This window comes from Lottia gigantea (genome assembly GCF_000327385.1).
Source record: "Lottia gigantea unplaced genomic scaffold LOTGIsca_12, whole genome shotgun sequence".
Taxonomy (NCBI): Eukaryota; Metazoa; Mollusca; class Gastropoda; family Lottiidae; genus Lottia; species Lottia gigantea.
In genome coordinates, this window is record NW_008707225.1 from 3,449,644 (window position 1) to 3,516,663 (window position 67,020).

Here is a 67,020-nt window from a genome sequence, read left to right on the forward strand (position 1 = left end):
ATACTTTTCTATTACAGTTTGAGCTACTGAAGATTGACTATTCCATACAGTGTACAATGTGAGAAAACAGTTTGTTATGATATATGACTTAAATCTAAAGTTATAGCTAGTTCTTGTCAAGTTAAATAATTGAAATGTAGAGCTTTAATTTCCAAACCAGCTGTCTTAATTAAGGATATCAAACACAAAACATGTCAACAGAACAAAATAATCAATAATATCGATCCATACCAAATAAATCTCGAATTTTTCGTGCTCCAGAACCAGCAAAGATTTCATCAAATTCTGCTCCGGAAGCTTGGAAATATGGAACTCCTGCTTCACCTGTAAATATAACAAGTGGTTACATAGAGATACGGCCAGGCACAAATTACATAGTAATTTGAAATTTTGGGGAGCAATTTCTTCTGTAATTTGAAAAGACAATAGAAATATGAGTAGAGTAGATACACACCCATTTCCAGCCATTAATTCTAATATTACTTATATTTTGAGATAAAATTATTATAAGAGAGGTGTAAATTATAATATCTAAGTGACATTTAGAAGTAGATAGAACATTACATAAGAAAAAGAGGTCTAAATTGTATGCTACTCTATCTATTAAAATTTTTTTTGAATGACAATAGCAGATTTAATGACCAATGAGGTTGACAGACCCTAGGCCATGACAATATACACCCACATTACAATGTTAGCCAATAAAAATAAATGTACCTGCTACTGCTCTAGCTAGTAATGTTTTGCCAACCCCAGGTGGTCCAACTAGTAACACTCCTGAAACAACCAGAAAATAAGAACCCTAGAAATATTGTTTTTTAAAAGATTAAGGCACAGTTTGTGTGATTTGTCTTAAAATATCTTCAAAGGCTTTGTCAGAAGTTTACCCTTTCGCATGTACAGTATCAATCTATTGTAAAATTGTGATCAGACAGGACGAGAAATACAACATAATCTTCGAACCTGAAACTTGCAATGATTTCTGGATATGGTTAATAAAAAAATTTTATTTTGGAATAGCAGCCTCAAAATAGTACTGTTAGACTAAGAATGTCTTTGAGTTGATAAAAATATAAATATTACCACACATTGTCTTCAAAATTTCGACAATTTTCAGCTAAAACTTTTGGTTGAAATTTCTAGTGTTTCTTTTCAATTTCAACATATAAAAAACTTTTTTAATATTAACAGTACTATTTTCAAGCTGATATTCAAATTCTCTTAAAGTCAAGAACCTTTTTACTTTGATCAGGTAATAGTTTAAGCTAAAAATTCTTTATTATATATTTCTTACCTTTTGGTAATTTAGCTCCCAAACTGGTATATTTATCTGGATCAGATAAATAATCTACTACCTGTTCAAGCTCTTCTTTGGCTTCATCAGACTAAAATATAAAATACACTTTTTTAAATATCATTGAACTAGTCTAGTGAGGTAATTAGGATTATGGGCTTTAAATAGTGCTGGTGCTGATCATGAAATGATACAAATCATATTACTATAAAAGGGCAACAATATCATACGTAATGTAGTTAAGGGGGTAAAATTCACTTGTATGTATCTATTTGATTCTTGGGTAAAACATTATTGTTTTAACTTAGTAAATACACATGGTGTATCAAAATATAGAAAATTTGTAATAATGATAATTTGGTACCGACACAAGAATTATTATTATTCCTGACACTTACCCCTTTGACATCTTTAAATGTAGTCTTCACAAATTCTGGCTGTACCATAAACTTATTGACACCAAACAATTTTTTAAATTCTGGGGATTGAATTGCTGTTATATAGTAAACAACAATTATCAACAAATACAAACAAATATTGTACATTGTGGCAAACTGTCCAAATTTTGCAAACAACTTTTAATTTTGTAAAAGTGTACAGTTGTCATAAACTACTCAGTTTACTACTTTACAGATTTGTTATTAATTTTATTTGAATATTCATTACTAACTAAAAGGGATTTCTATATACATCAAATTGAACAGTGACTTGCGAAATAGCGAACCTCGAATGTTACTTATCCTCATTTGTATACCAGAAAAACTGACAGTGAGCACTATATGTTAAATTTTAGCACAATGACTAGCTATTTTGTGATATTTTATATGTCAACCATATTGCTTTGTTTTCATTTCTATATATAACGTGCAGCATAATCTCGCATCTCTACATGCCTAAACTAGCAATTTGGGATAAAAATGATGTCAAAAGACACTTTGTTCAATTCGCTGGGTACAAAATTCTTATTTATCATTTTTATCTTGGAAATGGATGTTCATCATTTAGTTTACACTTCCTTTAAAGGAGAAATGTAAATATATTGATGAAAGGACAGCTAGATAGACATGGATGACAACATGCATGACTATGATATAATAGAGTTTCTACTTACCAAGACGAAGTTTAGTATAAAGTAGCACACCACTAACTACTATGAATAGTATGACAAAATTCCTTAAGTTCTTTGATTTTTTTCCATTTGTATTGCTTTTAAGCCCACTCATATATCCCTCAGAGAAAGCCACTTTAATTTTATCAGAAAGCTCTTTAGATGTTTTGTCACTTTCAAGTACACTCGGAACTTCAAGAGAACTTTTCTTCATAGCAGGAAACTGAAATGTTTTTGATTGTAAAGAAAGGTCTTATGTGATACAAGCAAATTTTGCGGGGATTAAATCATAAAACACTTATTTTTAGTGGAATTGCGGGAACCACAGACGTCTGATTGAAAATTGAAATGGTGCAAATTGATGCTATAAGTGTTCCCGATAAGCATAAAAATTTAAGAAATCCTCTGTATAATCCATTTAACTCTCTTAAGTCTCAATCTTGGTCTTTCAGAAAATACATTTATCAGTGAACTTGTTTGGTGTCATTTCTAAACAACACTATATGACTAGTAGAAAATATTTAGTGTGGTTCAATGAATATAGGTCACACTACTGTATTTTTGTTTCAATCATTGTTTTTACCTACATGTTGACCAGAAATAGTTATATGACTTACAATTGGATTATTCATATCAAAAATATTTCCTAAAGATATCCTGGAATTGCCTTCTTTAGAACTTCCCACTGCTTCTTTTTCATGTGTTCTTGTTTTAAAACCTCTGGTTTGATTCACCACTACAAAAAAAACACATCAAGTTGGTAACAATGATTTATAGAGAAATACATGTATATGACCCAGTTAAAAAATGGACTGTTTAAATGGGTAGTTGCACCAATCATACCTTAGTCTCAGAAATTCACAATTTGAGCCTTCAAATGCATGTGTGTACAGAATTACCCACGTTTGAATGTTAAAATGATGACTCGCCTTTTTAACTTTTTCTATCATAAATAGAAAAGACATCTATGGAAATAGAACCATAAGTAAGGTATTTTTGAAGGAATTATAAAATTTTCGTACATTTATAGTACTTGCAATGATTATTTACATATATTCAAGACCTAATCAACCCCTGAAAATGGCGCACTTGGTTCTGTAACAGATCGCTTAATGTTGAATGTCACTGAATGACATTAAGAATCTGTGGCATCATAAGCGAAATCAGTTTGTCAACTGTAAAAAGTATAAAATCTGAAGTATTTGGGTGACAATAAATATATTGTCCTTTTGAGTGGGAGGATTGAATCATATTGATTTCATATGAATGCAGCCCTCTCCTCCCCCTCCCTTTATTGTAAGATACTTACATGGTAAACATAAATGTTGGAGAGATTTATCATTCATCAGCTTACTAGCTGCTAATCCATGAACAAAGGTACCAGTATTGTGAAAACAGGCCTGTGCAAATCCTAAAAAGTACATATTCAGTCATTAGATCTCTAGAAATATTATATTATTTTCAAGAATGAACTCGATTATTAAATATTAGAATTAACAATACTGACTGTCAAAGGCCTTGGTGAGGCATCAAATCACAGCCCCTAATTTCCAAGCAGATGCCAGTCTAATATGCTTGCTACTACGCTATGCCTTATTGAGATACATGCAGGGATAAAATAAGTGGTTTGCGATATAATTTTTGGCAAATAGCGATGTAGAGCAGAGCCCATAAAGCAAAATACTGCTATACAATTAAAAAAAAGCAATTTCTCCCCTGACATGTAAGAAAGTAGTAGTGCTCTTGCAAAGAATTTTTGTCCCAAACTCGCAGATTTTCAATAAGGAAAAAAACTTTGATAAAATTGTTGAACTCCTAACATCCTCTATAATACATCAAAAACTTATAAACTAAATGACCAGGGAATAAGACTGTCTGTCCGTCTATATAAACTTCCATGTTATTTGTCTCTATGATTACTGGTATTAAAAGTTAAAAAATTCTTGAACCTACCTGTCTTGTTTTGAAAAAATGTTGGAGAAGATACAAAAGATTCCTTCCATCTTGTAGAGGGTTCAATTAAGTGTACTACTTCATCTACAGTAATATCATTTGGTAAACAATCTAAACACAGTAGTTTGTACACATCTTGAGACTAAAAGGATAGTACAGGTATGACAAAAAAAATATCAAAATTTTATAAACTGCTTGGAATCAACTACAGGCCAATCAAATTTCAATTCTGATAATTCATTAATTGATACTTGAAATTGAGCTTTTACAACTGATCACACAAACTATAAACCTAAACTTGAGATAAAATACATAAATAATTCCAAACATTATCATATGCTTCATTGCTGGATAAAATCATTTGATTAACATAGATATGGCAGAGAAAAATTCAGATGGGAAACAAAATTAAACTTACAATATTTACTGGCACTTCATTCTTTAATTCTGATGAATTTCTTCCTGTATTTTTTAATCGTCTACCATTATTTACTTGTGTTGTTTGTAAAACTGATCTTAATCCATTGGCAATGGCTGCCAACTGAGACAGACAAACCTTTAAAATTTAAACATAATTAGTAACATTTACTTGAACAAACTAAGAAGTCTAGTTTTGAATTTAAAAAAACAAAACAATTATCACTACCGAGTATCATCAAAATCATCTCATTACAAATTGAAACCCTTTCAGGATTTGATAGTTAGATAAAAAAAATAAATCTTCAAAATTATGCTTGATTCAGAGGCATGAAGGTAAAAACATATAAACTTTTTTTTAAATATAAAGAACCAGGGAAGAAGTCTCTCTGTCTATCTTCATAAGCTAACCTTTTCATATCATAAAAAATAGATTGGAAATATCTTTATACATGACTTCAGTTGTGAGTGATCATTCAATTAACGGAGATCAGCCACAAATAAAAATAATAACAAACAAATCATCAAGGTACCAATGAAAACACAACACGATTTGAATTTTTCACCCTTCACATTAGTAAGAATAGGCCTAGAATTTTACCATTTTGATCCGAAATCAGATGAAAATTGCATCTTTTCAATATATTTTGTCTGCTATGCAATTTTGCTTTCGTCAGCATAAAGAACACCTGCTATGATACTATTTATCTATAGTAACATAACCTCCTTTTTTTTCAATATAGAATATTAGTAATCAAATGAGTGACAAATTAACATTATCTTATTGTTTTCTTTAGTCCCCTAATCTCTTAAATAGTGACAGTGAAACGTTGGGTGTAAATTTATTTAGTATTTTTATTGAACAATAGTTAGATTAGTATGAGGAGGAACACTGAGGGAGATATAAAATAGGTCTTGTGTGAAGGGAAAATATTCTATGAAACAATTCATATAAGGTTGGGATTAAGTTTCATCACAGTAAATGGCAGAAAATCGTCTGAAGTGGAGATGGTCGTAACAAGCATTAGCCACCTTCTTCTATATATATACAATTAGAGAGAGTCGACTGTTGATAGAAACAGATGCCTGTGTCAAAAACTTTCGGTAGTATTTTGTAATTGAAATTTCAGTTCATATGAAAATGATTGCCAAAATTCAAATCAGAAAGCAGTGTAGACTAGTAGTGTAGTCAGAGAGAGTAGCTAGAAATCCAGATTGGCATATTAAAAATCGTATGATAAATAATCTAACCTGGGATTGGGCAGAAGTTTGTGAAAACACTGAATACATAATTGATTCTCTCCAAAATTAAAGTCTGCACTAGACCTGTTAAGTAGAACTAAATCTATTTATATTTTCATTTTATATAACATGTTTGTCTCTCCTCCGCCATTGCCGGAAACAGGAAGTGCGTCTAATTGTTAGACTCAGACCACAACATCTAAACACCTGTTGCAAAACGTCTCCTGTGTTGTGACAGTGACAACGGTCCGAAAAAAATTCGATCAAAAACATAGAAATACTTTGAATAGAATCGCATCATATTTTTCTAAAAAAAAAACTTAGTTAGACTATGATCAATGATGGGAATAGCCAATCAGAATTGAGTTTGGGAATGATGCAATTTTGTTTACAAAACTCAACTTTCTGACAAAACGATTGCACCAATATCTATGGAACAGAATCGCCCAACTAAAAACGCATAACAGAGAAAACAACCAAGTCTTTCTCTATTTCGCTGTCCTATTCACCCTCAACTGTTTTGAATTATGATAGCCTTTTCTTGAAACACTGTCATAAATATAGTCTGAAAAAAACATATTTTGGTTAATCTGGATTACTTCCCTTCAACTATTTCTTACCAGTAGCCTAACAGAACCACACAGCGAACACGCAAAACAGAACGACCCAGTAATTCTTTATTCTGCATTTCTCCCTTTTGCTATCCTATTCACCCTCAAAAGTTTTTATGATAGCTTACCAAACAATGAAAAACGCACAATTATGCATCAGATCAACTTATACAAACGTATCAGTTTAATGCTTCACTTTCCGCTCCTAATAAACCGACTGATCAAGACACTCACAAAAATAAACTTCATTATGACTCTATAATTCAATAATACGTGTTCTTTAAGATTCATCAAAATCCGTATTCAAATCAAGTGGTGGGCAGACTTGTCTGCAGCTCATGAGAAATTAACTATATAGGCAATAATATTACGGTAATGAAAACTCTATCAAGCTTGAATTTGGTAATTAATAGAATGAACAGTTTTGGAGTTATGTCCAAATTTGGCTCGTAGGCACGACAGAGGCTAGTTTACTTTCTTGATGAAACTTGTTAGCATATTGATGAGAGCAAGGTCAAGTTTGAATATGTGTATTGGGATGTGATCCCTGGACCGATGTATTCTTTAGAAGGGTAGTTTCAACTCAAGTTGATCATCAATATTCTTTATTGTTAAACAATCTTCAATCGTAATAAAAAACTTAGTAAAACCTTAAATAAACAAATAAGGTTTTTTTAACACATGAAACATATATAAAAGGTATTCAAAAGTTTAAACTTAAATCGTAACTATTCTCTACTGTAAGTAACCTACACTATCTAACAATAAAAAGTCTTACTTACATCTAGACACATGGACTATACTAAAAGACTAATGCAATGAAACAAGGGGGAACAAAGAAAATAAAACACTATTTTGTTTTACAAAGGGCTAATTATGGCTTAGACTTACATCTGGATAATACATGAACTAAACAATAAGGTTAATCATATGCAAACTAAACAATAAGGCTAATGCACTGAAACAGGGGAGAAAATATATACATATACTAGCAATGTCCAAATACAAACAAAGGAAATATAACATTATTTGCCATAAAAAGAATAAAACATTGTGAATAAGACAATAAATGCAAAAGATAAAAAAGTGACACATTCTACAATAGTTCCATTACATATTAAAATACAAAAACTTACTTTTCCTTTTGAATACGGTCCTAAACTGACTACTATATTTTAAAACAGCACATGTTTGAAAACTGACTATGGAACTGACTATGGCATCATTCCTCTTAAACAAGGTCAAACTTTCCTTATTTCTGATTGGTGGAACATAAATAGAAACACTAATGCCAATAAGAAAACTGGAGTTGTGCACCTTGCATTTAAAGGTACTACAGAAGTAAAACATATAAAATGATAAATAATGTTTTGTTGAGAAAAATAATTGATGTGGCAAATATAATTAACAATAACTGTTTCATTGTTTACAGTAATGTCCCATATTAATCCAATACAATATGGTTTATAACAAAACACTAATATATAAACTTTATTTGGCACTAGGGGACTACACAATGTGAATATGAAATTACATGGAAGGGTGAAACCCTTGATAAATTGTGAAGGATGATCAAAGCAGAAAAGAGCATCTCATTAATAAACTAAAATTTAAACCCCTACTACTTTGGGGTAGAATAGTAGAATGAAATTATACTATAAAAGGCCAAAATAAACAAATGTAAGCATTTGTGTAGTCCCCAAAGTAGTTAAAGTGGATGGTTGTAGGATTTGAATTTGATTATTCAGGAAATGAGATGAAGAGCATTCCTGACTGATTGTAAATCTGGTCTAATGTAACGTCTGTAACAATCAGATGGCCATCTTCCTAAAAGTTTGATCATATGATCTTGAACTTGACTACGAGCAGCAGACGTAGCGGCTCCTATTCTGAAAGAATGGCCAATATATAAATAATGATTAAAACCTAAATATTCCAAAAGAGAATGCAAATGATTAATGAAATAAATTCGAGTAACAGCCTTGCCATCCTCAGTGAGAAATAATGGATCTAAATTGTAGAAATATCCATTACGGACAGAAATGTGATTAATAAGTTGAGAAACCGGACAAATTGATGAATTATTAGGGAACAATGTTATATAAACTCCTTTATGAAAATAGTCTGATTTAGAATTCTTTAAACGTAATGTTATATATTCTGGATATAACAATATATCTGAAATAGATAAGTGCTTTTGACTATTATAAGAATCTGTAACAGTCAACTCACCACATCTCAAAAAACCATAAAAAGGCAGTTGAGAACATTCTAACAACAAACAATCAGCATATCTGTTGAAAAATCCTGTTCTTAAGACTGAACAAAGATTACAAAGAATATCAAAAGTTATAGGCAATCGTGGCCGTGTTATATTACATTGCACCTTTTTAACTGCCTGTAATACACTAAAAATACGAATATTTCTGTCAGGAGCCTCAAAATACTCTGCTTTACCTGACTCTAAATAAAAGAATCTGATTCCATTTAAATATAGCTTGATAGTGTCATGCTTAATCTGTAATGTAGTGCAATAAGCTATAAAATATCTCTGTAAACGAGACAAAAAATCAGCTAAAGTATTGTTAATTCCAGGTATATGCTCACTGTAAACTGCAAAATTATTAGATGCAGCACACAATGTTAAAGTTCGCATTAAGGCAGAAATGTATAAATTAGGAGACCTGCCTTTCCTAATAATTTGAACAACTGCCTGGTTATCACAGCGAAATATAATACGTAAACCACGCCATTTACTTCCCCATAACACACAGGCAGTTCCTTAAATGCAATTGAAAGATTAGTGATAGGTAAATTGGGTAAATCAGCAGGCCAAGGTTCTGAAAACCAATTACCTTGGAAATAGCAGCCAAATCCTATAGAGCCAGAAGGTGTCTTTCATAGAACATATAGAAACACCATTCCACTTTGATAAAAATAAATGCCACATCTTAATATCTTCTTGACAATTTCTTGTAAAATGAACAATGTGATGCAGTTTTTTAACTGTTGTACTGAGGTGAATCAAATGAGAGGTAAATGCATGACCTGGTAAAATCACTCTGGCAAATCAAAGGGACACATGGCAGAACTGTGTTCAGTAGAATGACATGCCTCACAGGACAAAACCTTAGCCCCGGCTACTACTTTCCTCAACAAATCTGGGTCTCCTTTTGCCCAGTTAATTAATATGTGATTCCTTGCCAATGCATTGACACATTTTGCTGAGAATAATTTGTGATATTCGTAAAACTTATCTGGCCAAATACTGGCAGTCTCAATAATATGATTTAAGTAAATATCCATTTCATCAGACCTTCATGGAAAAGCAGTTGGATCACATAAAATTCTTTTGAACCTATTAAAAGCTATGATAAATTCACTTAATGATAAATTACGAGTTAGTCTGGAATCAGTTCGCCCATTATCTACCTTGTCAGAGATGCAGGAATCAAGAAAATCTGTATGAGACAACAAGAGCTTGTTTAAATTAACATTTTCTCCCTTCAGTATTCTTCGGCGAATATCGGGAGAAACCATGTCCACATAAGCTAAATCTTGTGCATTTGCACGTTGCATATTCCTAAAATCTACAAAAGGTAAATCAGAATAATTATGAAAATTCATACCGTTAGGTGGAACAGAACTTTGATTTGTGGGTTGAATGGATACTAGTCCATGATGTTGAGATGGAAAAGTAGTGGCACTCTGTATTGATCCCAAATGTGATGCTACATGAGGTCGACGATTTGGCACCACTGAAATATGTGGAAATAAATGATTATTAATTGTATGACTTGTATCAGGTAAACTAGAATGAGTGCCATCATTCTGAATCTGCGAAGCTTGCTGCTGTAATAATGAATTATAAGATGTATTAGGAAATTGTACATTGTGGGTACAATCTTGAAAATAAAATGTCTGATCTTGCACATTTTGGGTGCAAGTTGGAACAAAATAATTTTGAGCTTGTACATTTTGCACATTTTGGGTGCAAGTTGGAACAGAATAATTTTGAGCTTGTACATTTTGGGTACAAGTTGGCATATAATATACAGGAACAGGATGATTATGAGCTTGTACATTTTGGGTACAAGTTGGCATGGAATATACATGAGCTTGTACATTTTGGGTACAAGGTGCAACAGAGTGAGCTTGTACATTTTGGGTACAAGGAATAACAGAGTGAGATTGTACATTTTGGGTACAGGCTGTATAGGTTGGGTACAAGGTGAAACAGAGTGAGCTTGTACATTTTGGGTACAAGGTGCAACAGAGTGAGCTTGTACAGGTTGAGTACAAGGTGCAACAGACTGAGCTTGTATAGTTTGGGTACTAATAGTAGGATGTTAATAGTGAGAAGCATCATTGATATCAAGAGCAAGACTTGGTCCAGAATTAGGCACAGTTAAATGATGCATAACAGAGTCTCTATAGTTTGATCAAAAACAGTTCTGACACTTTGGTTCTGTAACAGGGAAGTTCTGTGGAGAGGGTCTGCAGACAGCATACTAAAAGTTGTTGGAGTCTGTATAATATTTGATTGAGTATCCTGCTGTATAGAAGTAGAAGATATCATGGATGGAGTTGTCAAATTTCCACTAGTAATACCAATTGAAAGAGAGTTACCAGACGGGTGAGCCGAATTCAATGTAGATTGATAAGAAGTGATATTTTGAACAAGTTGTAAATCACTTGGAACTGAATGATCATATGGTTGTGTAAGAGTAGCCTGAGCAATAGAGCCTGGTAACAGAATCTGTGACACTGAAGAAGGTACAAGTGTCTGTGGTGTTCTGGAATCAGTTGTATTAGTGGTAGGTGTATTACTAGTACTGTGAATTGTTACTGGTGTGGTTACATGCAATAAGTTAGCTTCTAAAAGCAGTCGTAATTCTGTTCTTGAAAATGAAGAGGGGGCACTGATGCCCAGCTTGTTTAACTCAGATTTAAGATTGTCAACAGTCCAGTATCTGTATAGATCCACACCAGTTGTACGCTTAGGTCGTTGACCGGAGCTCATAATGAATACCAACACACAGACACGAGTAAAGTCGAGTCTTGCCTTAGGATATATTCTGCACCCTTAATAACTACAACGCAGACGCCATATTGGATTCCAGAATCTGTAAATCATATCACAGTTGAAGTTTCTGCAGTTTAAAAGTTAATAACTTCAACCGAAAGAGTTAACAACACCAAATTAAAATTCTATAACTGCCGGAAAACTGTCATAAGGTAAATGGAGGTGAATTATAAAGAAGAATACTTGAAAATTCTTAGAAAAACGGGTTTTTGAGTTATTGCCGGTTTTTTTCTGTTCGATCACACGATTAAAGTCGTCGGCAATTTATTACACGTAGTGAATTTTTAAGAGTGAAAGCGGAGGCAGCCATTTTGAACATTATATATCAACAGCACGTCCGATTTGTTTCAACAGCAGGCCTATCGATCGCCCGGTTCAATACGCCAGACACGGGCAGGCGTACCAGCGAATAGAATCGCCGGCGTAATAATTGGCCGAAAATATGTTCAAAAATTATATGCCGGAAAATCGTGTGAGCGTCGACATGAGGGGCAAATTTGTTTAAGAAATATGGCCACGACACACACAGTACAGCCCATTACCACATTCTTCAACTTATTACCAAAAGGACTTTGATTTATTAATTTAAGTACTTTATGAAATATATATTTGTATATGTCTAAATTTTCGCTAAGGGAGACATATTCGAATATCTGTATCGCTTATATATATTTTGTACTTTGTAATAAAGAAATACTGTTTACAAAAAAAAGATAATGCTCGGAGTTTTTGCTAAGTTCAAAAGAAATGTGGGATTCTTACCTCTGTCTTCACTTTTATACGCCTACATGAAATTCAGGGCGTATATTTGCGTCCGTCGCTCCGGCAGTTCGGTTGGTTCGGTTAACATTATTTCATAAGACGGATGCAGAGTAAGAGAAATCTCGTTTGGTGATTTCGAGGTTAACAGATGGTATGCTTAAAGATGGGTTCTCTTATTTTCATTTATAAAAGTGAAAATGCTAATACTTATATGAATAGGTAGTAGAAGTATTCTAATGACTTTGAAAAATATCAGTTTGTCTCACATGTCCATAATTGATTCATAATTAGCTAAAGTAGAAGAGAATGAGCTGGAGAATTCCAATGAGTGACCGATAAAGAAAGGTTTTTTGTTCTTCCAGAAAGTACATATATGATTGGTTAAAGCTCTTAATTTTATGCAATAAGAACATAACGATGTGATTAAGAATACATGATAATTCATTAAAAACACCAATTTGTCAAATAGTTTGCTTAATTTGACACTAAAAAAATAAGGAAACCCATCTTTGATAAGCACAGACTCGAAGGCCTTTAAGATCTGGTATAGGGTTTGAGAAATCAATCATTTTTGGATGCATGTGGGAGATTTGATGGGCTTCCTTATTTTTTTAGTGTCAAATAAAGCAACATATTTGATTAAACAAAACCTTTCTTTATCGGTCACTCATTGGAATTCTGCTGAGAATTCTCTTCTAATTTAGCTAATTATGAATCGATTATGGACATGTGAGACAAACTGGTATTTTTTCAAGTCATTAGAATACCCCCACTTTCTATTCATATAAGTATTAGCATTTTCATTTTCATAAATAAAAATTTGGGAACCCATCTTTAAGGGCTTTATTATTTGTAAACAATATTTTAAATTTAATCACTTTTTGACTGGTATAGCCAATGGAGGGATTGGAGAGGTGTGTTCATATTTTCGAGTGTTGGTTAAAAGTCGAATTTTGGATGCGTTGTAGTTTTTCTATTTGATATTCTAGAAGTCTGTGAAAGAGGGCATTGTGATAAAAGCGTGGATTAAATTTTCTTTGACAGTTGGAGTAATATATTTCTCAATCGTGGATATTTGCTTTAAAAAGAAGAAAGCAGTTAGTAGAACAGGTGAAGTTGATATGGTGTTTAAAGGACAAGTTAGAATTTATAACCACACCGATATTTTTGGCTTTATCCGATTACTATATCAGTTCGTTTTCAAACAGGATCTGTGTAGTTTTCAGTTGTAAGTTGTTGCTTTGTGTCTAATACCAGTAATTCTGTTTTATCAGGATTCAGTTTCTGTACTATATTGCTTATAGGCCGACTGAAACGGGTTATCCTAAACACTGGTTATGGGTCGACAGGGTATGACACAATATGGCATGACGTTCTCCGAAGCGACAAATATAAATAGAAAAAACAAATTTCTGTCATTTCGTTCCAAATGAACCGCCGATGACGAAAGACCAATGAATTTGCCATATTTGTCTGAATTTCAGCCTCCTTACAATTCGTTGTTCAATGTGTTATTCAATTCGATTTGGCAAGTTTTAAAAATTATGTTAGGTATTCACTATCAGTACCTCAAATTTTAGAGCCAAATTTTCACCGTTTCAAACAGACTACATGTACAAACTGTTAACTAACACAAAATGCTAATGGTTAGGATCAGGATGCAAATAATAAATATCTTAACCTGAATAGGTACACGTTTGTTTCCGTGTTGTTTTACGAGAATTTTTTTCTTTTGGTGATATATCTTCCTTTTGATATATTTTCTTTGTTCTAAGAGTGGAAATAGTGTTATTAAATTGTAGTGGTTGCGAACAAATGTTTTACAGAGTGTTTATAGGTGAATAGTGGTTAATATCCGTTCTAATGGTTTAAAAAGTTGCTAAAAATTAGGTGAGTAAATGAGACGTTTTCCCAAGACTGATGTTGATTGTTTACAGTCTTTCCTTCAAACTGGTGAGGCAAATAACATTTTAGTGGAATCGTGCAAATATTAATACTCCAACAAACTACACAGTACTTATCAATTTAGGCCGATTGGCTAATTGAGAATCCGAGATTTTGGTCATTTTGCTTTCAAATAAAGCACCTAAAGTTCACATTTTGCTAAAAAGTATTTGTAGTTACCAGGTTTGAATGATGTGTGAATTAATATGTCTTCGAATTGTTGTTTTCCTGTTTGCAAAGCACACTGGCACATATTTTTCTCACTTTGCATATTTGTTTAGGATAACCATACGTTTGCATGACGATGGTGTATAAACGACTAGCGCTAGTCTTCAACACTGGCCCAACTCTCACGTATGATCCCTTGTAAGTTTCCAGTCGCAATCAGGTGTACGGCGTTGGTTTTGCTGGCTTACTGAGATGAAGTTGGAACACAGGACTCTGTTATATTGAAGCTATGTAAGGCTCCATCCTGTAACCATCCTGTACTTGTGATCATTTAAGTAAACGCGATCCAGATGATTAAATCCTGTTATCCTTGTCTAGGCTTTCCCGTGCTGACACGTCCTGTCCATTTATGAAAGTGATCGGGGTTTTTCAGTCACTTCTTCGTCAACTTCATGCAACTACAGATACTTTAAAGCAAACTTCGGGCGACTAATCTGGCAGCCATCTTGAACAAATTGTCGACATTTTGGATTTCTAATTGAGCAATCAGGTCAATCAGTTTGTTGCTTGCATCACTAGCACACTTGTTCTGTTATCTGCTCCATCAAAACGGTGGGTTCGTTTTGCAGCATTGCCCAATTTGACGCATCGTGCCCAACTGCACAAACATGACTTGTAAAACGAAACTTAAGGCTTCTGATAAAATTCGGAATGACCATTTGTTTCACAGTTGCCATTTTTTCTAGCACGTGGGTGACGTTACAGGCACGCAGTAGAGGGACATAACTCTTGCGAGTTATGATCAATTGTATTTATTGAACTTGTCTTGTTTCGTTTTATGGATTTATGTATTTTGTATTACGGTTCTGATCGTTTGTATTCATTTCATTTCAGATTTTACCATAAAACTATAGTTTCGATTTCCCTAACAGGTCCAAATTATAAATCGATGCGGGACAACAGATGACCATTCCGGATTTTATCAGAAACTTTTAGTTTCGTTTTACAAGTCTTTTTTGTACAGTTGGGCATGATGCGGCAAGTTGGGCAATGTGGTAAAACGAACCAACCGCGGTACACAAATTCAATAACACCCCAATTTAAACAAACATATTTATTACTAATAATAAAATGTCCATAAAAAAGAAACTTTGTATTAGGATATAATTTTAATGATCATATCTTCAAATAAATATAAATATATGATAAATTATAATGATACTATAAACTTTAGGAACAAACTGAAAGTAATGTCCCCAAGTTATTTCTTTGAATCCACATATTATAATTAAAATTAAACCAGGAAAATTGCGAGTTGATAGACTGAAGGTCTGATCTGTAGACGCTGGCAGGCTGGCAATCTCTCCAAAGAACATTTCCATACGTACATTGTAAATACTGTCCAGGGCGTCTAGGGTAGGATAAGATTCTATTGCTGAATCTCGAACAAATAACTACAAAAATAAAGCATCAATATATTACATTGAAATGAAAAAGAAATTCACGTTATACTTTTTCGCACCTGCTCGTAGTCGGGTTAATAGAGACAGAATAAATGGGAATAACATAAGGAGTTACATTATTACGTTGCGTCAAAAATGTATTGTTCATCACAGTGTCAATGATATATTATTCTTGTGACTTTACATAAAATAGGTAACCAAAAAGCATTTCTCCACTTAGCTTAGTGGAGTTCAATAAGATTCTAATATAAACCAAAACATAATTGGTCTAATGTGTTATTCAAATTTTTACTTACAATTGCATTGGAAATTATAATTGCTACAGGATCTATCTGAAGTCTGAATTCTCTCGCCTTGACAATCTGCACCACCTCCAGAAGATGGCGGGTTGTCACATGCCCTCGTTCTTTGTACCTGCTCAGTTCCAGTACCACAATAAGCTGAACATTCTCCTATATTACTCCAGGATGACCAGGCACTAAATCCCCCACTCACTGAAAGAACATTAGGCAATTAAGTTTATTTTTTACCAAACGAGTTGAATATTATTTCTCGAGCCCAGACGAGGTGAAAAAATGAATTGATCTATTTATTCAATACAGTGTATTGTTTTAACTTATATTTGTTTTATACGCTGATCAAATGTTATATATGTTGAGCTAAAATACATATTTAATAAGCTTGCAATGAGCATTAAAATAGCAAACTTTGTTCTAACAAACCAATACATTTTCAATACGTTAATTCGACCAAATTAAAGATATCGTAGTTGAATTATAAACCACCAACGTCGCCATTACGTACATTATTATATCCTTAGGAAATAAATATTGCAATATTATCAGTGTTTCCAAACACTTTTATATACATACCACTGGGCTGGCATCCTGGTGTGTCTGAACAATCCACGCTTTCTCTTTCTGATTCTCTATATAAACAATCCGGCGCACCTAGGACGCTATCCGGACAATTTCTTTCACGGATCCTTGATCCCACACCGCTACAGGTTGGAATACAACCTTCATAGGGACCAAACGTTGACCATTCTTCCCAACCACCTTAAATGAACATAACATTTTTTTAAAGAAAAATCATCAATGCAACATAATATTATGTTAAAATAGGTTGAAATCCGACAACGGGATGACTCTCGGAATTTTTCTTACCTTAATATTGGAGGAACCACTACATCAAATCGATCAGCAAACGTAAGTCCAACTTGCTGCCGATTGAGCTATTTCACAGCCGGTGGTAAATACAGCCTGTGAAACAAGGGTCTTGGGAAAATAGAATTACATGTAATTGTGAATATTTCGGTGAAAAAAAAGTTTCATACAGTCGTAAACTTAGCACTAATTATAACAGTAATTTCAATACAAAAATGTTAGAAGCATGATTATTAGAACTCACCCAAGCATTCTGTGGAATTGATTCTGAAAATAGAACATACAAATTATTATTCAAGATACAAACTAATATCCCAAATTAATTGATTGTAAGATCCTTATTCGGATAGACATAATTATACAAAATACCACTTTAAAACAATCTGAAGTGGCTAGGCATTAACTTGAGCTATGACACGAGTCATAATTTAACCAAAGTCTATGGAACTGCAAGTAAAATTGTAAGATGATGTTTAAGTAAAGGGTAAAGGTCGTTTGCTATATAAAGAAATGGTACTCATTAAAAATCATCCGAAAACCCACATTGTTTTCATAATGTTAAGTTATATATAATAGACAAGTTGCAATGCAGATTTTCATTTCACAAATAAGATAGTTGGTTACTAAACTACGTGGAGAAAACACAGTAAAAATATGTCTAGTCTTACTGAGTAAATTGTCCAGCAATGTTAGTTACAGAAATCATCAAAATGACACTCTTCAACAGATAATCTTTTGTTATTAAACCCATATTGCTACTTCAAATCCACACTGAGACCAGTAATGAGATGCGGAACTTATAAAGGATTTATATCCAATAATCAGCGATGATTAATCTAATCAAGTTTATGGTTGGATACTTATTTACTTTTCTTATAAGCTGTACTTAAGATAATTATCACATAGCTATATGGCCAATCCGGGTATTTGTTTCGTGGTTATCACAAATGTCCGCACGGACGGATATCTATACAATCTGTTTAAGATAAATATTATACTTACTTTGATTACAGGGGCATTCTGTTTTTTCATAGGTAAGTATTTTACGGCTCAAATTTATGAAAACTATACATCAAAATCCGCAGAAATCTGAAAATTTCAACTAATAAAAGGTTTTTATGTTCATTATGCTATTCGATTGTTAATAGAAAAGTACTAAAGTGGATTTAAGCAAAATAAACGTCTATTGTAGAGAAATATATATTCCACGATTTTAACTTTGTCCTTTGAAGGCCAAACATCCAAAATTAGTTCAAGCTACTTACTTAACAAGTTATACACTCTGTGTTAAATAATCCCTTTTGAAACAAAGCTTTAGTTTGATCAAGTAAATGTAAATAGCACATTTTAAAAATATAATTATAAACGACGATTTTGATATTGAAAATTTTGCACACTTTCTCTTTAAAACTGTTTCATTTAAACCACGTGTTCAAATTATATACGTTAAAAGGTCATCTTTTTTTGGAGGTCGAAATCTAACCTTTTTAGTTCCTTATGCTTTTTGGAAGCTGTTAGAAAACTACTGAACTGATTTGAGTAAAATAAATGCCTAATTGTAGAGAAATATGTCTCCTGCATATTATGAAGGTTTCAACATATAATATCGAGCCATTATAAAACCAAATACCAAAACTAGATCAAACTACTTAATTAACAATTAGTACTTTCCGTTTTTAATTAACCCTTTTAAAACAAATTCAGTCTAGTAGATATACAGATATAAATAGCATACTTACGAAATATTTTCAGGTATAATTTAAAAATTAAACGAGCTTTCCTTCGGGAAGTGATGTTTAATTATAATTCTACGAACTATTGCAGGAACGGAGGAATTCATCTGAGATAAGGCATGCGCAGTAGATGTCAGTCTTTAAATAATCAACAATTGGGTATAACTATTTGCAGGAATGGATTATTTTGGGAGGGTACCCGTTTTGGGTGGGCACATGAATTCCTCCGTTCCTGCAATAGTTCGTAGAATTATAGTTAAACATCACTTCCCGAAGGTAAGCTCGTTTATTTTTTAAATTCTACGTCACTCCGGAAACCATGTGAGATTTCAAAGCATATCACAGTAGTTGGTCAAGTATAGCAATCAGAGTATATATGTCAATATATATTTATTATTGTAAATCTTCAACAATGTAAACTTCAACAAGGAATAACAATACAATAAATTGTAACAAACACAAGTTAATATTCTTCCTAAATATAAAAATATCTGAATGAACCCATTATTCAGTTAAATAATAAAGATAATCAAATAAGAAAAAATCTTTAAAGTTCGGAAAAATGAATATAAAGATTAACACAAAAAACTTTGTAAAATGGTATCTTTGGCACTTAGTTCACTAACAGGTTTGAAAAAAAATCTGTTAAATGTGAAAACATTACTCCAACCAGCAGATTGGAGTATAACATCAAGTGGAACATTATTTTGAGCAAGTTTTGAAGTAACAGCAGACCTGGTGCTGTGAGTACTATATATATCTGTATTAACACCAGCTTGTTTTAATATGGATCTAATCCACCGCGAAATAGTGTCTGTTGAAACTGGCTTATGTGGTTTGGTAAAACTAATTAAAAATTGAGTATGGTCACCTCTTAAGTTTTTAGTTCTATTTATATATTCAGTTATTAATGAATACATACACAAGCTAGAATTTGTAGAATTCTTAGCAAACTCCAATGGTTTTAAATGAAACCCATGGCGAGATTGTTTGATTAGTCTTGGTACACAAAATATGTATTTCGAGTCACTGACTTTCATGTCATTTATATCTAAGAATTGAAGTGTTTGTGTCCTTTGGGCAGTAAATAAGGCCAATAAAGTGATCAGTTTCAATGTTAATTCTTTTAAAGTTAACATTGTAAATGGTGAGAAATTACTCACAAGGTTCACATCCCATACTTCATGGTATCTTGGTTTAGGAGGGTTTACGTTAAACGCACCTCTTAGAAATCTTTTCACAAGGGGGCGTTGTCCAAAAGGAACATTGGATATGTGTGGTAGAATAGCTGAGTGAGCACTTCGAGCACTATTGACAGTACTATAAGATAGTTTTGCATCAACTAAAGTTGCAAGAAAATTTACACCATCTTCAACACTAGGTATTAACGGATTAATTCCTGAATTATGACAAAAATTGTTCCATTTAGTTATATGTGTTGAGTATTGAACTTGAGTTTTATTTCTCCAAGATTGTAAGATGATGCTTGAAGCTGATGTTGAAAGGATGCTGTTAGTTGTTTGTTTCCTGAGACATGGCAAATCAGCAGACAAAGAGTTTTGTGAAGCGGATGATGCAGACTGGTTGAAGAGCTTAGTAGATGTTTTGACGACTGTAAAAAAACTGGTGGTTGTATCAGCAATTTTGTTAACTTCGGGTACCATGATTGTGTCTTCCAATTTGGTACAACTAATATTCCTGTGGCTTTCTCTTGAATTATTTTTTGTACAACTATTTGAACTATGCTGAAAGGAGGAAAAGCATAGAATTTGTATGTTGACCATGATACAGAAAATGCATTAACAGCACAACAAGAAGGGTCACATTCATAAGATATGTAAGAAGAGAACTGAAAATTTAGTCTAGATGCAAATAGGTCAATATCTGGAAACACATCAAGGATTGCTAATGCCCTTTGTAGTGATTGTTTAAGCATCACTCAGTGTTTGTCCGACACTTCCTGGACTGTTTGTCAGCTTCTATGTTTGATATACCAGGAATATGAGCTATTGTTAACCAGATATCATTCTCTTTGCACCATAACCAAATTTCCTTTGAAATATCATTGCATAATTGTGAGTGACTTGAGCCCATATGCTGTAATGTTGCTACAGCAGTAATATTGTCAAATAAAACTTTAATACGGGAGGAAACAAGGTACTTCTTAAAACTTTTAAGAGATAAGAAAACAGCTAAGGTTTCTAAATAGTTTATGTGAAATGTTCTTTCTAATTTACTCCATTCACCCCTAATAGATTTATCCTCTAGTGTGGCTCCCCAGCCAGATAGTGAGGCATCTGTTGTCATAGTAATTGTTGGGGGTTCTCTTTGAAGCAAATTGTATGTGTTCATAACATTGTCCACCCACCACTGAGTATCCTGTATTGCACTGATGTGTAATTGCATCTGAGAGTCAAAATTGCCCTTAGATACCAGGAGACTGGAACTTTTATCTTTATCAAGTGATCTATAGAAAAGTGGGCCATACATAACACCAGGAAAACTTGATACTATCAAACCAATAACTTTCGCTAAAAATCTAATAGTCAGCTTCCCAAGATTGTTATAATTAAGGTAATTCTAAACAAGTTTGTCCTAGTTTTGTCTTTTTTACATCAGTTAGACGTATAGTCACTGTAAAGAAATCTAATAAGAAACATAAAAAAATTATAGATTTGGATGGTTTCAAGGTGGGTTTAACTGGATGTATCACAAATCCTATTTTCCTAAAAATGTCAACAGTTGCTACTACATTAGCACAACATTTGTCATAACTTTCACCCATAAGAAATATATCATCTATATAGGCAGATGACACATGTCCGGCAGATCTTAAGAAGGACAAAGGAGGTTTTAGTAACTTTGTAAATTTTCTGGGACAAAAGCATAGCTCATTTGGAAAACATGTAAAGCAGTAATATTTATTTTTCCAGAAAAATTTTAGGTATTTTTCACACGAGGGATCTATTTTGACACTGTAATAGGCATCTTTCAAGTCAATAGAACTCATGTAACAATCTTTCTCTATCAATTTTATGACATTGTATTTAGTATCCATTTTAAAATGATTATATTCGATACATAGATTCAATTTTTTCAAGTTTAATATCATTTTATATGTACCGTTTGGCTTTCCTCTAAGAAAAATTGGCGAAAGAAAATCATGATCTTCAGCATGTAATTCAGCCAAAGGATTAAAACAATATTTATCAAAATCACTCACCTTAAAAACATCTAGTTTTAAGGGTGACTTGGTTTCCATTACTTTTCTTTCGTTTGTTTTTTCTTGTACTGGTATGGTGACTTCTGGTTTTTGTATTTTTCTTTTTGATGATAATTGTTGTATTTCGGTTTGTCTAAAAAATGACTATTACTGTATCTGTCATAGGATTTATTGCTGTAAGATGACCTCTGTGGTTCAGGCTTACGACTTTGGACCTTCTTACCAAGTTTATTGGTTTCTTTAATTGCAGACAAAGATTTTGGAAGATCCTCGCCAAACAATTGAGTACCTGTAATAGGAACACTCTTTGAACATAAAGAACTAAATTCTTCATTAAGGGAAGGCTTTATCAAATCCCTTCTTTTGTAGGACAAGTCCTGTGAGGCATTTCCTTAAAGTGCAATAGCATCCACAAGTTGAGTTACAACCTCTGAAGAAGTATCCTTTTTTAGGAGGACATCCACAGAGTTGCTAAAAGCAACTGAAGCTTTTATAATGGATTTCTGAATACTTGCCATTCTCAAGTCCTGAGTTTTGGTCATTTTGGAAAGTTTACCCCAGATTTCTTGGTTTACCAGAGGTACTGTGAGTTGTTCGCAGTTACTTGGTCTCTAATATTTTTCTGTTTTTTCTTTCAATTTGTCATCTGATAATTTATTGATAAACCTTTTGTTTACAATTGAAGCTAACCTATCCATTATTGGAGTTGTTGTTGGCTCGTCTCCATTAAATTCTGAATCTAGTTGAGTTAACAGATCACCATCATTTGATTGACTATTTGATAGAAAATTTGATGGAGGCATCAAAGCTTCAGTGTCACTGACACTCATTTCACTTCCATCGCTGTCAATTTCATCAGATGAACTCATACTCATATTACGAGTCTTTTTATGTAGGCCTAAACCTAGTGGTTTGGTAATCCCATCATGTTTGCGTTTCCTGGTAACAGGAATCTGATTATTAGGAAGGCCTTGTACAGCATTCGATGTAAAGGCAATATTTTGAGAAATCAAGTTCATTGTATCTTGTAATGTAAGCATTACTGGCAAGATAGTATTTTGTGATGTAGGTAAGGGATCTGGTTCAGATTCAACAGTTATGTGCATAGCAACATCATTAGGATTTATGTCTAAAAGTTTGTCTTCCTCTGTAGTAGAAAGCACATCAGTCGACACGGTTGTATGTGACTTGCGTAAACTCGCCATTGCTGGAGTAGAACTTTGTCAGCAATATTGGCCGTATGTCTAAAAAACGTAAAAAAGTTTATAAAAGGACGTGAAATTGTGTTATAACCTGGAGCGAAAGTTTCTAACTCACAGGCCAAACGACTTATTATAAAATAGAGAGTCTATTTTATAGCAAATATCAAAGGATTATCTCGATAAAAATTTATGAGATAAAAGATAGACTGTACTATAGCGAAGCACGCAGAAAACTGACATCTACCGCGCATGCCTTATCTCACATGGTTTCCGGAGTGACGTAGCAATAGTGTGAAGTAGAATTTTGTGACGTTTTTGATAATGAAAATTTTACATAGGATACCGCCCCTTTAATATTGTGTAGCCTAGCTTTTATTTTTTTCTATGAATGAATGACATTGATTTTCTGAAAGAAATTAATATCAATGGCATTACGTACGTGCGAGTTGGTTAAAAAAAGAATATCTTTATATATTTTGATTGGTTATATAGTGAAGAATTGAATAACTATTATAAACTATTTGTGCGGGTTATCATAGCTAAAATAATAATGACGTCCCTTTGCCGGTTACACATTTATTTTGAATAATAAATATGGTAGCCTACTGTTAGTCTTAGAATGTCTTGAAAATGATAAAAAGTTAAGCATAGGCTAAGCACACATTTATGGTGGCCTATGAGGGCATGAAACGACCCAATCAACCTTGCACTATTTTTGTTGTTGTGTATTAGGCTACCTAGGGGTGGGGCTTAAAGTTAATTCACAGACAGAGTTGTGTTGTTGGTTTTTTTCGCACTTTTCTGACTATTATCCTTAAAAGTACGGTGATAGATTCCTGAACACTACCGAATGTAAACATTTCTTGATGAACGCCTGAATTTACACGTGTTAATTCGAATGAATAGCCATTCATTTAAGATTTAACACGTAATTCGGCGTTCATTCAATCCTTAAATAAACTTGCAAAATTCTTTTAGCAACGCAAAGACATTCTAAGACAAAATAATGCTATCTTAAGCATTTTTCCAATTTTCAAAAAAAAATTTCCCTATAAAAAAATTTTACTTTTACTCAGACAATAGGCCGGTATTCTGTCATCGTTAACTGTTATTGCTCCATCAATTGGACACTAAAAAATATTTACTTGAACTCGTAAAATAGGCATCTATAGTTCCTAAACTGTAACCAGTAGATTTACTCTACATCCTTCTAATCCATACGGACACGATCATATGAATATATTGTTCCATTTCGGCACTGAATGTAATTTCGATTTTAGATGCTATATGCTGCTCTAGAAAGCCCAATACAAAGTTTATATATATATTGGAACAACTTTTGTACCCGTTAGTACTAACATATTCATTATAACTTAATAATTAAATACATTTAATTTAGGACATCTTCGAAATTTTAGATGTAATGGGTTCTTTAATTAAACATATCATTGAATTATTGCGTTATTTGTAGTTGAATATTTGTATTTTAGTCCTCTTGGCGCTTTAAAAGATAAAACATAGCTACCCTTACGGGGTTTGTAGACGCTCAGGGCACCGAAGATTATTAACTTTTGATTTGATAGCGAATTACTTCAAGCCGAAGGCTAACATGACTGAATACGATTCAAATCGATTCTTTATTATTCAAACGTTAGTGATGTATCTTGGAGTGTGTTTTTTACACTATATCCTTTAATTGGAGTAGATATTTATGTCATATTTGAAGAAATAGTTTCCTGTATATGGTAAGAATATATTTAGTTTTTTCTTTTGACACAATATATTATCATTATAATTAAGAATCTTACATACATTTTGAACAATTTTTGAAATATTTCCGTTACATTCAATTGTTAGTGTAGTATGCGTAGACCATGCTGATAGAAACACTGGTCGTTGATCATTGCCTTTTCGGTTTTAACGATATAATCTCTCATTATACTATAATATTGTTTAAAATGTAGCCTACATCCAAGGTTGGATTTGAAATTTTTTAATTGATAATTTCGTGATCGTTGAAATGTTAAATTGTGTCCCATTACAGCTTTGCAATGTACTGTTAGGTAATGTTACTGGGCGACAGTTTTTAAAATTAAATTAAAACTTTGTAAATACGATATTAAGACTAATTTGTTTCTGTCGTAACCTGATCCACTTTGTTGCTCTTCATTCCGTTTTCATTTCCGCCAAATGCGTTGAAATATCAAATGTCTAACATATTTAGTCATAATTTATATTAACAGTCATTTAAGAAGGTCAAATATAAATGTTCAATATCCAAATGGTTATTGAAGTTCATTGTTTAATGTTTATCAAACCTTATGATACCATCAAGTAATTTTAATTCTATAGAGACTTAACCTACGTCCATTTTCAGCAATGCCATGATGGCTGAAAATCTCAAACTACTCCACGACGAATATGTTATTGTCCCAACAAATAAAGCCCCGAACAACATTGTATTTATATGTAAGGCTTACTATTACAGAAGACTGATTTCGTCCTGTTAAACATTCCATACTTAGTGAGAATGAAATCCTCTCCAACCATAGGCCAGTTCTAGTTTTATTCAGGATTCCTTCTAAGAAAGCGGATTTTGAACTGCCTGTATTATACTGAATTCCCAAATTACAGAAAAACCCTTACAGGCAAAGTTTCATAGAGGGATCTTCCAAATGTTCCATTATAAAACTTTCAAAATTAGGCTATTATTTTCTATTTTAACAACTATAGCCTAAGGGATGATCTTCAAAAATATTGTGACACTGTTTATTCACGATTATTAATTGTGGATCTTGGAAAATTCTAAAGAACTTCTCGAATATTTGCAAGATCAACCACCTTCATCAATTCACTCTATTAAAACTAGATTTCTCTACTCTATACACAACCATACCTCATTCAAAATTAAAATCCAGATTAAAAGATATAATATACAAGGCCCTTTTTTATCATCTAAAACCGGAAACAGAAAATATAAAAACACATTGTTATTAATTATAACTCATTTCGTCAAAAGATACTCTGACGCTATCAATAAATATACAGGACAGGATGTCGTTCAAATGTTGATTTTTTGATATATAGATAAAATATTTGTCGAATTTGGCAGGGCGATATTTCAGCAAGTAATGATATTCCTATTCCTATTTCGGTATTACTATTTGTGCTCCTTTGTGCTTGGTGATTTATTTCTTTACTCTAATGAGGCAGAATTTATTCAAGGCCTCTAAAAATCTAACTCATTCCTTCAATTCCACTTTCCATTACATAGACGACGGTTTGTCACCGATGGACTCCGCTTTTGGAGACTATGTAGATAAATTCTACCCAAAAGAGTTGGAACAAATTATAAAAAGCAAAAGCAAATGCTAGGTTTTATTTATGTATTTTCAAAGATTGTACTTAATTCAAAATCCTATCGTCCTTTTAAATCAAATAAATGTTTGATAGTTGTATTTTTATTTTCAGATGGATTATTACAAGAAATTGTTCATGATGATCACTTTATCTGTTGGTTTGGTTATTTTATTCTATTTTAAAGGAACAGATATCATAAAACCACACATCATCAAATTACACCAATACGTTTACCAAATGACTAATTATACTCAAATATCTGTTAGCAATTCCAGTACAGTCAGTTTAAAATCCTTTAAAATTATGCAACAGGATATTCCAGTGAAAAATAAAACAATAGTTATGTTAAATACTCCTCAATGGCTAGCTGGAAAACTAACATCAAATATGTTTGATAAATGTGAAGTATCCGCATGTACATTTTATCATAAAACACCATTTAAATATGTCAATGAAAGTGATGCTGTTATTTTGTATGCAGTGGGATACTCATCCAAAAGATGGTTGGCACGAAAACCCAAAAATGGACAGATTTGGATATTTGCCGTGTGGGAGTCTCCATACTTTTCGTATTCAGGAGAATTTAATAAAGAAATATTTAAAAATAAGGTAAATTGGACTATGACTTATCGACTTGACTCGGATATCCCAGCACCTTATGGTATTGTGAAGAAAACTAGTGAACAGTTTACAAATTACACAAAAATTATGGCAGAGAAAACAAAATTGGCAGCTCAATTAGTAAGTCATTGTCCAACGCCAAGTTTACGTGAACGATATGTCAAATCGTTAGAAAAATATATACCAGTACAGGTTTATGGGCGATGTGGACCCGAGAAGAAAAGGATTAAAGATACACATTTAATTCAAAAAATTGAAAAATCTTATAAGTTTTATTTAGCTTTTGAAAATTCTTTGTGTCGTGATTATGTTACTGAAAAATTTTTTGACTGGCAAAATAAAAGGATTGTTCCTATAGTGAGAGGTGACGGTAATCATGAACATTTTTACCCCAAAAATTCGTACATAGATGTGAGAGATTTTAAATCAATTTCTGATTTAGGCAAATATATTAAATATTTAGATAGAAATGACACAGCTTATATGGAATATTTGAAAGCCAAAGAAAATTACGTTGTTACTGAGAGTTTAGGTTCATCTATAGTAAAATCACTTTGTCAATTGTGTAAGATGGTTCACAACCCTGATAAATGCAGGAATAATTACTCTAATGTTCAAGATTGGTATAGTAACGGAACTTGTACAAAACCAATTGATTTAGAAATAAAGAAAAAATCCTGATAAAATTGTATTGAAATAATGTGTGGTACTCATCATAATTAGGATTCCTATCCGTCTGTCCTTCAGTATGTCCGAGAGATTTTTTGAGAGCAGCCTACATTTATCGAAATATGAAAAGTATATCCCCCCCCCCCCCCTCTCCCTGACTGTACCTTTGTTGAAGTGTAGAAACTCTTTGACTAGCTTTGTCATGTGTTGCACACCCTCGATCTGCAGCTCTGGTAGGAATTCTAGAATCCCCACTTTTATGTAATCAGTCGAGAAAAATATCTATGCATCATATTCATCCGAGAACGTTTTGTCTTATTAAAGTTATACCCGGAAATAGGATTTGTGGGCTTCTAATTCTAACTCCCCGACCCATTTCGCAGGAAATGGTATGAATCAAGTAGGCCTATGTAGATTTTGCAGGTAAAAAATACGATTCGTCACAGATCACTTCGTATTCCCAGGTGAACAAACAATGAACATGAAGGGGGGGGGGGGGGGAATATATTGGCGTCACCCATATCCGCCCGTCGGTCCGTCGGTCCATCCGTCCACTGTAAACACTCTACATGTCACAATTCTTGACGGATTCTGTCGAAACTTAAAATGTTTATAATTATCCAAGAATGATTGAAAATTGAAAATCAAAAACATCGAAATATATTTAGTATGAGTTATTGCCCTTGTTTAGTAAAAGCGTTAAATTTTTTGCTTGTAAACATTCGTAAGGGCAGAATTTGTAATTACCCAAGGATGAAGTGTGTTTATAAATAACTGAAAAAGAGCGTGATAAAGTTTTAAATATAAGCATTAATGATACAAACTTAGTATTAGGTTTAACAATAAATAATCACTTAAACAGGAGTAAACATATAAATACATCTAATTCTATATTATCTACATTATATGGAATCCAAAATAAACTTGCCCCTTTAATCGAATTTCAAAAAGGAGCAGTAAGGAGAATCCTTACAAAATCATAAATGGAAATTTATGAAAATTTTCAAAATTACCTAAGTTAACAATCTTCCTTTTCAACTAGGCCTACGACTCTCTGTCTACGTTCAGAAATCAACAATTCCTTGCGCATTCCAAAATGCCGTTTTGAGGCAATGAAAAGAACGATTAAATATAGGGCAAATTCACATTGGAAATCGTTACCCCAATCTCCTAAATTTGTTTTTAGAATTACACCATTTATAAAATGGAGTAAGAAGCAACTGCGGTAAGGGAATTCTATTAAATCATCTAAGATAAATAAAGTTAATATGGTCGACTGTGAGCATTCGAGATTTGTGAGAAACAACACAAAGAATCATGTTAAAATATAATCTAATTAAATAAGGAATATTTGTTGTTGTTGTTCCTAAATTATCTTAAGTTGCATGATGACATTTTACAGCTAATAATTAGTATATTTATATTATAAATATTATAATTATCTACCTCTCCTGCATTTCTTTAACAATATCAGCCAATAAGTTTTCGGCATTATCCGCCAAGTCTGATATATCTCGGTATTTATTAAGAACTGATATCAGCATGGTTGTCCTTGAGGTAGGCCTAAGTGTAACTCCCTGACTCTTTATATCCCTCAAAATGCCACCAGTTAATTTCTAAAATATTAGTCTATGGTTGAATTATGTTTAATAATGGTTGGTTTTGGTTGAGGATAGGCATGATCTTGAAAAGAAGCATTAGAAGCTGATGTGAATAGGGCCTACACTTAGGCTAATTCTAGTGTAGCAGGTCTGCAAGTTGACTTTGGTGTTAGTGGTAGAAGCTGATAAATTTTTGAATGTCGGACATGAATGGTTCAAATTAATGTTTATTTTAATAATTTGGTTTTGACAATTTCTGCAAACGGCTGCATCTTTTTCAATGAGTTTTTCATAAGTTAGTAGGCTAGACTTGAGATTGATTATGATTATTTAACAAATATCAACTTAGATTCGAAGTTTCCTTTAGCAATTTTCCCGCATTTAAATGATGTTAGGCTACATTAGACGAAAACACACAAAACAATCAATAGGCTACATTGTTTAAATTATCTGGCGTCTGCCATTTTGATCAACATTGCTCACATGATCAGAACCATAGATTTCTTTTTATTATATGATATCTATGATCAGAACTTTTGGGACTACTTTTTAAGACGTTGTCAGAGAATATATTGTTGTAAAATGTTTTCCGTTGGTTTAGCCTACATATTCATCCGAAAATAGCCTATGTCAACATCAGATGAAGGTCAATGTCGTCGTTTCATGAAATTGGCAAAACAAAATAGGAACAAGATGTTTTGGGACTATTTTTTAGACGTTGACAGCGATGGAAAGGGACCATAGGGACTGCAAGGAACGACAACGATGCGAAGAGCATTATGACGTTAATGTTAATGACGTCATAGAATTTCATGACGTTATGTTGTCAAGGCTTAGAAAAATGGTGGACAAAAACAATGATCAGAAGAATCCAAGTTATTTAAGAATTTAGACAAGTTTTTAAAAATGGAAAAGTTTTCTTTCATTTTCGTGTTGGTCTTTTGTTTGTGTCTCATGCTTATTTCGTTCTCAAATGGTAGGTTTCGGCGCTTTTACTTTTAGCTGTCTCTTATTAGCTTGTCTAGATTGTGATCATGCTTGTGATTCTCCGGCGCACGTACGAGCCACCAGCTCAGGCAGAATTCATTATTTGTACACTTCTCCATAAGGCAATAGATTCCGTGTGCGGGTAAATTTAATCTTACATAAATTTACCTGCACACGGAAGCTATCGACTTAAGGAGAAGTGCACGAATAAATACTGCCTGAGCTGAAGGCTCGTGTGTGCGCCGGACTTTACTTAGTACCGTAACTAGGCCTAGCCTTACTGACTTACTCGCCCTTGTTGGTGAATCTACACTTGCTGAGCCTTTAACTTAAATATCAAAGGGACAGTTGTGGCATTTTTTGGGGGGGGGGGGGGGGGGGGTGATTTTAATCTTTAATATATGTAGATAGTCTTCAGAAGTAGCCTACTAGAGATAGAAAAATCGCATTATTCCCTTTAAAAATACTTCAAACTAGGACCTATACTCACTATTTCTATATAGGCTATGTCTTTTCTGTACTGGTATCAACATAAGCGTCATTGTCAAAAGCGGTGCAGGTAAAAAGGTCAAAGGGGGGGAAACTCCCGTTTCCATCATAAACAATATGGCCACCGTGTTTATTCGGAAAGAAAGCTTTGAACTTATTTTGACAGTTTTACCCGATTTTATATAAGCTTATATGCTTTTTATTTTATACAATCAACATTTGAAACAATTTAACTTTCATTATGACTCTTAATATTTTTATAACATGGAAAGTGAGGGCACTGCGCGACTACTTATTAAAGGGAGGTATTACCAAGGACGGTAGTAAAAGTAAATTGGCGGCTCTTTGTTTCTCTGCGTCTGTGTTGAAAATTCCTCCATCTTCCTTGGAAATTATCAAAAACAACAAAGAAGACTACCCAAACTTACCGAAAATTGAAGGCCACACTTTACCAGATCCACTACAAATCCGTGATAACTGGTAAGACGAGAAAAATGGTATGAACAAAATTCCACCTGTTTACATAATCAGATATAAACAAATAATTGACTGAGAAAGAAATCGCAGGGAGATACTCCAAGATTATATAATTGGCAAGGCATATGAATATTTTCAAAATGGATTTTACAAGAAACCTTTTACAATGGCATAGATCCATGATTAAAGTACTATTTTTTACGGGCAAAATGTGTTTCTTCACAAAAAATTAAAGATTACCTTGAAAGAGCAGGACACACTTGATCTAATCAAAATTATTTTTATTGGTGGCCATTTTGAAATCCAATATGGCGGTCATAATTTTGATTCATAGATGTATATAATGATATATATTTATAACTCTATGTTTTGATTGGATCACGTGTGTCCTGCTCTTATATGAAAGAGCATAATAAAAATTAAATATTTTGCCAATTTTCACACTTTTGTCAGAACATGAACGATTCTAGGGAAAATTTAAGGCAAACAACTCTACTATTTGATGAAAATTGATGTTGAAAATTTCATTTCAGGTTTAGTCAATGAATCTAAAGCCTTTTCGGAGTTTATGAAATCCATACAAAAGTGCAAAGTACAATGAAGAAACAGGGTGTCAGTTTTGATCTATTGATTTCTCGTCTCATGGGAATGTATTGTCAAATAATACCATAAGGATTGTCAAATACTACTATAAGTATTTTCAAATATTACTATATTGTCAAATAATACTATAAGCATTGTCAAATTATACTATAAGCATTGTCAAATATTACTATAAGCATTGTCAAATAATACTATAAGCATTGTCGAATTATACTATAAGCATTGTCAAATACTAAAATCATTAGCATTGTCAAATACTAAAAGCATTGTCAAATAATAATATAAAAGCAATGTCAAGTACATAATCGTTAAAATCTGTGTCATGTATAACATAATCATGATCATGATTTTTTTTCTGTGTGTGTTTTATTTTTATTGATTATTATTGCCTAAAGAAATAAATAAGTATAGTATACCGGTAAGCTTAAACATAAAAAATGTTGAATGTTTTAAGCAATACTAATAAATAAAAATTCTAAAATATCGGCTCTATCCCAAATCTACGGAAGCGTATTAGGGCCATTCATTTTTTTTTTTTTTAATTTTTTAAGTTAGTATGTTGAATTTTCAAGTTAGTATGTTGAATTTTCAAGTTAGTATGTTGAATATTCAAGTTACTAACTTGAAAATTCGAGTTACTAACTTGAAAATTCAAAAAAAAAATAAAAATGAATGGCCCTAATACGCTTCCGTACAAATCACTTGTGGCAGTCAAAGCATAGTCATAGATGTCAGGTATAATTGTTATGTGGAATGAGATCTTTATTATTTTCATTTTTATACGCCCACATCTCTCTATGTGGACGTATATTGTCGGCGCCCCTGTCCGTCCGTTGGTCCGTCCGTCAACATTTTGCCTGTAAACGCTTTAAAAGATTTTTTAATGGAATCAAATGAAATTCGGCATGGGTATAAATATTCATAAATCGAAGATCAAGTTCGAATTTGAGCTATTTTCGACCGTTAGAAGCAGAGTTATCGCCCTTGCCCCAAAATCTTGAATATGCTATTACTTTCTTAGTTTTCAACCGATTTTGATTAAACTTAAAATGGACGTTTTTACCATCCGCATGCCGTGAAGGGCGTATATGGCTGTGGTCCACTATCTTAATTATTACATGTAATATTGTCAGTGTATGAAACAGGGAATTGTCCATGAAATTTTCTGGCTGGTGTAGATCTACCCTCTAAAATGATTAGATGGGTGTCCATATATCCCGTGATGTACTTCATTAATGCAAAGGGAATATTGAAAATTATGAACACATAGGTAACTGGGTATTCAAGTTTAAGATTAGAAGGCTTTAGAGTCGTAATTTGGACTTCCCAGCAATGACCAAATTGGTAAGCCTTAAAAAGGGATCTCGTAAGCTAGTCGTGGACGAACCAAGAATATTAATGATATTACATCACGAAAGGATATATTTGCTGAGATTTTGCCTGTTTGCAACCTAATTGTATAAATAACTACCGGTATTTAAATAATATCGATAATTAAAGACGTTTTCATCTCATCTGTGATTTGACAGACGATCGAAGTTTATTTTTCTATGCTAAATGATATAAATGGTTTTTCGCCTATAACCGTATAATAACACTGCAGAGATTCCCATTTTCGACTTGAAGTAAGATACTGAGCTGAGGTTAAGCTTTCAGATTTATAATACAGTAAATATTATCATAAAAAGTTTAATGTGATGAAGCAGTGGGGAAAACAGATTTTGTTTTAATTCTAGGAGCGCCAAGTCCATCTAGTGATATTGTCCACAAAGTAGGAGGGACGTTGGAAGATTGTGCTAAATCATGTATTCAGGAAAAGAGTATTAAATGTCGATACTTTAAGTTTATCAACGTATCTCAGACTTGCTTAATGTCTGCTACCGATCATCCGGACATTTCAGCTTTCATTAAAAAACATTCAATATCTGGCACTAGCTCTGCAGAAAATCCACACGGTGATACCTCTTCACATCAACATCAGCAGCATCATTTTCCAGTATCACAACATACATCAGAATCGGGTATGTTAAATTCTTGGCTTGAAGTCACATTTCATAGATGTTTGCAAATGGTAAGCGTAATTGGCTGGTAAAAAAATAGTTCCTCAGATAATCGTGCAGAGAACGGTTTCTATTTAGGCCTACATTACAACAGAGGAATATTTCCAGATCACTTCATTATACCGTAAGGTAAAAGGGGCACATTTAATCGCGGCCTGGCTCGGACTGAGAACGGAACGCTTTGTGAACAGGCCTTAAAGTAACGAATGTTAAAATCGTTATCCAAACAATTTCACTTACTAATTACCCTTTTCCTCGCCATGATGATGATCATCATCATCGATCATCATCATCACCATCATTATCATTTGAATATTACTATTAACCGTTCTGTTTCTTTGCAGATGTTAAACTTAAAGATTTATTAAGGAAAATAGTCCTATTGGTTAGAAATACCAATGGCAAGCAAAGTAACAAACTACATTTACTGATGAGTAAGATAGATTCACTTCAGGGCGACTATAGAAAAGTTCAGGTATGTCATTAAGTAAATAAGCTTAATACTGCCTTCAGAATGCAGAATTTTGTGCTCCGAAACTGTGGACCATGATAGTAACCCAGCGTTTGTCCAAATTCGCGAAAAATGTCAGGTGGCAGAACTTTAAATTTGAAGTCAGTATTATTGTCAATTTGTCATCGTATCCCGAATACGGATTTTGACATTGTCTTATTACCCCGTATTAAACTAAGCCAGCTACACAAAATTAGTGCTATTAAAATCTGTCCAATCAGATCGGTAGATTGGAAATGAGTTCATGTAAACAAAACACAAAATCTATTTGCCGTCACCCGTTTGAAGAGATAAGAACATTTTCTTTCAACTTTTCAAAGTAAGATTTGATTTTCTGCCAGCTATAATTCTTTACCGAATATCTTACTTACTTATGCATCGTCCATTTTCATCGAATCATTTATGTTAATTTACAAAATTGCTTTCGTTTTGTTTACGTTCGCGAACATAGCGTCATAACGAGTGGTTTAATTTGATTGGCTGAGTTTTCCTAGAAAGATTCCAGGGTCAATTTTGATTGGACAATATTGAGCTATGAATACGTAATTTCTTTCACTTGTATTACCACTGCCATAAGGAAGTATGACGAATGGGGCGTTGTTTGGACATCATGTACCATTGTAAGCTGAACAAGTTATTTCATAACGCTCTTTTTTTTCAATGCCCGAGTCCCCGTTGTAACAAAAAAAAAGCAACAAGCAAATAATAGTTTCAAGAGTACATAGTATTAAGCTTAGATAGGCCTGCAAACAAATCAAATTAGGTTTTGATCCTACCTATTATTTTTTTATTATTTTTTTGTCGAATCGACTGATAATGCGTCGATCGTACGAGATGAACATTACGGAACCCAGAATTAGGATGAAATTGTTGAATATGTTTTTAGGAAATGGTTTCTAGTTTTGAAGAATTAAGTAAGGAAATGGAAGCAGCGTCAAAAGCAAAAACAGAAGAATTAAACTTATTACACAATGATAAAGAATCACGAGAAAAGGTTCTGAAATTACTGTCGGAGAAATTACAGAGTTCTGCTGCACAAGCAGATAGAGTTACATCTGAACTCAGTAATATACATGATACACAGAGAACGTTTGGTACAGAGATAGAAGCTTTAAGACAAGCTGAAAATGATATGTATGGTAATGTGGTTCAGGTATGAATTCAAATACTGTTCAGATAAATAAACATGCAGCTACCGATAGGAAACTCGCAATTTTATTTGAGAATACCATACAAAATTTTTCTGATAGATTGAACAACACGGTCACTCACCGATTGGAATAAATCTATCAGTATAACTCCTATCAACACAATGATAAAAATAAGTATATTAAACTAGCATATAAATAAAATGAAAATTTATCAATTTGGAACAATCTTGTGAATTGATATTTCGAATAGACTAGTCAATTTATGTTTTTAAAAGCTTCTATTCGCTGATCATCATCATCTATTCCCTTGTCCCTTATAATATTACAAAAAAAATTAGCATACTGGTATTTAATTTTTCAGATAAATCGTAAAACTACTAATTTGAATAGCAATATTAATCACATGAAGAATGCTGATACAGAAATAAAGAAAGAAATTGAATATTTGAGACGAAATGGTCGGGATAAAGATATGCAGTTAGAAAAACTTAGACGTGATATGATGACAAGCAAAAGTGAAAGTGATTCAGTAAGATCGTTTTGTTTATTTAATTGTTTAAGAGTGAACAAGGACTAGAAGGGTAATAGCCAGTGTCCAAGTTAAGCTTACCCATCAAGGTTTATTTAATGAAACATGTATAATGGATGATGGAATTCTATTTTAGCTATCTGTATCATTTAGAATTAATATAAGAGTACATGTTCTTCCAGTTGCTCATTGTAAAATTAAAAGAGAACACGGTATAACATGGTATTAACTTTAGCCAAGGACCTTTCAGTTATTGAACCATTTTTATACGCCCACATATATATTTTGGGCTTATATTGTAATCACCCTGGCGGTCCGTCAGTCCGTTCACATTTGGCTCGTGCTCAATCTACAGGCTACAATTCTTTACAGATTCTTTTGATTTTTATGTATGTGTTATGTAGGTCAATGTCGTGATTTTCATGATGATCTATAATTTGTCCGTCGGCCCGTCGGTCTGTTCACAATTGGCTCATACTCACTGTACAGGCTATAAACAATGATTTGTACTTGCAATCAAAGCTACTGGTGGGCGTATGTCATCTTGCTTCGCAAGGCTATCTTTCAATTTACTGCAGGCAAAGACGACGTAAATTTACAGCCAAAATTTGGGCTCTACCAGCTTCTACACATATAAAGCGACTAAATGCTTAAGATATTCTCATTAAGAAAGATCTTATAATCAAATTGATTGCAATACGTATTTCCAATTTCTTGTTATATTAATACTTTTCAGATTCGACCGGCAGTTAAATCATTGGAAAAGAATCAAAAAACATTAACCAGAGCTCTCGAAACAATTGCTCATAAAGTTGATAATATGGAAGATTATGTCAACAACTTTCAGAAATCCCTGGATAATTATGGTGAAAAATTAACAAGTAGATTTGATGATGATAAGGAATTAAAAGATAGAGTTAGGAACTTGGCAGATGTACTCAAAGATACCAAGGAAAATGTTGATAAACTTATAAATCCACAAGTAAGATGACATTGTTCATTCCCATCCTATACATCTATGAAAGTACCAGTCTCACTTTCTCTGTAACAGAATTACGTTATGTTGCCCTCTGCATCTCTGTCATAGATCTAGTCTCACGCTCTCTATAACAGTCCCGAATTATTTTTTACATCACTCTCTCCATCTCTGTGTAACAGATCCAGAATTACTTTATATCGCTCTCCCCATCTCTGTCACAGTCCCAGTCTCACATGCTCTGTCACAATCACGGAATTCTATCTGTCTTTATCTCTGTAATAGTCCTTACATTCTATCATCCTCTTTATCTAAATATGTAACAGTCGTAATATTCTATCACTCTCTTTATCTCTGCCAGTCTCGCGTTCTCTGTATCAGTCCCGGATTTATTTCATATCACTCTCTTCATCTCTTCAATAGTCTCAGTGTTACATTCCATCACTTTCTTTATCCCTGTAATAGTTCAGAGTTACATTCTATCAATCTCTTTTTCTCTGTAAAAGTCTTTTTTCTGTAGTAGCTCCAATTTTCGAAACATTTCACATTTCTCTTTCCGATCTTTATTCCTTTATTCGATTACTCCACATTCTGTCGTTGTCGGCTCTATATAATAGTCTCAGTTACTCATGCAAGTCTCTTTACAAGTCCCAATTTTGCATTCTCTATCTCTGTAAAATTAATAGTCCATGCGTTTTCTCTGCCTTCTACATTTGATCATGTTCTATTTCAGTCGTCATTGAATATGGAGAGATCTCAAGGTTTATTAAAAATGAAGAGCGATATTAACGTCTTATCAACATCGATTAAAACTCTACAAGAAGATAGTAAAAGTTCTAAGTTAGATATGACGAATATTGTACGCGATCTTGCTAATGTTCAGTTATCTAGTCAAGATATGAAAAATCAACTCGGAATTGTTGCTAGAGCCAGTAAACAATTACAGGCTGAAATGATCACCATTCAACAAGCTGAGGTTAGTGGAAGACTTATAATTGCTACTCAAGGGATCGACACGCTGGGAAATATGTTGTAGTGTAAATGTATGACCAAATCCTGATCTGCAACCAATTGATAAGTCTTCTCTTATGTGAGCTACATTATATATATTTTAGCTTAGTTGTGATTAAATACACACTTGATAGTCTGAAAATGATGTTTCGAGCACAAAAACAAATTCGTTCTATGGGATTATTTCAATTTGCACATTGCGATAGCTATAGATAATATATTATTTCGTAAACAGAAAACATCATTATTTTGATACAACAATAACATTGATTGATTTTTATTCATTGTTAGAAAGAGAAACCAAGTGTAGTTGAAGTAGCTCAAATGCATAAACGAGTTTTGGTTGCTTTGAAAGCCACAGAGAGTAAAGAGGCTCGGTTATTGGAAAAAATACAACAATACCAACAAGCAGTAGCAGATATTGCTAAGAAAGTTAAAGAAGTGGAAGCTGATATTGCTAAAAGTCGAAGGGAATCTAAAATTGATGAAGCTGGCTCAAAATCAAAACTGCCATCATTAGATTCGGCTTTGGTAAGAAATATATTTCAATTGTAACGTTCTTCTAATTTGTGGTACACTATATAATTGGAACTCCAATCTTGTATTTTTTGCCTCTGATTGTTTGTGAAATAATGTCTGTCATTATAAGGAAAAAGCTTCTAATATAGAAAAGGGTATTCTTGTGATAAAGACAACCCGTTTATAGTTCAGCGAAATAGTCGAACGATTCAATCAATCCAATAAGGTATGCAACTTGCCAAAAAAGGCCATTTCTGGACTAGTCTCTTTTTTAAATTGCAGGGATCACATAAGAACTAGGGTCAATGAGAAAAGTGCTGAGCTGTAATTATCTTTCATCTGATTCAAAACTACAAACAATTTTTTACAACCCATTGATTCATATTCCATAATCTCTGAGTCCATGCAGCCTAACATAATAGAGTTTGATGGTGTTTTGTAGGAAGATTTCAAGGTGCCAAAAAAGTCTTCTATTGGAAACCAGGCTATGTTTCTTCATCAACTATACAAATTAAAAGATGAACTGAATATGTTGAAGAGTAATGTGTACAAAACAACCACACCCATATCCTCTGTTGTTGATCAAATCTTACCAAAATTGAAAAATGTACCAGTGGAAAAAACTATGCAATCAAATTCTGTTGGACTGAAGAATTCACAATTCACACAAATGGTCACAACCCAATCTAGTGTTAAAACAGAAAAAGTGGTCACACACAATACGACTATGATTAATGAGAATATAACACAACCAAACAAAGAAAACCATGAGAAACCCATCAAGAAACCTGAAAATAATTTTTCAGTCCAGGGCGCAGTCAAAGTATTAAAAAAACCTGAAACCAAATCGATAAAGTCAACTCTCAAGCAACTTGTCGAAAAAGATAATCCGATAACCAAGTCGTCAAAAATTATTGTTCCTAGGAAACCTGAGCTTTTGGACAATGCAATAGTTCCTAAGCTCGATATCAAACCCTTGGATCCCTATATCACTAACAATTTCAAGGCAGATAATGAACTCAAAGCACCATTTACAAATGACGACTTGAATCAGGCAAAATTCAAGAATGAAATAAAAACCTTGGCCGAAAAGAAAATTAAAAATAACAGAAAATTATTAGTGAAGAAATTAAACCATGAGATAGCAAGTGATATTGGTAAAAAAGATCAAAAAAGAAATTCCAAGACGGCATCATTATCAGTCCGTCTGTGATAGAGGATTTATAAAACATTGTTTGAAGTTTGATGATAATTTTACCCAGGTGGCCTTTACCACAAGAGTGTAAATTGTCAAAAGTTAGTTTCTAGATTGAAATCAGATATTATTTTGTATGTAAACGTTCATTAAAAATATTGTAAAATAATTATATTATTATATTCCTTATGAAGAATTAGTTTCTCAATTCTGAAAACTTTACAATCCAACATATTTCCGTATAACGGGAACTATATCTGAAACCTTTCATCAACTTAATACCACGTTTGACCCAGATCTAATAAATAATATGTACTTACATACAGAAGATCAACATAAAAAAAAACTTGGACGCTAACTTGGACGCGTTTTACTTCGTCAACTCCAAAATCATTCTTCCAGTCTAATATCCAATTTCGAACTTGAATGAAATCTCAATCTATGAATCATGCATACTAATAATTCTCATTAAAAATCAGAAAGATATGTAGCCTTTTATCGCGTTTACAAGCCAAATATGAGGCGTTTTTATTACGTCAAAGGCAATAACTCCAAAATAGTTCAACCGATTATTACCGATTACATATACCAAGTTCATCCAGAAGATTAAGAACTGTACATTCCAAATTTGAAATTTACCCAGATCTCATGCATACTAGATTTCATCAGATCGAATAAAAACTGAAGACTCTACTAAGTCAAGGGTAATAACTCCAAAACTTTTCCGCTGGTTATTACCAAATTCGAATTTGACTGAAATCACATCAATACATACATTGTATGTAGCCTATACATTTCAACAAGCTCGGATAATATCTATAGCCACCATTGTCTCTACAAGGCATGTGCACAGACGGAAGGAATGGGGTTACGGCAATATAAGGCCACATTTCCATGTGGACGTATAAAATCAAAAAGATCTGTGTTTTATTTAGGCCTACTTGTTGAAATATAAATCAGCATTGTTAATCGCATTGTTAATATAGGGTTAAATGATTTAGGAAGGATTACGTAACAGGAATGTAAACATACAGAGATTGATTAGATTCTGTCAGATACCACCAGTTCTGAGACAAGCACTTCACGAGTAAGATGCTTTATGTTAGGGCCACGTCTCAAATTTCAAATTATCACATTTGTAACACTAAATTTACGTATGAAAAGCTGTAACATCGCGAAGCGTTGAGGCCGCTGATAGAATTGTATGTAATATAACTGCAAAATGTTGTTTAATCTGTTCCCAACGTTTATCTGGATCGGTAGCTTTCTCAATTTCAAACAATAAATCTACTAGACCGGGAAAACTGCTAGAGGCATACGAATCGTACGCACTCTCGGCTATAACCATGTGTCTGAAATATATTTAGAGAATTTGTGGTGTACTACTGGTCTCGATTACCACATTTATCAGATATAATGTATAATATATAAGCTTGAGTTGACTGAAAAGTTGTTCATCTTTAATTGTATATCTCAATTGGATTGTAACAAACTTTTGTCACCAACAAGTACAGTATATAGGCTACTATTATTATCGGCTTAGTGCGGGTCAGATCTCTTGATAGCAGAATAGAAACGTGTATAATAAAATTAATTCCCGATTTTGCTAAAATGTTTTTTGTATGTTTTAGCCAGTCGCCATTTTGCTAGTTATTATGATGTCATTTCCTGTGTGAATTTAAGGGTGGCTGTAGAGAATAGAAGATCAAGATTGGTTATTTCCCATTATTCATTTGGGATGTCTTAATCCAGACCTGGTAGTACCGCATGTTTGTTTTTATCTATGTTTCTAAGAAGGTAATTTGGATAGGAGTTAGCTAGGCCTACATGTAAATCAATTCCATTGAAAATTCCAGTGTAGGCCTATTTGTGCGTGTTTTATATGACTTACTTTTTTAAAGGTCTCATAGGTAATCCAGCTGGATCTAAAAAGGCTTTTTCCAGTAGAACCAACTGGTCATTTATTAGTCTCGTTAGTATAGGACTGAAAAAAGAATAAGTAACTATTCATAAACACACCGAAATTCATTTGTAGATCACAGTTTATATTCATTGCTTAAACCGACGGAAGTGACGACATTTAAATGTAGACCTATTACTTTGCTTCCCTGTGATGAAGAGCAGAATGAGTCAATAGTTTGATAGTGTCGGTGATAAGAGTACTTGATGAAAAAACATCAGCTTACTTATTTTTATCCACATTTTTCATTCGTTCTCCAAATTCGTCTGCCGCTCTATCAAAATGTTGAATTACTTTCTCTAAATCATCTGTAACAAAACGTTAGCCATATAATAATGTAGGATTCGGGGATTCTATCTTTAGTTTGATCACTGGCACAAACTTTTGATATACAAAAGTAGCCTGTCAGGAAGTTAAGCTAGCTATACTAAGCCTATATCATCTACACCGGTATCTCTCAATATTTAGTACCCATCTCAATTCGGATAGTTTTGGACGATTTCTTCGTCATGCCTCATGAACTGGTGCTATGTTCAGTGGAGAGGTTCAGCTGATAAGACAATTTGAAGATCAGAGAGTTCATTTTGGAACTGTTGCTCAACTTCTCCCCTATTCACAAAATTCCTTCATTTGTGTATATATATGTATTTCTGCCCCGATTCCTCGATCCCTTTTAAGTCTCGTCGACCCCAGTTGAGAAGCACTGATAAATACCATCGTTCTGTACTCCAATGATTTCACCTTGTTCTATTTTGAATATTATATTGTCGTCCGCGATCAAACCGAGAATGAGTTTGGTTATCACGACAAATCTTCGCCTGAAGGAACGCGGATCTACGATAATCCCGCACTGGACACCATGCATGGTCTAATCGCACCTTAATAATGGAAAGGGTACTTCCATATTTTATTTATTTCAGCCATTTTTTTCATCGTATATATAATCATCATATAATCAGTGTTGAATTTTATTGATGACCTTAAAATATACACTTTCTACCAAAAGAAGTTCCTTTTTAATATCCAGAATCAACAAAAGGTCTGTTAGAGGAATTTGTATTATAACTCACCATAATTTTCTATCTTGGCTCTCATTTTATCTCCATTTTCCTTATCAAAAGCTACTCGAAGGTTTTCCAAAGACCAGGCATAATCAGAAACATTGAATGGTATAATTAAAGAGTCTGCTAAACTCCTGGCTAATTCAACACCAACTTTAGCAACTGCTCCATGATACTGAAATAGTTCATTGAATAAATCATGAAAAAAAAATTTTTAAGTCTTTAATACTGAAATATCAAAAATAATATTCATGTTTATGATATTAAACAGTTTCAAATGTACGTCTATTACAAACACAGAAGATATATACGCCCAATGGCAGCTTTGATTTTAAATAAAAATATTTGGCAGTACAGTAACATTATCAGTATGAAATATTCAACCTTCAGACATACACTTCTTTTGAACTTTTTGAGGCGATACTGAATAATATGACCAATTTCATCAAAATCTGTCAAGAATTGGGCCTTCTAGAACGCGTTTTTAAGAACAAGGGAAATAACATTTTTCGATTTTTCTGATTTCGTTAGGGTTCATCTTTGGGTGATTACATACACTCACACCAACTTTCGTCAAAATCCATCCAGAATTGTGCCTTGTAGAGTGTTTACGTACTACAAATTAAACGCATTTTCAAGAACAAGGGCAATAACTCATACCAATTATTTTTCGATTTTTCTAATTTTCAATAGGGTTCATCCTTAGGTGAAAACAAACACTCACGCCAGGTTTCGTCAAAATCGCATGAACGCATGCTGATATATGTCATATAGTGTATATAATATAGTTTCAATTGTTTGAAGATAGCAAAGCGTGAAACTCTGAGTAACAACATGATTCAAATTCTGTTTTAATATTTCTAGTTTATATATATGTCACTGGAATAGTTCAAAATCAGTTCAACTCGATGCAACTAACGTGCGTACGAACAATCACAAAGTAAACTGTAATAAGTGTTATTGCCTCTGCCAGTTTGTTCCGTACGTCAAGAAACAGTCCACGGATTCAAAATGGATCAACATCTACAGAGATGTGTTTTAGGTCTAACTTACCTCAAAATCAGGATCGATGATATTTTTTACGGCATAAAAAGTTTCATACTGTGAATGATACAGAGGATAACCGGATATGTTATAAGCTTTCTGAAAATATCGGAATTAAATGATATTTATAAACAAATGTTACAATGGTAAAGATATATAAATTTGAAATTCAATTAAGCAGATCATTTCTAAATATTAAAATATTCACTACTGAGATGTAATAATTCTATAAAGAATATCTAAATTATTCGTCCAAAATATCAATATACTACCTCGTAGGATGACCAAAAATTGAATTTTTTTTAAACTTGGCCAAAATGAGTCTTTGTTCATCAATAGACTTATACCTGATGTCAAAACTATACGATAGGATTGTTTTTCAATAATTATTTAGTTTAATGGATATAAGTATCGCGTTTCTATTCTTACCTAATGGCACCTTATAAGTCCAACTGATGAATATACTGTATACTCTAATTGACAAAGTTTGAGTTTCCATTCTAATAGGTAGCATTCCTTTGAATAGTAACATAATATCTAAAAAGTAAAATCATACCTTATCATAAGTATATCTAAAATCAACTGAAGTTACTCCTGCTCTCTGTAAAATCGGTGCGTAATCACTACCAGAACCCATCGACTCCATTCTGAAAATGAAATTTGGCCTCAAAATCACAAGGTAGGCAAGGAATCTACGAGAGGTATTCATCTAAAAATGAAATGTGGGCAACGCCTTGCAAGAGAGCAATGAGGGACACTTTGCCAGAACAGTGGCATTAGCCTGCTCTTTTTCGATTTCCAACTGTCGAGGAATCTTTAACGTGCACAGTCTGTAGCACACGGGGCCTCGTGGCAATGCGGCTCATTGTCTGCCTGCAGCATTAGAACAATAGATATATCATGACTACAAGAAAATCTTCGAGCATCCAGATTTGGCGTGCCTTTGAGCTGAAACCGACTGATTTTCTGATTTAAAAAAAATCCACAGAATTATATTGGAATAAAACTAAATCTAGATAAATGAAGATTCAATGGCATCGTGTCATAATCTGCTAGCTATTTCTACACGATAATGTCGTATAACAAAAATAATATTTTTGATAACTTACTGTGGTAGATTATGAGATTGATTGTTTATAGTCCAAGGTCTGTTATATAACCATGTATCATACACTGACTTCCTTCCTGCTGTAACTTCTTCTGGGTTGGGATTTTCTACCTGGTGAACACAGAATCAACACCACATACTGGTACTTGCCATAATTATATCGAATTGATTAGAGTCATGTTGTCGAGACGTGTTTCAGTAATGTTATCATTATAAGGACAACTAGTTTGGAAATGAGAATTTATCGTATCGTATGCGCCAAGTGACATAATATGCACAATTTTTTGATCAATCAAACTTGAATCTAAGAAATGGAATTTTTTTAACTAAGCCAATTAGTAACAGCGTTCACAGCTCACTGTCGAAATTTGAGCCTTCATATCCATTTGTGTCCAGAATTATTCGCGTTTGAAATTAAAAAGACCAGTCGTCTTTTTTAAGACACTGCCATATATAGAAAAGACATCTATAGAAATAGGAAAAGAAATAATGCGATTTTCGTACATTTCTAGTACTTAGTACTTACTGAAGAATATTTATTATATATATATTCAAGACTCGAATAACCCCCCTCCCCCCTCTTTTTCCAAATGGCAAACCTGTAAAGCAAGAACATACAAGTATCTATCTGATATATCAGCTTATTATAATAATACTTGATGATATTTATATTGCATTAAAAATTACATTAAAAATTTCAATGTATAGCCTAGGCCTAATCATATTATAATATATCTCATTTTTTACCATTTTTGTTGCTTCGTATACAGCTCTATACAATAATGGCGTTGTTTTAGATCTAAGTGTGTCTGTTCCTAAAAATATAACAAAATTCGTGATTGATTATACAATATTTTTCACGATTGAAGATTTCTATTAAATGGTTAAATGAGTACAATAAATGTTAAAATAATTTACCTTCAACTGAAATGTCTATATTCAAGTAAGCTACTGCCCTCTCTTTTAAATTCTTTATATATTCCTGAAAAAGTATATGAGTCAAAGAGAGCCATATTTGGTTTTGTTGGTTCTAATATAGATTCTCACATCATCATGAAACGGGAAACAATGAAGGCAGGCAACGCCATGTTGGCTGCTCTTTTTCGATTTCCAACTGTCAAGGAATCTTTAACGTGCACAGCCTGTAGACGCTTTATTACAAGTCAGCCCCCCTTACCTCCATCACTGACAGAGGAGCTGGGTTGGAAAATCCGAAGGCATTATCTCCTGGATTGAACCATGGACCTTCAGCTTAGTAAGCAAGCGTCTATCTCATTGAGCCACCGCGGACCCAGATGTTGACAGTTATGTAAATATTTTTTAAGAATAATACCGACCTCAACCCATTCTGTCGATCCTATTAACCCATATTCTTCAGCTGCCCAACTACAGAAGACAATAGATCTTCTTGGTCTCCATTTTCCTGATTTCACTAAGGCAGCTAAAGCTCTAGAAGTCTCCATCATAACAGCTGTTCCACTAGAGGGATCTATGGCACCATAAACCCAGGCATCACGATGATTGCCAAACAGTATATATCTATCTGGAATACAAGTATTTTTTGTATTTTTTTCATCAAAACTATTTGATGCTGTAATTGTTTCCCCTCTATTTGGGAAATAATATTGATTCGATTTGAAGACAGATGCATTTATTCCAGTAAGTTACCCCAAAATTCAGGCCAGGAGCAGAAGAATTCTTTGGAACCTAAGTTGAAAAAAGCGTTTGTTAGTGTTGTTGACGATATATTACTGCCAACGAATAATCCCTCTAATATCTTCAATATCACATGTGTTTTGAATTGCATTTTGTTTTTACCTGGTTCAATTTTCCCTTTGATAAAACCAATGACATTTGTAGAGTTTTTACGAACATTTGTAGTCGAGATATTCATTCTTATTTTCCTGTAAATTATGTATCATGTATTAATCGAATGATCGAAGATGAATTGGATTCAACTTTAAATTTGGCATGAAAAATGTTTTTGTTTTCATTTTGCCACAAGGCTTGGCTGATGTCACAGCATACTGCCGTATTGTTTCTGCTCGATGGCTTGACAGAAAAAGGCTGAGAGAACTATTAGTTGATAGGCTGACGAGTGCCCGTGCAAGAACCGCTTTGTACGTTAGTAATAATTGAATTAAGTTTTCTGTGGGTTAGGATTTTCTTAATCCTTCCATAACAAATTATATTTCTAAATCCTGAATTTAAATTCAGAATGTGGTTCAGACATTGTCCTGTCATCTTTTTTTACCCGCAAATCTTACCAGTTATTATCAATAAAACCCGGTCCATATCTATAAGTTATATTTATTCCACCTCTCCACTTATCAGGAACTTCGTCTCCTGTCATATTTCTACAAAACACAGCAATATTTTCTTGTAAATGGTTGAGTTTGTAGGAAGTGTATTGAAGTCGGTTATTGATAACCAAGCCAGATTAATATCTTGAGTGAACGATGATAGATGCTTTCAAGTTATAAATATAAATATAATTGATGTATAATTTAGACACCTACATCAAAAGTTCTCTAGCTACAGTATAACCTATTGGATGAGCTGGTATCTTAGGCAGAGGAGGTTTAACTTCCGATTCTCCGTAACGATATGCATATTCTGAAAAGTAGAGTATTTGAAGATATTGCTGGACCTAAAAGTATTTGAACCATATTTTCTAAACTGAAAATACTAACTAAAAAGAGAAAGCAGGTAAATGAGAGAACAGCAATTTCAAACAGAAGAACAGCAATTTCAAAACAGAAGAACAGCAATTTCAAAACAGAAGAACAGCAATTTCAAAACAGAAGAACATCAATGAAAAACAAAAGGACAGCAATAAAAAAGAAAAGAACAGTAATGAAACAGTAATAACACTCAAGCAAAGCAAAGAACAGTAAGGACAAAAAAGGAGAACATTTATGAAAAAAGAAGAAAACAACAGGACAACAGTGATGCCAAAACAGTTAAAAAAAAAGCAGTAAACTTGAGAACATTTCTATCAACGGTAAGTGGTGTGCTATCAATCCAAAAATTGTCATTAAATGCAAATCTTTTATTAATTTGGCAATATGTGAATCAAGAACGACGGGTTTACCTGTTGCAGGATATCCGGGTGTTAAGGGGTCACCACCACCAGTAAAAATAGTTCCTCTTTGAGCACCGGATCCTGGTAGCCACCAATCGTCTGGATAAACATTTTGTCCGTCTACGGCATAATCTGATGGATCTGAGAACAGGATCAAACCTATGGCACCATGTTTCTGTGCTATGTCTACCTGAAGGAATGCCATTTTCATGAATGAAAACCTTTTCTGTTCTATAGGACAATGACACGATAGTAAGAACAAAATACTGTAGGCCTACCTTATCAGGATTAAGAAAAAGAGTCACTAAATTATAGAGTTTTGGAATATTTTTTTCTGAAGGTTTAAGAAATGAACCTAATTCTGCAACTCCAGCAAGTTTTCTTTATGTGTATCTTCTGACTATTATATAACTATACCTTAGAGCCTCTGAATATTCTCCCATATCTAGATATGGCTACACATCCAGTAACATTTATTCCTGCTTTCTGTAGTTCTATATAGTCTTCTACTCTACCATAGTTAACATATACTAAATTGCCCTAGAACACAACAAACTTACAATTTATTTTGTTGTTTACAATATATAGTATTAATATACCAAACTACATTAGAATATGCATATGATATACATACAATGTATTGAGTTATGATAACTAAACCATTTAGTTATTATATACAAAATTACTCTAAAATACCATTATTGGGTTATAAAAAAAAACATAAAAAATATTGTAATATAATGTATTTATAAAGTATTTAGTATTAATATAACAAATTACCATAGAACATGGTAATTATACAATTCGACTTGGTTGATTGATAACACTTAGTATGCATTGATTTTTGTATTATATTTATATACAAATGTAATTTATCTAACAACACTGGATTACACAGTGGACAATCTGTATCTCATACAATGCCCGTTAAAGGTACCAAGAAAAGTATGCTACAAAACAAACACAACACATACCTCCACAATACCTTTAGGAGAATAAGCATTAAAAGGTGGTATTCCTTCGGTATTATTCTTGCCCGGTGTTAAAACATCTTCTTCTATCGGTGTTCTATAGATAATTTGTTCAGATCCATCCAATACCTCAATAAAATTAGGGTTGTCCATATCAGGATATGACAAGAGAATGTCGTATGGTGCCATCTGAACTTCATCAAAACCGACATCTAACCAGAATTGTCTGATATATTCTGCCAGGTCTTCATCCTCAACAGATCCAGCAATGTGGGGCTTTTCTGTTAACCGACTGAAACAGAAAATTTGGAATAAATGTTTCAAAAATGCTTTCTGAGTGTTCTAGAAGATATTATGACGTTCTTTTAATTTCCCATCGCCCAATATTTACCAATTGTACTTTTTTGTCACCTTAGCTACAAAAAAGGCTATTTCACATTTATAGTATCTAAAATTAGAAATCTGTCGACATTTAAAACAAACCTTAGATACTTTTCTATGTTTTTATTATCTATACTCTTTAACAGAGTATCTCTAATTGATAATTCAGCATCTTGTATAAGAGAATCAGGCACACCAGGGAGAAATACACCATCTTTCTGCGGGGCTTCTGTAACACTTGATGACTCGGAAGATGTGCTACAAATGGCATACCGTCCTAGTAAAATACCTATCACAAACGCCACTATGGCTAAAATTATAGCAATAATCCATATCTTTCTGGTTGATGGTTTTTGAATGCTATGTTCAAAGCCGTCCATTGATTCAAACCTTGGCATGGTTGCGGATTTCTTGAGATCACAGAGTCAGAATTTAACAACTGAGATTTGTCTACGTCGTTTCTAATCTATTAAAATATGCCTTTATCTGTGATTACTGAAATAAAAATTGATATCTTATGATATATTAATTGCAATTCAGTTCATATCCAATGACAAAAGTCAATTAGTGAACACATTCAAACGTTATAAACTACAATTTACCACCAATAAACGACTAGCCAATATTACCACATCTTCACAATGTCACAAGCTACTCCGAACTTCGTGTTATACGAATGGTCACCTTTCTTGAATCGCGGAAGTTTGTAAATGCAACAATTTGATTGGAGTCCTTTTAATTTGTCATCTACCTACCTACCATCTTGACATTGTGAAGATGATATTACAACACCATAACACTAGTCAGCCTCATATTCTTAATTTGAGCTGATGGCGTTAAAACAGACCGCAGTCTAATTGTGGTGAAGCTTACTTCAGAAAATTATTTCTGTAACATGTCATGTCATGTCATGTTCTGGATATGTCATGAAAAGTCAGTCAACCAATGATGTGTATTGGAAACCATCATCACCAACTCCCAGAGGATGCAACCCGCATCAAAGAAAGCACCGTGATATGGAAAGTATAGCTTGTCTTTAAAACTACCATGGGACATTATTATTACTTACACGACTGCATTTTCTTAGTAACCCTTGATTCCATTGTGGCATCTTTTATTAATCTCTAGTGCTCTTTGGATTCATATTGTTAACTCATTGTCATTATTGATATAAATAATAGTAAATATTACATTGCTTCATCAGAGTACCTTCAGCTATACTACCTCTATAGAATGAACATAATATTAAGATTTTCAAACTGTGCCAATACCCCTATATCATCTGAAAGCGCCATAAAGCTAACTAAAGAAGTAATTATTGGAAAACAATTAGATAGTTCATGGATTTATTGGATTATACAAGGAGTCAGTGAGTGAACACTTTTTGTGTCGGATATATTATTTCTTTGCATCATAGCGAATATACAAGTGATTGTACGATTTATCTCAAATAGACGGTGGTCAGAACCTCTACTACCAGGGTCATAAATACAGCATAAAGAGTAGGAGGGGAGAACTATAACTTCCAGTGGGATATTAGCAACTTACTGAAATACCCTCAACCATATGGCTTCACATTTTAAGATTATTGATGATGAATTCCTTTTGCAAATGTAAAAGATATGGCTAGAGCAGATTGTATACCAATTCCACCCATCTACCTGGAGGGAATCATAAGTAAATTTTTATCTCTACATGTTCATGAATATTTTTATTTAATAGTATTTATTAGTTCGGAGCATCTATATTTTACCATATTCTAACGATTCGTTCTCTTATTAGAACTGTGAGCTGTTGAAGACCCTGATATAGTATATAATAAGCTGATTTGAATACAAATGTTTTATTCATGTTTAAATTAAATTAATGTATAGATTCATAGATTTATGAATGATTTCAAATAACAATCCTTTCCACTCCAAGCCAAGGTCCATAACTCCCGCAGCCCCCTCTTGCCAGCATACATTTTTAATATCAGATGCAGTGTTGCCAGATTATATTATCATAAAGGATAATACCATATCCCCATCCTTATAAGAAAAAAAAAGAAAAAAGAACAAAAAAAGTCTAACGTTATAAAAAAGAAAAAAAAACACTTGTAAAATTAAGTAAGTTTACAAAGTCATCAATAAAATATCTTGGATTTCGTCTACGGTTACGAGGTTCAGGTGGTGCAATATTACCATCATCTTGTTGTTGGTATTCTAATAATGAGTCTCCAGAATCGTCATCATTTAATCCGTGGTTGGCACGAGTCTCACATAACTCATGCCAACGTTTGATAACCTCTTGCTCTGTAAGTGGTTGTGATTTTGGGACAATTTCTTCATCGATGACGCATTTCTTTATATCATCAGGGTGTCGGGTGAACATTCTACCATCTTTCTGTCTTTCCAGCAGGATGAATGAGCCAGTGTCGTCAACATGTGTGACTTTGCATGAGTCAGGTAGAAAGGTTGGATGAAACTTAGATGTTTTGTTGTAGTTTCGTAATAATGCTCGATCCCCAATTTTAAATAAACTTTGGTAGCGATATTTGGAGTCATTGATTTTCTCGGCTCGCCTATGTTTGATAAGTCCGTCACGATGTCTAGCTTCCTTGACCTGAGAATCAGAAACCGTCATGCGAGGAAACACAGATTGATGACCATCGCGAAATAACATAGACGATGGTGCTATTCCAGTAGCTGGATGAGGGGTATCACGATAGTTAGAAAGGAGTTGTGATAAAGCTGTCCGTTCTGATTGATTGTTATAGTTACTAAGTTTCATGGTTTTTCCAAGGGGTTTCATAAATGTTTCAACAGGATTTGCAGCTGGATGTAGTGGTGGAATCTTTTGAAGAGTAATGTTCCTTTCCGTCGCAAAATCAGACATATCCCTGGAATTAAAAGGAGGTCCATTATCGGATAGTTGAAATTCTGGATTCCCAAAAGAGTCGTATATGTCAGCCAATGCTGGTAACACCTTTCTTGACTTAGTCGATGATACAATCTTTGCTACTGGAAATCGTGACGCAATATCTTGAACGACCACGACATGATGTGATGATGGCATTGGACCAAATAAATCAACAGATACAGTTTTCCAGCATTTTGAGGGAACATGGTGTGCTCTAATGGGTTCACTCGTTTTCTTGTATGTAAATATCAAACAATCTTTACAAGTACTAACGAAATTCTGAACTTCTCCTTCATATCATGAAAGAAAAAATGAGACCGTAGACGACGCTCAATGCCACTCTGCCCAGGATGACTACCACGGTGAGCTAATTGTATGGCCAATTCTTGTAAAGATTCTGGAAGAATCATACGTTCACCCTTTAGAAGAATGTTATTATTTGATATGGTGAGTTCATGTAGAATCGATTTAAATTTCAAAAGTTTCTCGCTTGCATCCTTTGGTATCCATGTTTGTCCAGCACGCACTAGCTTTTGTAGCGCCTGTAATGTGACATCCAATGATGTACCAGTTGATATTTTGCCCAGGGAAATAAAGTCAATGATAGGAGTAGCGTGAATCGTGTACAGTAAATTATTTAAATCATTAACTTCATGTTTTTCATCGTCTGGAAGGACTTGATAAGGTGTGGCGTTTCTAGACAAAAAGTCAGTTTGATTATCCTTGCCATTTTGGTAAAGCACTCGGAATCGTATATCTTGGTGACGTAGTTTTATGCGTTCGGTGCGAATCGACCCTTGTCGATTTCCATTAAAGACTGAGCACAATGGCTTATGATCAGTAACAATATGTATGGTTGTGGGTGCTCCAACCAAATAATTTCTAAATCGACGGAGTCCAAATTCGAGACCAAGAGCCTCCAAATCTAACTGAGGATATCGAGTTTCAGCAGAATTCGTAGTGCGTGATGCAAATGCTACTGGTTTAGCAGTGCCCAAGCTGTCACCCTGAGCTAACATAGCGCCCAGGTCGGTTATATGTGCGTCGGTAAATACATATATAGGTTTGTTAAGATCAAAATAACGTAAAAGAACATCTTTACGAAAAGCACTTAATAGATTCCTAAAACACCTCTCGTGCTCACTTTTCCACACAAATCGAACACGGCCTTTCGTTAATTCACGCAAAGGAGCTGATCGACAGGCAAAATTAGAAATGAAGTCAGAGTTTGATTGCATCATACATAAAAAACTAACTAACTGCTCTTTGTTTGTGGGTGCTTTCAAATGTTCCAAAGCTGACACTTTAGAAGGGTCTGGTCGCACGCCATCGGCACCAATTATCATACCCCAGAAGTCGATTTCTTTTTTTCCAAATGTACACTTTGATGGATTCAAAGTTAGACCTGACCTTGAGATTGCCTGCATAACAAGTTCAAGAGCCTCGTCATGCTCCTTGCGATTTTTAGCCGCAACAATAAGATCGTCGTGAATAAGATGAGCTTGAGGAATGTGGGAAAATATAGGCTTTAGGGCTACATTTAGTTCACCTTGTGCTGGTTTTATTCCCATGGTAAGGCGTTGGTAACGATAAAGTTTGTCGTTAGCATGGAATACAGTTAGAAAACTTGAATCAGGATGGAGTTCCACTTGCCAAAACGCGGATTTAAAGTCCATTTTGGAGAAAATGGTCGAGCCTGATAACTGGGCTTTGATATCTTCTTGTCGTGGTATAGGTAGGTTTGTAGACCGAATAGCTTTATTGACGTTGCGTGCATCTAAAGTCACTCGAATTTCACCAGATGGTTTTGGTGTAATTACAGCACAAGAAATCCACGGTGCAGGTTGGTTTGAGGGATGTTTTTCTATAACATCTTGTTTGATCATTTCATCGATAGCACAGTGAACACGTTCTTTTAGGTGATAGGCTACAGGTCTTGGCGGCACATTTACAGGTTTGACGTTAGCATCAAAATGCAGCTTTACCTGGTGGTGTCGTAATTTTCCCAACCCAGTGAAATTTTCTGGATAGTGGGTAAGTATCTTTTGTAATGAAATTTTTGAGACGTCATCAGCTGTTTTATCCATGCTATGTATAGGAAAAAATGTTTCTGCTTTTGGACTGAAATTGATGATTCCAAGTTGTAAAGCTTTGTCGCCAGATAAAATTGGTTCACAGAAACCAGAAATAACATGCCACTCAACAGGTACAGAAATAGATCCAAAAGTGACGGAACAAATAGCATTTCCATGCACAGCGATAGGATTACTCATATAAGGTTTTATGCGTACTTTAGAGGATACCAATTTATCCAGAAGATTCCATCGTTTAGCTTGTGATGTTCCACACACACTTACACATGCACCAGTGTCTGCCACAACATGGTCCAGTTGATTGTTTATGATAACAGATGAAAGTAATTTGGGTTGAACTTTATTTGTTTGTACTCTAAATAAATTGATACTGAAAATATCCTCTGCTTGTTCATAATTTTGCTCCGATATATCAATGCACTTCAAAGGTTTGCCACTTCTACAGACAGAAGAAAAATGTCCAATTTCTGAACATTTCTTGCATGTTACATTGCGAGCTGGACATCTAGATCTTCACAACAAAGCACTAGTGACAACTGTGTATCTCTGAGGTACCTTTATGTGGTGAACGTTTAGTGTAGCCCCAGAGATGTTCCACCAACTTTATATGCCTACTGTTCATGCCCTTGTTGAAGGGAAAATGTTTCCTCTATTGTATGTCCTCCTGTAAAGGAGAATTCATGATATCAGAGACCTGATGCCATTGCAATTGAAGCTGCTAATAATGTATTGAGCACTATTTTAACAGTGAAAATATTTTATTATTGTACATGTAAATGTCTATAAATGTGTCATATGGTCGATAGAGTTATCATTTGGAATATATTCTACCTCTCTTTGCCAGCATTCAGTCAATTCATTTGCGTTTAACCTTTTGTTTGTTTGTGGCTTATCTTGGAAGATTAGCCTAGGCAATGAAATTTAATACACCCCGTATACTAATGACACTAGGTAAGTCTACTGATGAATATAATATACTCTTATTGGCCAAGTTTGAGAAGTTGAATTTTATATGCACTCTCAGAGGTAGTCTCTCTTTAATTCGTTTCTGAGGACGGTGTTAACATCACATTGAAACGTTAAAAGTAATCAATATTTTAGAATCACAATTCATAGTCACAGTGTGTTTTATTAATATAATTATGCAAAACATATCTGTCATGTCAACACAATTGATTTCAATCTGTGTCATATTGCCCTACTTCAAATAATATCATAAAATAAGTTACTAAAATATATCATAATACTTCCTGGATTGTTTAAAACCGGTCTTTGTGTTTATTTAGTTTGACCCCAAACCTGTTATCCGCCGACACTTCACAAATATCAAGGATGGACACCTGATGTAGGTCACCATCCTTCACACAATATAGAAGAGTGTGGAGAATAGAAGATAATATGTAGCTTCATATATCTACAATAGTTAATACAACATAATGCTAATTTCCTAGGACCAGAAGCTGCCATTGTTCTCATTTAAACAGTCATAGTTTCGCGACCAAGAACAACACCCCCATCCTCTTAGTCAGGTCATATCCATCTTACACTGCAATACTTATACACTGAAGAATTAAGTCAAAAACAAAATATTTAATTCTAATTGTTAAATTGACTATCATGTTGAAATTGATTCGAGCTTTTCAAGCGTTGTATATCATTCAACAGCTTAAACTTACCAAATCTCACCAAGATATTTTAAAACGTCATTTAAGATCAGAAAAGTTGTGGTTTTGGAGTCGTTCAGCTAAATTTCCGCGCAAGATGACAATATCAATTTACAAACCACTGTGGGTAGGATAACACCATTTCAATCTATTTTCTTTCCAGCTTACCTAACCTACTACAACCACTATCTTAAAAATTGCGAAATTTGCATACCTATAATTGAATAATCATCTTCATTTGAATATCACACAAATCGATATTCTAAATAATATCTTTTGTTACATTTGCGATCAAAGCCGATTTACAGCTAAACTAAATAATATTCTTACCCACCTGCCTCCTTTAGTGTCCTGTTCTGTAATGAAACCAACCTAATGTGACGACACTGTTTATGAGAATCTAAGAGGAGATAAGATAAATAAGGTTTTGTTTGCTTGTATAAAATTTTATGGATAAAAAAATAAGTAAACAGATTTTACGAGATTGCATTTACCTTGGCAATTAAATCGATACTATAGGATTCCAGATAGAAGGAAATATATGAAACACCGATTTTCGAAATCAGGCAATCTAAAATTAGTTTGTGTTTACATGAAAAATCTACCAAGTGTATCTGTCAAGTGTGTGCTTACCTTGAATGTTGCATCATATTTTTGATTTATACAATGGGCGGATTAGGTTTTATTAACAATAAACCTCTGTATCATCATAGTTATTCATTCACAGGTGAAATGTGAGTGATAGAGAGAGTATTATAAATTATAATCACGACAATATATTCGGTGACATGCACAAGTGATAACGGATGGTGAAACAGTTATCAAACATGATAATTTACTGAACGGATCGAAGATTGAAGTCGAACAAATATTTGTGCATACCCGGATATTCAGAACATAAACACTATCTGTCGAATTTTTATTATCTTCTATGTACCATAAATTGCACTTTAATACGCCCACATGGAAATGTCGACGTATATTGCTGTCGCCCCTGTCCGTCCGTCCGTTAGTCGGTCCGGCCTTCCATCCACATTTCTTGTATGCACGATATAGGCTACAATTTTTATTTGATATGGATGGAAATTGGTATGCATGTATATATTGATGAGGTCTTAGAGGTTTTAGAGTTTTTGCCCTTGTCATATTAAAAACGGGTCAAAGTTTGGCTTGTAGGAAAGTTTTTTATTCGATCTTGATGAAATTTGATATTGATGAAATCTCAGTCGATTTCGAAATTGGTAATAATCAGATGAACGGTCTTAGAGTTATTGCCACTGTGTGCGTGCGGATGAGACCTTGATGAACTGTTTTTGAGGTATTGTCTTGACTTTTGATAATTTGAACATTCATTATTAAGCCACTAAAGACTTGCTATTATTTATGACAGCTGGTAGTGGGTGTATGTTACCTTGTCTGATTCGTTACAGTTTTAGTTTGTTATTCAGATGAATTTGATTCACGATTCGTTACAGTTTTAGTTTGTTATTCAGATGAATTTGATTCACGATTCGTTACAGTTTTAGTTTGTTATTCAGATGAATTTGATTCACGATTCGTTACAGGTTTAGTTTGTTATTCAGATGAATTTGATTCACGATTCGTTACAGTTTTAGTTTGTTATTCAGATGAATTTGATTCACGATTCGTTACAGGTTTAGTTTGTTATTCAGATGAATTTGATTCACGATTCGTTACAGTTTTAGTTTGTTATTCAGATGAATTTGATTCACGATTCGTTACAGGTTTAGTTTGTTATTCAGATGAATTTGATTCCCGATTCGTTACAGGTTTAGTTTGTTATTCAGATGAATTTGATTCACGATTCGTTACAGTTTTAGTTTGTTATTCAGATGAATTTGGTTCAAGATAATTATGTTATACTTATAATAGTTTTTTCATATTTTTGTAACATGATTTGGAAATAACCTTGTGTATTTCACAAATGTAGCTTCGACACAAAAATTGAAGAACAAAGAATAGCCACAATTATACATGGTTATTGGTTATAACATACATGATACATAATGATTATACCATGTTATGTATCAAATCGAAATACACGATTCAAACTACGACTGAGAAGAAAATATTGAATCCAAGCTCTGAAGATTTTGTTGCACTAAATATAACCTTTCTATTGTTTTACCATGCAGTACTTTCTTTAGTTTTCCATACCTAATCTAAATCAATGAGTCAAGGGAGTTAACTTCATTTTAGAGGAATCGAAAAAGACGAGAACAGACGGACTAAGACGGTAATTTGCCTTGCCGATTTGTTAAATCACGAAATTCAACCTTCTATAACTTTTTTCAGAAATTTCGTTGAAAACTTTCCAGTATGTTACATGAAAGCCTGGCCAATACTTAGTTTCTGGATTAAATTCAATATATCATGACCATGAAATTCTTGACCACTACATTTCATCATCATCCGTTTGATTGTCACTGCACACAAAACGACTATTTTTAGAATTATCCTTCCGCATGAAAATCTCTCATCATCTTACAAAATCTAAAAGAAAATGCAATTTCAGACATCAAATGTCAAATATAGACCAAGAATTTGACAAAAATAGGCATGCAAAAAAACCAAAAAGAGAGGGTGAAAGGGATTTCTTAAAATAACACCGACTACAATTATTTACATGAAAAAAATTAGTGATCTGAGTCCAGACGAGGCATGTTTTTATAACACTGCGTACTGTGCACTCTACAGTCCTGGGTTGTCGATAAAGTTGAACTTTGATGAACCGAGGAATTTGGTATATTATAACCAAATACATTGTCATTAAATTACATTCTAGAGTAATTAGATATATTAGAACTAAATCGTTCTTTATAATAAAATCGGGGGTAATGTGTGTGTACTTTGTATGTTGTATATCTTTATATATATATTCTAGAGTAATACTCTGGTGTAATTTGGTATATTATACATTGTACTGTACATGTATGGTAATTTGCTATATCATAACTAAATACAATGTATGTATATTATACTCTAGGGTAATTTGGTATATTATCACTGGGTACATTGTATGTACATGTATTTTATACTCTAGAGTAATTTGGTATATTATCACTAGATACATTGTATGTACATGTATATTATACTCTAGGTTAATTTGGTATATTATCACTAGATACATTGTATGTACATGTATATTATACTCTAGAGTAATTTGGTATATTATCACTGGGTACATTGTATGTACATGTATTTTATACTCTAGAGTAATTTGGTATATTATCACTAGATACATTGTATGTACATGTATATTATACTCTAGGTTAATTTGGTATATTATCACTAGATACATTGTATGTACATGTATTTTATACTCTAGAGTAATTTGGTATATTATCACTAGATACATTTTATGTACATGTATATTATACTCTAGGTTAATTTGGTATATTATCACTAGATACATTGTATGTACATGTATATTATACTCTAGGGTTATTTGGTATATTATCACTAGATACATTGTGTGTACATGTATTTTATACTCTAGGTTTATTTGGTATATTATCACTGGATACATTGTATTTTATACTCTAGGGTAATTTGGTATATTATCACAGGATACATTTTATGTACATGTATATTATACTCTAGGGTAATTTGGTATATTATCACTAGATACATTGTATGTACATGTATATTATACTCTAGGGTAATTTGGTATATTATCACTAGATACATTGTATGTACATGCATATTATACTCTAGAGTAATTTGGTGTATTATCACTAGATACATTGAATGTACATGCATTTTATACTCTAGGGTAATTTGGTATATTATCACTAGATACATTGTATGTACATGTATTTTATACTCTAGGGTTATTTGGTATATTATCACTAGATACATTGTGTGTACATGTATTTTATACTCTAGGGTTATTTGGTATATTATCACTAGATACATTGTATGTACATGTATATTATATTCTAGGGTTTTTTGGTATATTATCACTGGATACATTGTATGTACATGTATTTTATACTCTAGGGTAATTTTGGTATATTATCACTAGATACATTGTATGTACATGTATTTTATACTCTAGGGTTATTTGGTATATTATCACTAGATACATTGTATGTACATGTATATCATACTCTAGAGTAATTTGGTGTATTATCACTAGATACATTGTATGTACATGTATTTTATACTCTAGGGTTATTTGGTATATTATCACTAGATACAATGTATGTACATGTATATTTTATTCTAGGGTTATTTGGTATATTATCACTGGATACATTGTATGTACATGTATTTTATACTCTAGGGTTATTTGGTATATTATCACTAGATACATTGTATGTACATGTATTTTATACTCTAGGGTTATTTGGTATATTATCACTAGATACATTGTATGTACATGTATATTATACTCTAGAAAAATTTGGTATATTATCACTGGATACATTGTATGTACATGTATATTATACTCTAGGGTTATTTGGTATATTATCACTAGATACATTGTATGTACATGTATATTATACTCTAGGGTAATTTGGTATATTATCACTAGATACATTGTATGTACATGTATATTATACTCTAGGGTAATTTGGTATATTATCACTATATAAATTGTATTTATATTATATTCGAGGGTAATTTTGTATTTATAACTACGTAAATTGAATGTGTATTATATTCGACGGTAATTTTTTTTTTGTAACTACATTATATTCTAGAGTAATTTGAACTGTTTGTTTCACTGTCGTAGTTAAATATTTGTACATGAATTTGGAATTCTTTCGGTCAGCAACATAGATTTTAACTTGGGAACCCAGTTGCATAAAGCAGTTGCTAGATAAGAGTTGAGTTAGTCGGGAATTTAGCAGACTCTTTAATTATATCATTCAATGTTTCTGATAATGCCTGGACTTTGGATAACCTTCGAATAGCTTTCGATAAAGAAAATGGAGCTAAAATAAGAGCCAAGATAGAAATTTATGGTGAGTTAGCCTTTAATATAGATTTCTTAAACAGACCTTTTCAAAGGTCAGGAAAGCTGTTTGGTGACAAATCTATAAGAAGACGGTACGGAATCCGTTTCTAACCTGTTGTCTTAAAGATGATTGATATTCAGATTGATAAAAGCAGCCTATTAATATAATTCTTACACTTGATACAATGTACAACTAGGTTATGGAGACCTTATCTCGACATTGGAAAGATTAATAAATAAAGTCAAACAAAAGGTGTATAACAAACAGATTACCAACTAATCACTTGTCTTGAAGAGCGTTTTATATTAATTAGGCGCGACTCGATTAACTAACTCAATAAGGCTTATCCCATTACGTAGCTTGAAAGTCGACGAGGGCCAATCAACCGAGTGTCTTATAATTTATAATACAAATATTATAAACCCAACTATTATTTGTATGTTGGATACGGTTATTGGTTTTTAACTTTGACGTCCATTTTGTAAGAAGTTTTGGAACGATCCTTGAACATTAATAATGGAGTTTTAAAGTCAATATAACTAACAGTAAGTGTTTTAATTTATTTCTACGTAAAACAGACTTGTGGTCACTATGAATTCAACGGGTAATTCAAGATAATAAAACCACTTGATGTTCAAGATATCACAAAACCATAATGATAATACAGGTTGATCAAATCTCTTTCTAATGTCAATGTAGCATAGAGTGATTTAGTCATATTGACTCAAGGTAAAAACACTTTAGTTTAATTCATTGATATCATGATTATTCTGCACATTTTATTTACAGCGAATTTAAGAACTTGTTATTGGGACTTTGATGTCTTTCCACTCTTTGAGCTATCTGAATTTTACTAAAAAGATGGTACTTAATACGACGATGACGATGGTGATAATATTATCTAAGAAAAACTATGAATTACTGTTTTACCTGCTCCATTGTTAGTAATATCATAATGAATATTCATTACTTCATTACTTACTGCATTAAAAGCCTCTTTAGAATATTACTTGTCTATGTCGAAATTAACACTACAGTATAAGCTTACAACCAATTCGTTGATTGATATTTTTACGAACAGTAGGCCTATATATTTAACAAAGTATGAACAAAAGCCGTATTTGATATGAAGTATCACATTACTGATATATAATTGATATTTTATAAATACCTGCTTTGATTAGATTTTTTTCTAATTTACTAAAAATAACAGCACGATGCAAAAGACTCAAAATGAAAGATATGAAAATATACAACAGCTCATAAGAATAAGAGTGAGGAAAGCTGACAATGGTGACCATCTTAAAATGACTCGTTTTAATACATCTACATGTATTCGGTAAAGCGTAGGTTTTCAACCATAGAGATATTTCCCTTAGTGGGGCATTAGATTTGCCAAAGGCTATCAAAATATTCCACGAGCTGTATAATTTATGGTATATCTTGTAGTAATCTGATCATATCTTAGGATTTAGGTCGTTGGGTCGTCGAGCGGTATTAAACATTTAATTCCGAATAAAAAAAAACGAAATTCAAAATATATTGAACTATTTATATATCTCTTTACATAAAGCTTATCTTAAATCTTACAGATCATACTACCATGGCAGACGTTGCTGTTGTTCCACCAACTGAAGCCTCTGCTTTACCCCAAGCTGTAGGATTGACAGAACGAGAAGTCAGCAGACAAATATCACGAGATGCTAAATCAGAGAAATATAGTGATAAAAAATCAATGACAAGTGTTACATCATCCAAATCTGTACGACTACCCTCTGAGAAGAAATGGAATAGCAGTCCAGCTAAAAACAACTTGTTTCAAAGACATGATTCTAAGAGCACGCGAACGTCAAGTGCAAAATCCAGAAGAACACTTTCATGTAAAAGCGCAAAACTATCAAGAGTTATGCTGAGTCGTGGTGGTGTAGATTCAGAAACTCAAAATGAACTAATGAAGAATATATTGATTACACAGTTTGATAAATATGCATCGTATGGCGATAATGATGATGATATTGAAAGTAATAGTGATGACGATGATAATGATCACAATGACGTTTTTGGCTTTAACAATAGTCAACATTTTTCTCAAAAAGATGATGATGATGAAGATTATGACACTGATTTAGAAGTTGACATTGATAGTAAGTTGTTTTTCAGACCCTTAGCATAAAACTGAAATATACAATATAGAAGTCTTTTTTCTAAATTATATAGATTATGAGGAATAACGAAGTTTGGCAATCTTTTGTCAGGACAGAGACATGATCTACTCTTTTTCTATTTCTGATTCTCAGTGAACTTCTAACGTCCACAGCATCTTGGAAACTTGAATTAAACCTTTCAGTAAAATTTCCTTTCATCGTCTGTGAGTCTTGTTTTACTAAATTGGTATAAAACGGTCCAAATGATCAGATCTTTGAATATCTTCTATTACCAGCATGGTTAAATGAAGAAAAGGGTGATATTACTGGTGATTATACAGGAGAGAAGAAATATCTATCAACTTGTGAAGTAGCTGGTGTTGTCCCAGCTTCTTATTTTGTTCGTCACATCACAGAGAACGATGTTTGTATGAGATTTCATGGTTTAGGTCCACAAGGTGTCAAAGCCATGTGTGTTCCTTTGAAGGTCTGTGCTTAATGAACTCTTCATTTCAGAATATCAATTGCGCCAACGCATTCTTTATGATCTTGTATAACTTTTTAAACGACAAAATGGTCTAGATATGCAGTTAATCTACTTAAATCAAGTTTGATGTTGTATAATTAAGATCCACCAGGCGACTAGGTCTTATTTCAAGTAATGATAATCGTTGAAGTGGTTCCTTTGTTTATCAGCTTTAACCTGTTAAATTATATCTAGAAACTAAATAATTACTATCGTGGTTGTTGTTATATTGCTAGTCTCGTATTTATTCAACCACGGATAAGAACAAAATTTCATCATCAAAAAGTCTGTTGGAGTAGTGATTCATCGTCTTGTTTTACCATTTTTTTTCTAGACCAACAGTAAAATAGAGAAGTTAGATCTTGAAGGTAACGATATGGAAGAATTAGGTTGTGTTAGTCTATCTGATATGTTAAAAGAAAATATATACATCACAAAACTAGTAAGGTTTTTGACATTTGTACATTTTCAGTCATTCATCTGAAACTATAGGATATAGAATTATAGGGAGGGTTAAAAGGTTAAAAGTTTCAAAAGGTACAAAAGTCATGGGACAAGGTATCGTGTTACACCGGAGCTGTTCATAGTTCTAGTTAACACTGGATACGTTCTTAAATCGATTTGACGCTAAATTAATTTACTCTGTGATATTTTCAGGTTTTATCCAATAACAGAATTGGTAATGATGGTATTATAACATTATGTAAGATATTTAAAAAAAATGATTCTGTACTGTCTTTAGATGTATCAGGTAGGTCACGAGCTATGCATGTTTGCAAGATCACGGTTGCGAGTTACACGTTATGATCCATACACAATGTCTGCATAGGCCGAAGTAGTTGGTCCCTCCTTACTTACTATGCACATACGTATATCTTAACAAAAAATACATTTCATCTCATTACAACATTACGAAACAGAAATGGACGTAAAGTTCGCGTATACTCTTAAAAAGATAAGTGATGTGTGGGACATAATCACTTTCTTCAATTACATGTACCTCCTGGAAATTGAACTATATTATATTGTTATTTCAGGGAATGACCTTACTGATATTTCAGCGTATCACATAACTGAAATGTTGCAGGTAATAGATAATATACAATGCCCTGAGTTCAAAATTTTGTTTTGTTGAGATATAAGAATAAGATTGAAGTGTTACAGACTGGGCTTTTTAAATTATATACACAGAAAGAAATAATTACTTGTATCCATTACGGAATTGTCAATGACACAATATCAAATTCGTGACACATTTTTACATGTTTTCAGAAAAATACCTCACTAAAACACTTGTATCTAAGTCATAATAGTTTTGAAGAGAGGGGTGCTGAGGATTTTTACGAGGCTTTGTCTCAAAATGAAGCCTTAGAGACATTAGATTTAAGTTGGAATAGATTTAGAACTAAAGGTGCAATATGTATAGCTGAAGGTATACAGGTGAGTGATGAATCCTATTTAAAATATCAATCGAAATAAAAAAAATGGGGACATTTGAAAAAGTTATTCTGAAAAGGACATGTATGAGTTATATAATACCAACTGTCAATATTAGATATTTACAACATTTGGATTGTACATATTATTTTTCTGGGGTGTGTTGCCTGTATATAATAGGTATCTTTCTCACATACAAATAGATAGGCACAAATTTAGTGAAATGTGCCAATACAAATGGTCAAAGTCCAAACAAAGTTTCCACATGCCAAAATGTGTTTTCATTTTCAGGAGAATTATGGTTTAAAGTGCATCAATCTGTGTATGAATGGTTTTGGTGCTGATGGTGCCAGTGCTATGGGAAAAGCATTAAAAGTAAACAGGACGTTACAAGATTTAGATTTATGTTTTAATCGTATTCCCGATAGTGGTGTTGAAGATATTGGTATTGGATTACAGACAAATGATGTCCTGAAATCTTTAAAGGTATTGATTAACTTAATACGGATCATAAAATCTGTGAATATAATCGGTAACTTATTATCTTTTTTGATAAATGATTGGAATGAAATGTATGAAATATATATACTTTAATCTGACGTCTGTTTGATAACTGATTATATAATGTATGAATCATAATTATTGTGTATTATATCTCACAATTACGAAAAATGTATCACTAAATCACTAAAATGATATAAAAATTTAATCTGAAGTCTGTTAGATTAATCACATAAATGGTTCAATTGAATTATGAATGTCAACTGTTATATATCAACTATATAAAATAAAATAGAAGGTATGAATTATATTAACCTATTAACTAACTTTTAAATAAATAATATATTCCATCAACTTTCATTGTATGTTTTTCAATTAAATGATGTAAAAGATATGAATAATATTATAAATGTTATAAAATTTATGGAATATAATAACTAAACTCTGACGTCTGTTTGATAATATTAAGTAACATTTATATTTACCTTCATCTGAAGTCAGTTGAATAAAAGACATAAAATGGATGAATTATATGATAAAAGATACGGTACAAAATGTCTGTTAAATCAATGATTATTAAAATGTATGAAATACATAAACTTTAACCCTAACGTCTGTTAAAAAAAAAGAATATAAAATATAAGAATTATATTGACTTTTATCAATTATATCTGTTACAAACATGAAATGAAATGTATGAATCATATTCTATAAATGATATAGAATTTTGGAATTATATTAACATTGACGTCTGTTAAATAAATGTTATAAAATGTATGAATTAAAAACATTACATAAAAAGTAGAATTATGATATTATATTATAATGAGGTAAAATGTATTATTGAAACTTTAACTGACGTCTGTTAAATAAATGATATAAATGTATGAATATTATATTTATTCTGACGTCTGCATAAAACATAATCGTGTGAATCATTTCCTTCTTTTAATTTGAAGTCTGTTGAAAAGAAAATCTGATCTTATCACTCTAAAAAAAAAAGGGGGGGGGGGGGGGGGGGTTAT

General features: G+C 33.0%; 8 protein-coding genes across 8 annotated transcripts in view; 3 read left to right on the plus strand and 5 right to left on the minus strand.

The window, feature by feature from the left end:
• LOTGIDRAFT_212528 (hypothetical protein) overlaps window positions 1-2,616 on the minus strand; it is a gene marked incomplete at both ends in the record, with an annotated part of 9,478 nt that extends 6,862 nt beyond the window's left edge. Inside the window, 5 exons of the mRNA XM_009048238.1 lie at window positions 232-324; window positions 718-777; window positions 1,295-1,385; window positions 1,693-1,848; window positions 2,461-2,616. Coding sequence (XP_009046486.1) covers window positions 232-324; window positions 718-777; window positions 1,295-1,385; window positions 1,693-1,848; window positions 2,461-2,616 — 556 coding nt within the window. The remainder of the gene's footprint in view (window positions 1-231; window positions 325-717; window positions 778-1,294; window positions 1,386-1,692; window positions 1,849-2,460) is intronic.
• Window positions 2,617-15,687: 13,071 nt separating this feature from the next.
• LOTGIDRAFT_230460 (hypothetical protein) lies at window positions 15,688-17,985 on the minus strand. The gene is made up of 5 exons (XM_009048239.1): window positions 17,883-17,985; window positions 17,459-17,481; window positions 16,921-17,106; window positions 16,345-16,542; window positions 15,688-16,039 (listed from the first exon to the last, which is right to left on the minus strand). The coding sequence occupies exons 1-5, from the start codon at window positions 17,963-17,965 to the stop codon at window positions 15,816-15,818; spliced, it is 714 nt and encodes a 237-aa protein (XP_009046487.1). The 5' UTR covers window positions 17,966-17,985; the 3' UTR covers window positions 15,688-15,815.
• A 4,796-nt stretch (window positions 17,986-22,781) lies between these two features.
• LOTGIDRAFT_156975 (hypothetical protein) lies at window positions 22,782-23,375 on the minus strand (the record flags this gene model as incomplete). Its single annotated transcript, XM_009048240.1, has 1 exon — window positions 22,782-23,375. One exon carries the CDS (start codon window positions 23,373-23,375, stop codon window positions 22,782-22,784), a length of 594 nt encoding a protein of 197 aa, XP_009046488.1.
• Window positions 23,376-27,074: 3,699 nt separating this feature from the next.
• Window positions 27,075-28,034, plus strand: LOTGIDRAFT_110735 (hypothetical protein; the record flags this gene model as incomplete). Its single annotated transcript, XM_009048241.1, has 1 exon — window positions 27,075-28,034. One exon carries the CDS (start codon window positions 27,075-27,077, stop codon window positions 28,032-28,034), a length of 960 nt encoding a protein of 319 aa, XP_009046489.1.
• A 2,304-nt stretch (window positions 28,035-30,338) lies between these two features.
• On the plus strand, window positions 30,339-39,527 carry LOTGIDRAFT_230461 (hypothetical protein; the record flags this gene model as incomplete). Its single annotated transcript, XM_009048242.1, has 9 exons — window positions 30,339-30,599; window positions 33,916-34,200; window positions 34,584-34,714; window positions 35,637-35,903; window positions 36,263-36,430; window positions 37,167-37,412; window positions 38,140-38,382; window positions 38,709-38,948; window positions 39,379-39,527. Coding segments are annotated over exons 1-9 (1,797 nt in total), but the record flags the coding sequence as incomplete, so codon positions are not given.
• Window positions 39,528-41,037: 1,510 nt separating this feature from the next.
• On the minus strand, window positions 41,038-50,257 carry LOTGIDRAFT_185795 (hypothetical protein). Its single transcript, XM_009048243.1, has 17 exons — window positions 49,844-50,257; window positions 49,364-49,652; window positions 48,807-48,929; window positions 48,399-48,579; window positions 47,824-47,920; window positions 47,572-47,661; window positions 47,123-47,208; window positions 46,642-46,847; window positions 46,223-46,286; window positions 46,052-46,119; window positions 45,306-45,415; window positions 44,753-44,843; window positions 44,206-44,295; window positions 43,162-43,327; window positions 42,318-42,399; window positions 42,023-42,115; window positions 41,038-41,483 (listed from the first exon to the last, which is right to left on the minus strand). Exons 1-17 carry the CDS (start codon window positions 50,137-50,139, stop codon window positions 41,282-41,284), a joined length of 2,334 nt encoding a protein of 777 aa, XP_009046491.1. The 5' UTR covers window positions 50,140-50,257; the 3' UTR covers window positions 41,038-41,281.
• A 1,557-nt stretch (window positions 50,258-51,814) lies between these two features.
• LOTGIDRAFT_156980 (hypothetical protein) lies at window positions 51,815-57,049 on the minus strand (the record flags this gene model as incomplete). The annotated part of the gene is made up of 3 exons (XM_009048244.1): window positions 51,815-52,482; window positions 54,441-55,174; window positions 57,033-57,049. 3 exons carry the CDS (start codon window positions 57,047-57,049, stop codon window positions 51,815-51,817), a joined length of 1,419 nt encoding a protein of 472 aa, XP_009046492.1.
• Window positions 57,050-63,883: 6,834 nt separating this feature from the next.
• Window positions 63,884-67,020, plus strand: part of LOTGIDRAFT_93017 (hypothetical protein) — a gene marked incomplete at both ends in the record, with an annotated part of 12,377 nt that continues 9,240 nt past the window's right edge. The window contains 6 exons of the mRNA XM_009048245.1: window positions 63,884-64,018; window positions 64,392-64,499; window positions 64,715-64,808; window positions 65,095-65,144; window positions 65,330-65,497; window positions 65,786-65,980. Coding sequence (XP_009046493.1) covers window positions 63,884-64,018; window positions 64,392-64,499; window positions 64,715-64,808; window positions 65,095-65,144; window positions 65,330-65,497; window positions 65,786-65,980 — 750 coding nt within the window. The remainder of the gene's footprint in view (window positions 64,019-64,391; window positions 64,500-64,714; window positions 64,809-65,094; window positions 65,145-65,329; window positions 65,498-65,785; window positions 65,981-67,020) is intronic.

Excerpts from the sequence above, each read along its gene's own strand:
- LOTGIDRAFT_230460 (XM_009048239.1), bottom strand. The coding sequence starts at position 17,965 with ATGGGTTTAATAACAAAAGATTATCTGTTGAAGAGTGTCATTTTGATG. Across the intron at positions 17,482-17,882 it reads ATTGCTGGACAATTTACTCA|AATCAATTCCACAGAATGCT; the intron begins GTAAGACTAGAC and ends TTCTATTTTCAG. Across the intron at positions 16,040-16,344 it reads TTATAATTTCCAATGCAATT|TTATTTGTTCGAGATTCAGC; the intron begins GTAAGTAAAAAT and ends TTATTTTTGTAG.
- LOTGIDRAFT_185795 (XM_009048243.1), bottom strand. The coding sequence starts at position 50,139 with ATGCCAAGGTTTGAATCAATGGACGGCTTTGAACATAGCATTCAAAAA. Across the intron at positions 49,653-49,843 it reads AACATAGAAAAGTATCTAAG|TCGGTTAACAGAAAAGCCCC; the intron begins GTTTGTTTTAAA and ends TTTCTGTTTCAG. Across the intron at positions 45,416-46,051 it reads TATACGAAGCAACAAAAATG|GTAGAAAATCCCAACCCAGA; the intron begins GTAAAAAATGAG and ends TGTGTTCACCAG.